The sequence below is a fragment of the Mauremys mutica genome, chromosome 2, assembly GCF_020497125.1.
Source record: "Mauremys mutica isolate MM-2020 ecotype Southern chromosome 2, ASM2049712v1, whole genome shotgun sequence".
NCBI classification, from domain to species: Eukaryota; Metazoa; Chordata; order Testudines; family Geoemydidae; genus Mauremys; species Mauremys mutica.
In genome coordinates, this window is record NC_059073.1 from 228976850 (window position 1) to 229048938 (window position 72089).

The 72089-nt window shown below is 41.6% G+C and overlaps 2 protein-coding genes and 1 long non-coding RNA gene across 4 annotated transcripts; 2 read left to right on the plus strand and 1 right to left on the minus strand.

Moving 5' to 3' along the window:
• The first annotated feature begins 3569 nt into the window (after positions 1 to 3569).
• Positions 3570 to 7709, plus strand: LOC123364145 (vitelline membrane outer layer protein 1 homolog). Its single transcript, XM_045005995.1, has 3 exons — positions 3570 to 3857; positions 3949 to 4064; positions 6563 to 7709. The coding sequence occupies exons 1-3, from the start codon at positions 3585 to 3587 to the stop codon at positions 6858 to 6860; spliced, it is 687 nt and encodes a 228-aa protein (XP_044861930.1). The 5' UTR covers positions 3570 to 3584; the 3' UTR covers positions 6861 to 7709.
• Positions 7318 to 45139, minus strand: GALNT15 (polypeptide N-acetylgalactosaminyltransferase 15). Of its 2 annotated transcripts, XM_045005976.1 has the most exons (11): positions 44811 to 45139; positions 44052 to 44615; positions 38304 to 38470; positions 35925 to 36129; positions 20816 to 20983; positions 18365 to 18482; positions 17387 to 17581; positions 13852 to 13983; positions 12501 to 12602; positions 10536 to 10676; positions 7318 to 8733 (listed from the first exon to the last, which is right to left on the minus strand). In XM_045005976.1, the coding sequence occupies exons 2-11, from the start codon at positions 44612 to 44614 to the stop codon at positions 8587 to 8589; spliced, it is 1938 nt and encodes a 645-aa protein (XP_044861911.1). In that variant the 5' UTR covers position 44615; positions 44811 to 45139; the 3' UTR covers positions 7318 to 8586. The 2 variants fall into 2 exon arrangements, with proteins under 2 accessions (XP_044861911.1, XP_044861912.1); XM_045005977.1 differs by having other exon boundaries at positions 44052 to 45139.
• On the plus strand, positions 17456 to 33948 carry LOC123364148. The gene is made up of 3 exons (XR_006577013.1): positions 17456 to 17670; positions 24754 to 24849; positions 33550 to 33948. It is a non-coding gene; the product is annotated as an uncharacterized LOC123364148 (long non-coding RNA).
• Positions 45140 to 72089: the final 26950 nt, after the last annotated feature.

The following is a 72089-nucleotide window of genomic DNA, read 5'->3' on the forward strand; positions in this document are numbered from 1 at the left end:
TTGTAATAACTTGCCAGAATGCATCAGAATATTTCAGAAGAAAGTGACAACTTCTACCCCCCAAAAACACCCAGTTCACCTGGGCAATTGTGCAATGCTACATGGAGAGGAAAATGTATGGAGCATTGTAGGAAACACCTTTATGCCCTGAAGCATGATGTTGAAGGTCCCCTTTGTTAACTTGCTCTTGGAAATCCCACCATTTTTTCATTACGTAACAGTCCAATGCAAGCCAACCCAAAACTAAGAGAGCAGGGTTTCTTAGCTGTGGCAGAAATCTGCATTGCTCTTGGGTATCAATTAATGAACAGTTCTGGTCTCCTCCACTCTTAGCTTTGTGGAACAGAAAAAGGAGCTCTAATAGGAGAGGTTCTCTAGCTCACTGGAACAAATCACCATGTGCACATCCTGAAGACTGCAGAATGAAAATCCCCTTTAGGTTTGTCTCTCTGATTAGATGAAGAAAGAAGGAATAATGTGCTCTTACTGTATCTGCATGGGCTGCGTGCTGTCTCTGTAGCTTGTGTTAGGCCTGGCCCTTTTGAACAGTTACACAAATGTAGCTTACTAAAAACAGTCTCTTAAAAATATTCCTTGGATTTTTTCCCCTAAGAATGAGTAGAAAGTCTATCTTCTCCTCTTTGTATTTATAGCAATAACTTATCTTTTGTGTAAACATCATGTGTAAACACCAAAGTCCGTGCAGAGAAATATTGCAGCTGTTTAGAAAGAGATTGACTTATTCAGCCTTTGGATGTACTGTACACTACCCAGGTTCACACCAGATAGAACAGAATATCAATGCTGACCTCTCACATCTGTTCCATATCATCAAAGTTCCTGATTACCTTTCTACCTCATCCAGAAGCCTGGCATAATACAGCTTTATGGTGACTAATATAAATTATAGATCACTTTTTAAAAACGTTGGAGATTATATTTTTGAAAATATATATTGTTGTAATGGGTCACTAGATGGTGCTGTTACATATCATCTTACAAGTACTTTTTCTTAATTTGTGAGGAAATTTTAAACTTGAAAGAAAATGCTGTGTTGGTTTTGGGGCCTGGGTTTCTTTTGGGGAGATGTGGTAAGCAGCAAATGAGTTTTCTCTTGGATTTAATCTCTAACTACAGTCCATTCTTGAGGCAGAATTGTTTCCTGGAAACTGGGCATTGGTGTGTGGGCTGAGAACCCTGGAAGAGGGTATTGCCCGAGGCTGTCTGTGAGAATCTCTCTTCCAGGACTGGTGTATGTTTGTGTACTCATACACCACACCTCTGACTTTTCCTCCAAAGGCAAGCTGACCTGCAAGGCCTGAAATCTACTGCTTGGCAGAGAGGTAATAACATTATATGCAATATCTGTATCCACCTACTCCATAATCATAATGTTAGGAAATAGTTTCTGCACTATAAGTGTCCAAGATATGTGGTCATTCAGCAAGGTAAAAGTCCCTGAGGTGGCCTTTGGGGTGTTTCACAGGTTGTGGTCTCTAGAAGTTAGTTGCTTCAGTGGTTTCACAGACCTGGTCAAGCTCCCCCTTGCTGGGTACACCCCAGGCTGCTGTATTTGGATCTATACCCTGAATCTGTGTGCTTTTAAGTTCTCCTGGGTCTGGGTAGGTTCCAGGCCTTTCTTTGGCCACTAGGCTCACTCCCTGGGCATAGACTCTGCCTGCTCCCTCTTCTTATACATGCGATCCAACAGTCCAGCTGCCCTAGCTCCAAGGCCAGTATTGAACCCATCCCAATACACTCCAGCAGCTTAAGCATCCCCTCCCTCAGAGCTTCACCCTCATGGGTACATTAATTATTGTTTAACCCTTCAGGAACATGTATTTGAAGCAAATGGACACAATCTTTGCAGATGGATTTCTAAAACAAAGCACACTTTACTCATAGACAGCACAAAAGATGTACAGGTGTAGGTAAAATAGTAAATCATCTGTAAACCAGTCTAGGACTTGGGTTTTTTTATCACTTTTGAATGTTCCTTGGGATTTGGTCAGTGTCCTTTCAAAATTCCAAGGCCCATCTCCTGGACTTCACTCCTTCAGCCCAGGCTTCTCCTCCAGATCATGGAGTCTCCTCGCTGACTCCTGCATCAGCTTTGGCTGGTGTGCCAAACTAAAGGTTCCCTCGTGCCCAGAAAGCCAAGCCCCTTTGTCTCCACCCTTGATCTTCTCAGCCTCTGTGTTTTTTAAGGCCTGCACTAACACACACATCTCCTTGTTCCCTTTGGGGAATTTTCCATTCTCTTGTCCTCTATAGATAATCTGGAGAGGACTGATTTTACCTAGGTTTCTGCAACGCCATTGCTCTGCTTGGGCAAGGTCTATTTGGTTGTTGATGGCCATTAGTGACTATCACATTCAGAGGTAGTTGGCCAGGTCCCACTCCCTCTCTCATTAGTACAACAAATGTGATGGCAGAATATGGTAAAGACTACCATAAGGGCCTAATGCGGTATTGCCAACACTTGTGAGTTTTGTGCAAGTGACAGGATTTCAGAGGTGTCTGGAGCTCGTCTTGTGAGATGCAAGAAGCTCCAGTCCCCTCACAAAGCTCAGCCCCACCAGAAGCCAGCAGAGTCTCTCCTCTCCACTTGCCATGCTCACAGGGGAAGGAGGGAGCAAAGAGCTCAACAGCTCAGTGCAACACTGCTCCCTCGTCCCCCCCTCTCCTACTGTGAGAAAAATGGACAGGGCAGCATTTCTCCTTCTCCTGCTACTCCTCCTTCCCTTGTAGCACCTGGCCCAGGAAGGGACAGAATGGGGAGAAAAGGCCCTGGAGCTTACCCCTCATAGCATGGCAGGAGGAGCAGGGACCTGGCTGCAGTCCACCCAGGCATGGGAGAGAGAGTGAAGAACCCCAGGAGGAATAGAGCACACTGTGGGAGGCTGAACAGGAGGGATGAGGCTGAATTGATGGGAGCTGGGACTGATGGGGGGATTGGGTGGGGACAGAACTGATGAAAGGACTGGAGACAAGATTAACTGCTAGCCAGAGGATGGCCAGATGTGGTGGTGAGAGATCCTGACCAGGAGGTCCACATCACCTTAGCTAATACATTTGGGATTGTGGGCAACACTAATTGTTGCACACAGACTCCGAATGGGCCAGGGCAGTTCAATAGTCAAAAGGCATACTGAAAAAACACATCATCATCTTTTTTAAACATCTCATGATTTTTTGGGCCAATCTCAAGATTTTGAGGAGGAGAAGTCTGAATCATGATTTTGGAGTTTGAATCACTGAGGTTGGCAATGCTGATAACCATACACAGAGTTCATAATATCAAATAGCATTCATAATCTGTACATAGATTGCCATAACATCACAGGTGCCTACTCAGACAAAATTCCTATTGACTTCAATGGAAGTTATGTTGAAGGACTATGGGATTTCACTGTGCACTGATATATTTCATTCAGGGCAGAACCTGAGGGCTGCAGACTTTCCAGATTTAATTTAAGAACACGAGCCAGTAAATTACCATTGCAAAACACACTGTTTGTTCTACTTTCCCATGTGACAATCTTGAACACATTTGTTATTTTAATCAAATTGGCAGAGATAAAATGGGGTATAAAGGACAGAGTGCAGAAACTAGTGCTGTGGCTCACACTACTTCATCCAGCTGTTATAAAATGCAGGCCATTCCTATTCTCCTTTTGGTTGGCTTAGCCTATGTCTCCCCAGTCTTTGGTAAAAGAGAAATCAGCGCTAATGGCACTTTCTCCAGCAGAAAGTGTTACAGCTCAATAAATGTCACTAATGGAGGACCTTGGGGCACTTGGACATGGATTGATATGTGCCCAGAACATTTCTATGCTATGGGATATAGTATAAAGGTAACTGAACCTGATTACTTTATCCATACCCTTGTCAGAGCTATAGGTTCTTATCCTGTTAATGATCTTACTGTATTTCTGTATATTTTAGATGGAGGAGTATGGAGGAGCTAGTGATGACACTGCACTAAATGGGATCCGTTTATTTTGCATAAAAATCAACAGTACGAGTAGTGCTGTCTATACCGTTGAATCTGATTCTGGAAAGTAAGTTTAATGGTACTTCAACCTTTTATATTTTGTTTGATCTATAGCAAACCAGATGAGGAGGAACCTGAGAACTTGTAGCACTGTCAGCCAGAGTGCAGCCTGTTATTGCCTCCAGGTTGTTCTTTTTAAGTTTTTCTGCTAGGAATATAATTGTTTACCACTGCCGAGGAAGCGGCCAAGTTATCGTCTGTGTTACACCAGTGTAGCCCAATGAATTTGGCTCAAAGTATTAATTATGCATGATTTGCAAAATTCAGAGAAAAAAGGCTACAATTTAAATAGCAGACATTGCTTGTATTGTGTTTGAATTTCTTACCTTTTGCCCCAGGTCTTTAAAGTTAAAACTGACACCTCATCCTCACTTGAATATTTGGCCTTTACAATTTTCTTGTAACAACTTCTGTTATAGGGACACAGTCAATCATAGAATCATAGAATATCAGGGTTGGAAGGGACCTCAGGAGGTCGTCTAGTCCAACCCCCTGCTCAAAGCAGGACCAATTCCCAACTAAATCATCCCAGCCAGGGCTTTGTCAAGCCTGACCTTAAAAACTTGACAGGAGATTCCACCACCTCCCTAGGTAACCCATTCCAGTGCTTCACCACTCTCTGAGTGAAAAAGTTTTTCCTAATATCCAACCTAAACCTCCCCCACTGAAACTTGAGACCATTACTCCTTGTTCTGTCAGCAGGTACCACTGAGAACAATCTAGATCCATCCTCTTTGGAACCCCCTTTCAGGTAGTTGAAAGCAGCTATCAAATCCCCCCTCATTCTTCTCTTTTGCAAATTCTGGAATTTAGTCACTTTAAAAATAACAACTTAAAAGTAATTCCAGGTACTTTACCTGCTCCTGAGGCCAAAATTTTGGCAATCACATTTCCATGTTTTTAGATATATATTTCCCCCCCCACCTTGTTGTGTAGAAGTTCTGCCCAGGCAAGGGAAACTAAGTAACTAAGCCCTGACACTGCAATCAGATCTACTAGCGTAGACCCTTCCACCCCAATGGGGCACTGCATAAGTGGAGGGGTCCAGCTAATTTTACAGGATCAGGACCTGGCTGACTTCAGAGGGGAAACAGCGAATGTGACTATACACAGAGTTCTGCCAAATACACAAAGGAAAAGAAACAGAAAAAAAAAAAGAGAGAAAAATTTCCCCTTCAATTTTCAGTTACAATAGTCTTTGACATTACTAGTAACGGTAGTAGGGAAATGTTCAGACAGAAATGTGATTATTTTTAAATTGATGATGTCCCCTTAAGGGCCAAGTTATCAGTTTCAACTTTGAAGGCCTCACCCTCTATCAGTTTGTATCAATGTCTTTATGTAATGTAAAGAGTTTGTTTTTTAAATGTAATTTGTGTATGAAAGGATCTGTGGGTCACTGATACATATGGTTCAGCCATTTATTGGGTTTATATTACCTGATGGAATTGCCATACTAGATCAGACTCAAGGTCCATTTAGTGTGCAGTATCCTCTCCCTACAGTGGCCAGCACTAGGTGCTTCAGAAGACATGCAATGATCCTTCAGGAGGCAGATGGGAGAATGCACCCTGCATAGAGGGGGAAGGATAGCTTAGTGGTTTGAGCATTGGTCTGCTAAACCCAGGGTTGTGAATTCAATCCTTTAGGGGGCCACTTAGGGATCTGGGGCAAAATCAGTACTTGGTCCTGCTAGTGAAGGCAGGGGGCTGGACTCAATGACCTTTCAAGGTCCCTTCCAGTCCTAGGAGATAGACTATCTCCATTAATTTATTTAATTTAGGTCTAATCCTGGTTTCTGATAGTTAGAGATTGGCATGAGTCCTGAAGCACAAGGTTTAATATCCCTTACAAAATGTTTGTTGACATTAATTATGAACACTCTAGATAGTCTTGATATTCATGTAAATAACAAAGTTTTAAAGTGTGGACATAACATAAATCCAGATTTTGAAGTATGGGTATAATTTTTTCCAGGCACACACTTACAATTATTGCAGGCAACAAAGAGTAAACTATTTTTAATTGATATTAAGAAACATATTCTCCTCTTACTTCCACTGATGTGAATAGATTTACTTTAAGGCTTTTTTCTGGTGTGCACGTATCTATAGTGAATCTTGCTTTCTCAGGTTTTCTTGAGTTTGATACATACACTCTGAACAGGACATTCACATTTCTTCAGTTTTGTTCCAACTTTTTCCTGCCCTCAAACAGGAAAAGCTCCTTGCTGCTTTGTGATAAGTTCAACCTGCCGTGATTGTGCTGTCACTTTATTTTTGGAATGTAAGCTCTGGGTTGAAGGAATGGTATCCGCTGGGTATTCTGCAGAGTCCAAACACAGCTGGTGTTCAACATATAATAAATAATACATTCAAAATAATTCAGAAAAATCTGGCATACTTCCCATTTTAAAAATTGATCAGACTTGATTAAAATAACATTTCACTGGCATTTATGCAACAAGTAGAGAAAAATATATTGAAATTGTCTTTCTCCCCCTAGGTTTGGGCAATGGTCAGGAATCACTTGGTGTCCAACAGGGTTCCTAACAGCCTTTCAGCTGAAAGTTGAAGTTCCACAAGGAATTTTAGATGATACAGCTGCTAACAATATCAAATTCCGCTGTACCAGTGGTGCTATCATAGAAGGAACAGGCGGTAGCTTTGGTGATTATGGTGGATGGAGTAATGCCTGCACAAGAGGTGGAATTTGTGGCATTGAAACCAAACAGGACCCATACCATAATGCTTTTGTCGATGACACAGCGCTCAATGATGTTCGTTTCTTCTGTTGTGACTGATTTCTATTGTTGAATGTTATTTTCTGGGATTTCCCAAAGGCTGACACCTGGCTTGTTCTGAGCAGAACATTCTGTTATTTTCAGCCTTATGCCAAGCCCCACTGCGAAGTCAATTAGCTCTAAATTGTAGTAAAAGTAACATTCTCTGTCTCTTTTAAAAAAGTCAGCAATAAATTAGGTTTCAATATCGATGCGCTGCTCCCTTAATGACTGTATGAAAGCTGTGATTGATTGATATAGAAATGAATTGTGAGCCAATCTAAAGGAAAGCCAGGTAGTTAGGAAAAGGCTCCATCCTGCAATCACCTCTCTGTCTTGCCAAGCTTCTCCCCCTCCTATTTTGGAAGCACCTGAAGGTGTCAGCCCTATTTGATTTCATTCCTAATTTAAGGACTCCAGATAAAGTGTTCATGCAAGTCAGACTGTCTGACACAGGGAGCCTGACACTATATTCCTCATATTATAATAATTGCTGTTAACTTCAGTGGGAGACTTGAGGTCAGAAGGGATGCATGATCACACTCCCAGTAAAAGAATCTTACTGAGTTACTTGGGATCATCTATGAGACCCATGGTGAGTAAGGGGCTATAGAAATCCTCTTGTGTAGAGTCAACAATGTCAACACTCTTGTTCTTTAAAGTAGCTAGCAGCAGATGCAGGAAAAGGAAGTAGACACCAATATGTTCTTCTTACGTAGCTAGAAAGTCTTGTGCAGCTAAAGTCCTTTCATTTTCTGCTTTCAACTGGAAGTTTTACAACTTGAGTGATACTTTGCTTTAGTACATTAATTCATCTCAATGTTTTATTAGCCAAAATTGAATGCCTCCAATAAATTACAGGTCAAAATACATGTTGTTTGCGAGTTTTTTTCCTCCTAAATCTTTCGTACTCTGCTCTTGTTGGGTGTCCTGAAGCCTACTACTGGAAAGTTTGCTGACAAGGAGTTATTAAAACCCAATGGAAACTAAAGCACAAACATTGTACATCTATTCATTTCTTTGGAGTCATTGTCCCATCCAATTTAGATTGTGGATTAAGGCAGAAAGAGACAATGGGCCAAAGACAGAGAGCCTGGTTGTACTCCCATTGACGTCAATGAGAATTTTTAACAAGAACAAAATGTAACCCAATTCTGTGCTAATTCACACACACTGTGCAATCTCACTGAGTGGGGTATTTGTCTCAGTGTATTTGGAAAGGAATATATTAACTATTTCTTACAAAAGTAATTATGTTCTACTTTGATAGATATAAAACCTACTTTGTTTTATATGGGTCAAGTGCACGGTACAGCTTGGCTAAACTCTCATCCTAGCAAGGCAGACTTCCTTTGAGAGAGTTTCTTAAGTTTCACAAAGATTCATCTTCCTGTTTTCTTAGAAGTTTTAGAAGAGAGACCCTTTGGCAATTAGTCTTCCAAGTTTCCTTAAAAGGGCAAACTTCTTGTCTTCTGCAGCAGTAGAGCTGCAGAGTCATTACTGATACTCACAGTACTTTTATTCTCTGGTTGAAGAGAACAAGTAGTAATTTTTAGCTTGAGTTGGTTAAACTAGAACCCTGCTGCAATTCCTTGAGCAAGACTTTCCAAGCAAGATCTTTCTATCTTCTCCTGAAGACCGTGGCAGACACACACAACTTTCTTTTGCATGCAGGAATCTGTGTGTTTTGAATCCCAAATGAAAGTGACTGTGAGATTTGGAGACAATCTTCACATAAACCTGTCAGTCATCTCTCATCTAGCACATGTGAGTGATCAAATCGCCACAGCTGATTCTCATTCTTGTTACACAAATGTAAGGATAAGTCCTTCTCAGCTTCACTCTTCACTGCCTCTAGACATTTACCAGAAAGGATGTGGACAATCATTCCACCCTACAAAAAGACAAAAAAGGGGCAGAAGGAATGGAGAAAAAGTAAAGAACTTTCAATAAAGATCAGAATGTGTATTTTAAACTTCTAACAAATAAATGCAGTCAGTAGAGATCGGTGATTGTTTGTTTGGAGTAGTACTTTAAATTTAATGATTACTGTAAAAGCCTTACGTTTGATCTTGAAAGGTGGTGAGTACCCATAATTCCTACTGAGCCAATGGGATTTGTACATACTCAGCACCTATTAAGATTAGCCCTTCCCCCAGTGCCTTCTGCTTTTTAGAGGGTAAATGTTGTCATCAGCATAAATTGCTGGGCTGTGTCATGCCAAGACTAACCTAGTCCAATGCTAGGGAAAATGAATCCTCCCCTTGGGAAGTAGAGTGGTAGCAGGACTGCCCCATAACTGCAACGATAATAGACTTAGAGCTGTAGTACCCGTGTGACTGCCGTGCACCTGTTCTGTGTGTGGAATAACTGGAAGTTCACCGAGTCAGAGTTTAAAACCAGGAGGGACCACCAGATTATCTAGTCTGACCTTGTGTATATCCCAGGCCACCAACATCACCCAGCATCTGCACACTAAAACCAGCAACTGAAATTAGACCAAAGTATTACAGTCCACAGGGGACTAGACTATGATGTGCCACTGGGAGAGAACAGGTGGGAATGACATGCACCAGTGCCCGAGGCTCCTGTAATGGCAGAGAAATGATTAGGTGAGATACACCCAGATAATCCTGGCAAGTGATTCTCAGCCACATGCTGCAGAAGAAGGTGAAAAAACCCCAAGGTCACCACCAATCTGACCTGGGGGGAAATTCCTTCCTGACTCCACAGATGGTGATCAGTTAGACCTTGAGCACATGAGCAAGAACCAGCCAGCCAAGCACCTGAGACAGAGAATGCTTGATGCCACCTCAGAGCCCTCTCCCACCCTGTCCAGTGTTCAATCTCCAGCCATGGGCATCTCTGATGTTCCACAGGAAGGAGACAAAAAATCAAAAACAGAATACATTGACAGCAGTAAGGGAATCCCTTCCTGACCCCTGCAGGTAGCCGTCTGAAGCCTAGACACACGAGCTTCTAAGAACATAAGACATAAACCGTGAGTCCCAGGGCTGCTGAGCCCTGCCCCCTACCATGACAAGCAACCCATCATAGACTCCCACTCATAAATCTGTCTAGATCTCTTTCAACACTTTGTTCTATATATTGTCCTGGAACCTTACAATTTCGCATGCTGCAGATAATTTCCTACCTTGCTGGGTGAATTCCACTGAATAATATTGAATTCTTATAGAAGGAGATACTTCTATACAGCAGAAAAGTGGGAATTTTAAGGCCCCACCCTACTCCCAAAAGAGATCCAATTCAAGCCAAGCGAGGGGTTAACCCCTTCTTCATGTGCTCCCAGAATCTGGGTCCTCTCACACCTCTCCCAGCCTGCGTAGCAGGACTGTACATTGTTCTTTGTGCCTACAGAAGTGGGGTGGCGTTTGCCTTTAGGTTAATTTAATAATCACTGGTTCATATATTCCAGGATCCCCTGTAAAATAAATAGGTTAGTCTAGAACAGCAAAAATCTAGAGCATGCGGTTCTACAGAATGGTTGCTTTAACTCTTTTTCTTAACCAAATTTGTATGAGGAAGTTGGTGTGAATAGGACAAATAGCTTCACAGTACCTTGGATGCAAACTGTGATGCAGTGAAACCACACTCTAAAACTTCTGGTAAACCCCTTCCCCACAACTTTTAGACTGTGTTCAGTTAGCCTAGCTTCATGACAAAATCACTACACACCTCCTGGACATCCCATTGTTGCTGGTTATTTTCTGTCTCTTGTGTACAGTTTTGAAGGATAACCTTCTCATGTCTGACATCAAAGCAAAACTGCAGAGCGGAACCAAACCGGATTTCCTTCATACTGTTATATTCAAAATGCTAGAAAAGGAAGGGTTTGTTTGCATTAATAAAGTTGAAGAACATTCCAATTCATTTTTAGTTGCTAGTATCTGAAATCATTTCCTGTCTGTTAACATACAACTCCAAGATGAATGAAGGAGACACAATAGGCCTGATCCTGCAAACCTATCCTCTTACAAATAGTCCTTGCATGACTACTTTCCTGGGACTATTTCCATGAGTAAAGGTTTTTAGGATTGGATAATATGTATAAAATAGATGCAGAATATAACATTTGTAGGCTATATATATATATTTATTTAAAGGTACTCCAGCTGGTGGGACATTCCCAGACACCAGAATATGGGAAAAATCCATCTCTGTTATTCTAGAGTTGATATATTTGTGCCCTAAACTTCCTAGTCTTCCATTTCCCCAGATGCTACTGAAAATAATAAATAATCACTTTGTACTCATAGGCCCAATCTGGATGTGCTAGACAGTTTCAACTCCCACTGAGTTCATTCTCAGCATTGAAAAAGAGAGATGAATTTAAAAGTTCAGGGGGAAAACATCTATCTTTGAGTCAATCAGGAAGCAGAACTTTTGCAAACCAATCAGGATGCAAATATTTGCATATACAATCCTGACCTTATGTTTCTTGAGCTTCCAAAACTTCCCCTATCTTTAATGGGAGTTTTGGATGTATAAGGATCAGAGCATAGAGTTCTAATTGTTTAACATTATTCCAGAACTCAGTGTTGTTGACTGACCTCTATGGAGATAAAAAGTAAAGACCTCATTTTTAGCTTGATGTAAACCAGGCTTTCATTTTTGCATCCACAAATCTCTGGACAGAAACACTTTAGTTAATGTAGATGTCTGAGTGTGCCTGCAGATCAAATACTTAAATATCTAAATGACCTAAAATGTACAAACAATTTCAGGTGAAAAACAGTAGCCTGCTTTAAATATCTGTCGTGGAAATTGAACAGACATATCCTAGGTGTGTTGCTGGTTAAATTACACTTTGCATATTAGATGGTTGAAGGGGAAATCATTTTTAAAAGAGGGGCAGAATACAGTAAAGCTGTCACAATGGTGGTTGTATTTTCATTAGACAAAGACTGCTTACTGAGATTTCATTTGAATGAATGAATGTTTTTACTGTATTGTAAATCATTGCTTTAAATTATTGTACTGTCAAGCAGTGTGCTAAGTAACCATTCTGTTTTATTAACTAAAATATGATTTTTCCCTTTCTTAAGTTTCCAAAAACTGATTGAAAAAATAACAGTCAAGATCATGAAAATCTTGACATTTACCATTTGCAATAATTCAATATACTGCAGTATTTGTTGTGTGTCAGTCCAGTCATATACATTTCTCATTTTTAGTATAAGGAATACTGAAAATATCATGGGGTAGTAGTGTGGTGAACCTCAATATTTTAATAGTGTCCAGTGCAGATGAACTGATTCCCAAATGGAAAAAAACCCATATTTTTTGGATGGGACAAAATCAGCAAGACATATTGTTGCAGTAATTTAGCTGCTCATCATTTAGCCCCTGATTCAAGAAAGTACATAAGCATGTGTTTAACTTTAAGCATGCATCTGATGAAGTGGGTATTCACCCACGAAAGCTCATGCTCCAATACGTCTGTTAGTCTATAAGGTGCCACAGGACTCTTTGCTGCTTTTACAGATCCAGACTAACACGGCTACCTCTCTGATACTTTAAGCACATGAGTACTCTTACTGAAGGCAATGCTTACAGTTAGTTAGGGACCAGCTTAAATACCTTCCTGTATCTGGGCCTTAAATTTAATGCCAGTACACATAAGCTTTAAATATACAATACCTGGTTAATATTGTCACTACAAGGAGACAGCTCAATAAGACCTTCTGCAGCATCCCAGGCAGATCTGTAATCTGCACAGAAGCCAACACCAGTGTTGTACAGCTGCAAATAAATATTTATACTGAAATAAAGTACAATCAGTTAAAAAGGAAACATTTTTAATTAACTTTTAATGTTGCTTGGATTGTATCCTTTTTGCTTTGGCTAATTATTCAGCAGGTAGAGTCCTTTCACTCATAGGCAAGATCAAACAGACTCACATATTGAGCGAAACTGAGCCTTGTCAGTAGAGTGACACAAGAGATCATGCTATCTGGCAAAGTTAAAGTTAAACCTTCAGTTTATAATTAGTTGAACTGGTTGAATCTTTTCCAACAATTTTTTTTATGGAAAATTGGGTTTTTGAGAAAATTAAAATTTTTGCAGAAACTTTCTGTATTCCCTAAAAATGTTTGATGTTTTTGTCAGAAAAACTGAACACCCAAAACTCTCCAAATGTTTGGTTTTGGGTGTTCAGTTTTCAACAGATGGTCACAATTTTCCATACAAAAACCTATTTTCTGATGAGCTCTAATAATTGCCCTGTTTGTGTATACGGTACTGAATTTAATACAATAGTCACAGAATGTTTTCAGTATAATGACCATTACTACACATGCTGGTATGTTATGGCAAACGTGGAATTATATATCATGCTATACAATATGAGGATAACTAGTAGTATATTACATTACCGTTTCTGAATCTATCATGCGGAATGCTAGGGCTATGTCTACACTCTGAACTCAGGATGAGATCCCCTGCTCATGTACCATACTCGCTCTCACTCTCGTTGAGGCACAGCTAAGCCTTTTCACATTGGGTCAAATTCTGAGATCCTTACACAGTACTTAGTCTTTTCTTGGGCAAATTCTCATTAATGTCAATAGGAACTTTCCTGAGAAAGAACTGAATAGAAACTAAGAGTCTCAGGATTTGGCTCATAAAACAGTTTTATTAAATGTGTGTTTTAATAAGTTATAATTATTAAATGTGAAATCCTATAACTTTTGGGGAGGCAGCATGAGCTAGGGAATAGGGCACTGGACTGGGAGTCAGGAGAAATGGGTTCACTTCCGGAGTTGGTACTTGTTGTGTGATATTGGGCAAGTCACTTTACTTCTCTGTGCCTTTGTTTCCCCTCCAATTCTTTATCTGCCTTGTCTATTTAGATTGTAAACTGTCCAGGGCAGGGACTGTCTCTTACTATATGTTTGTACAGCACCTAACACAACAGGATTCTGATCTCAGTTGGGGTCTCCAGATACTCCAGTAATACAAATAATAATAATAATAATAATTTCCCTCTTACCTTGCCAGAGAATCTTGGTTTGTACTCTGGTGGGTGGAGTTCAGGGTATATGTTTGATATAAACCAATGAAATTTTCTACAGCCTAGTCGCTTTTGCAGCTGAAGGCGCTCGTTGCAATCTGGCTTCTCAGCCTTATATGAGAAAGCATAGGTCAATTGAATGGATAGTAAACAAGTACTAATATATTTGTTTTTGAGAAGCTGGAAAAGAAATATACTGCCCAGGGAGGGCTCCGTTCTGCCACCCCCTATATACAGCAAGTTACAGTTAGTGTCGTGTCTCTTGTATGCGTTACACAAATGAGAAAGACCACTTCTACACCCCCTGTAAATTTGTACTAAAATAACATTTAGTCTGAAGTGGGAAGGGGATTGAGAGTCTCAAAGATGAGACATGGGGTGGCCATAAGGATTTCCATCATCCATAACAAGTGTAATTATCTTGCAAAATCAATAATTCTTTACCCTTTTTTTAACAAAAAACAAATTCTACACTAACTGCACTGAAACCAATGGGGCTGTAAGAAGTTGGCTTATTGATTGCCATTTAATGCCCTGGCTTTAACAGACCAAAATCTGCTCTTACTTACATCCCCCTGCAGTGCGGATAAATGAGCCTAGAAGTTGGTCTAACACATGCAGTAATGATGATCAAAGTATATATATATAAAAACAATTGATTTGATTATTTTCCCCATCAATTGCTCATCATATTATGTGAATAATTTGTTTCTGCAGATGCTCTATGGGCAGGAACCATCATTTTGGTTTGTGTTTGTACAGTGCCCAGCACAATGGTGTCCTGGTCTAAATACTTTTCAAAGTCTGACCCCGCACAGTTCTTAGCAACCTATTGCACCCTTCTGGCCAGTGATTTACTTATTGCTTCAGATTTTTAAAATTCAGCTCTTGGCACCCACCTGTTGCTTTGAGTGCCTATGCCATACATTAAAAATTGCAACATAAACAAAGGACTGCCCATAAATATATTCCCCTCAGGACACCCACTCAATTGCCTTCGGGTTCATCTTATCTGATAGCAATACTGATGGGGCCAAATTATGGGTGCCCCAAGGAGGAGGCCATCAGAAGGAGGAGGAAGTCCATTCTCCCAGTACGCCCATGAAGGAGGCAGCTATAATTTGGTTTCTTGTGTTCTGAGGCCTTATCTAGACTAGGATTTGGAAGGTGTTATCTAACATGTATTAACATCCTAGTGTAGACAAGGCAGCGTGTCTTTAACATGTGTTTAACTTGTTGATTTACTCGAGCCTTTAACATTAAAGATTGAACGTTTGCAGCATGTCCAGAAAGCTTACAAGACTGGGTTCTGGCAGACCAAGTGAAGGAGTAAGTTCCAAAACCAAGGACCCCTCATGGAGAATATGCTGCTAGTAGATCCCTGTCATTTATACTGAGGGAGTTCCAACCTGAATGCTTCTGCTAATCCCATCTCTAGCAGTAAATCACAGGGGATTTGTCTCATTAATACCAATCCAGCAACTCAAATCACTAACTCAGAAGTATCAGGGTCACTCAGACCCATCACTCAGAGATCTCCAGTGAATCACAGAAATCAACCGGGAGTAAAATTTATCTGTGGATTCCCTAAAACGGGACAGTACACATGAGAATTACTGGGGTCTAGGAAGCAGATGTTAGCCGGTGTCATTTTGTCATATTAATTACAGTTTAGATTTGGCGCTGGAGGCAGAACTCTGGAGAATACCGTGAAGCAGGTCACTCTCTAGCCCAAACAGTCTGAGATGAAATGGTGGTTATAAGTTTAAACTGGTTTAAACAAACAAAATAAGCTAAAAAATTGAAAGTGAAAAGATTTATTCATCAATATTAATGTTCATGCCATAGATATCCTGGGCAGAATACAGCTCAGACCCAGAAAAAATAAATTCTGAATGGAAAAAAATGTATAAAGCAATCTAAATTGGGGTTACATTTTTTTTTAAATTACTTAGTAGGAGTCAATGTTCAGCTAATATTCCCTGGATTTTTCAGGGGCCAGTAGATGGCCCTATTTACCATATTAATTCAACAAATCACTGAAGGACAAGACTATTATGATGATTGCAAGTAAATGCACTGGAAATTATTTCATTCATTGCCTTTATGGATTAAAACACCACGCTATGCTGACACAAAAATACTGTATGTGGAAGAAGGTAATAGATTAATATTATGTTAGCTGAACATGAATATCATGTGAGGGTATTTCATATTTGTGAGGTAATAACAGTAACCTGGACAAAATAAACTCTGAGGCCAAAGGCAAAGGTTTTGATAGCAAATAGACTGCAACACTGAAAGCTGAAGGGTTTACTAGCTCAGGATAAAGTTATTACCTAGTTAACAAGAAGCACCTTCAGTTAATTATTAAATGAAATAAGAAAGCAGTCATTGATCTCTGCAGACCTGGGCTTACATTCTCCTCTCAGTTACACTGCTTGTTCATTGACTCAAAGAAACTGCAGGGGTATAAATTATATGCCAATTTGGCCAATGGGGTTCAAGTCCTGCATTATAAGTAACAAGAGAAAAATCAGATGAAAAAAATTAGTTTGATACAGTCTCAAACTTGTCATAAAATTTAGCATGATTGGGCAACTCAGGCCTGCAGCAACTGGGGTTTGGCAGGTCAGTATTGAAATGCAGTGCCAAAATTGTTTGAGGAAACTCATACAGTGCTAAGTGCCAACCCACGCACTGCCTAGCTGTAGCATTCTCATCAGTCTTCAGTTTTGTAAGCACAGCATTTTTAAATTAATGACCTCTCTCCTTTACTGAGTCTACTTTTTCACCTGCTTGCTAAAACTGCTCAAACTTCTGCCCTACCAGTGAGTGGGAAAGGTTGCAGGTATAATGAAATGCACCAAAGCCAAAGAAATAGGGCTAGCAGCAGCATTGTCAACAACTCTGCTGTTCAGATTTTAAGAAACATATGTTTGGGTATATGACATATTTCAATCACAGTGCTGAACCCAAACAGCCACCAGCTAAACTGTGGTTGTGGAGCATGCTGAGTCACTCCAGGAGGGTTTGTGAGTAGTGATGCTTTGCCATTCTGGTTCCACACCCTAACTGTAAGACAGAATGGCCGCTAGTATCCAATCCTCTTTTCAACGCCTCCTTATGATTCCTCAAATGAAAATCTAATTGGTGTATAGTGATTGGGGTGTCTGTTGTTCTTAGAACTTTTCTGCTATCTTCCAGTGTGCGTCACTCTAGTTTTGTGAGGATACAGCCAATTTCTTCTGGACAACCATGAGCTAAACAGGATGTCACCTTTTCATTGAGTGTTATACCTTAATAAACACTTTCCTAAATCTGGTATATTGGGTGTCTGTTTCTCTGCAGACAAAATTATTTCCCTCTGGAAGTGGCTAAACAATAGGTGGGATGTTAACGGGCAGCATTAATCAACTACAAAAAGAAAAACTCTCTCTCTCTCTTCCCCTTCCCCAAATGGTAAGGATTTACTTTACTTCCTCCTGAGATGGAACATCACTTATGTCTTTACTTTACTAATTAGGAATGCCGCTGTGTCATGCTTGTAGAAAATCTCTTTAAAAGAATCCAGCCAGGTCTCTGCTATTCGGATTTTGTTCCTCATTGCAGCCTCTTCATTGGGAAAAGTGTGCGGGATACGATTTCGATAAATGTGCCCCACCCGTGAGCATGGAAGGATTTCAACAGAACCACCACAGAGCCATGCCTGTAACACAGATGAAGACAAAAAAGGGGTCTAAGATGGTGTATCCGCTATGCGGGCAGTACATCGCTATCAACACCATTTAGCAAATGGTAAGTAACCTAGGTGTGCAAAGCAAGGTGAAATAGAGACTGACACGAGTAAAAATCTGTTCTGGCTAGTAGCCTTGTGGGTTCATTTTATCTGATAGCAATACTGATGGGGCCAAATTATGGGTGCCCCAAGAAGGAAGCCATCAGAAGGAGGAGGAAGTCCATTCTCCCAGTACGCCCATGAAGGAGGCAGCTATAATTTGGCTGCTTGTGTTCTGAGGCCTTATCTAGACTAGGATTTGGAAGGTGTTAGCTAACCTGTATTAACAGCCTAGTGTAGACAAGGCAGCGTGTCTTTAACATGTGTTTAACTTGTTGATTTACTCGAGCCTTTAATATTAAACACACTGCTTTGTTCATTCTGTTGTTAAGTTGTTAAGATTCTGCAACTAACACTTTCCAAATACTACATACATGCTAGGGTTCATTTGCAAAATGCAGCTTTCAGAAGGTGCTAAAAATATTGTCCTTTCATGAGGTGAGGGTCAGCCAATGAGACTTAGTGGTTCTGTGTGTTGTCACTTGACATCTTGCTGGAGAACTTTAGGGGTAGATTTCTGTGAGAAAACAGAAATTTCTCTCCACCTGATGCAGTTTTCTACTCAGTTTTTATTTTCTAAGTTGCCTCTGGGCTCTTAAATATTGTTCTCTTCAACACACAATAGTTACTTGACATTTCTGTTCAGATTCTTACCCTTATAGATAATTCTAGGTTTTCTGCCCCCCATAGAGTCATGTCGGAATCATAAGCGCCAATATTTTGGAAGTAATGTCGGTCCATTGCCACTACTCCACCCGGCACCACAGGACTTCTAGACAGAGCACAGTTTAAAAGTGAATCTTGCTGCAATCTAAGATGGAGAGTTAAATAGAGAATGAGATTTACTCTGATCATGGAGAGGTCTCTATAAAACAATGCATGATCCTGTGGTGGGCCTTACAATCACTGAGAAGGTGGCAGGGAAATTTTAAAGTGTCAACTGTGTTTCTAGTTTAAAAGGTGTGTGTGTGTGTGTGTGTTGCTTTCCACTTGCTGAGTGGTGGCAGATTTTGGGACTTTGCAGTGAGCCACTTTGCTGGTGGGAGAGAGATGGGGCTCAGAGTATTTCTCAGTGTAATTTATTTATTTTACAAATGTACACAACTGCTGTTTACTTTAAATGGAGATGGCTAACACTACACTTGCAGACATCACATATAAGATACTATTGTGTAAAGCTTTGCAGACAAGAAGCTGCTTCCTTCCCTCTGACCCTCTTGCTCTTAGCACCCTCTCTGTTTTTGAGTCCTGCCCTCAGTCTTCCCACCAAGCATACCCTTTACCCTAGATTGTAAGGCTCACCTACAATTTTCCCATGTTTGAACATGGTTATGAAGACCTGAGTTAGCTGACCTGATGTTGGCCATAAGTTTGCGGTCAGCGTGGACCGGCCAAGTGATGTGCCTGGCATCAAGTCAACCAAACAGTGGAATCACTAAAGGTTGGTGCTCCTTTGATCTCTCAAAAGCTGAGTTCTGTCTCTCATGTTATTGCCTTATCTCTTCCAACATTCCCCTGCCCTCTGGGACCTCCAGTCCATTCATGTCCAAGATTGCTCTTCTACACTCATTCCCTCCCCCGCACCATTCTCCCTGCTCACTCCTCTTTCTCCACTGACTCTGTCGCTGAATCTCTTCACTTCTCTCCGCCACCGTTGACTCTTTTCTCCTTCTTGATCCCCATTGTAAACCTCTGTTCTACTAACCCCCAACCCTGGCTCACCTCAGTCTCCAGTTTGTCTGGTCTTGATCCATGCCACTTGAATGCCCCAGGAATCATTCTCATTGTTGCACAGACTTCTTCCACTACGTATTTGTTCTCTCTCCCTTTATTTGCCATTTTTCTTGCCAAACCAGCACGACACTGCCACCTTCACTGAATGCCTCTGCCCTCCCCCCATTCTCTGTCATTACTGACCACACTGCCATCCTCCCTGTCACCCAGTAAACTAGGTCTGAACTTCAACTCCTCCCTCTTCGGACATTTCTAGGTGATATCCAAACCTTGCAGCCTTTTTTTCTCCCTGCACAATATTTCGAGGTTCTAATCTTTTTTTCTCTGTTCACCCAGCTAAAACCTCCCCCAGATTCTCATCTCAGTTACTTCAGATATCCTCATCACTTCCTCCAGGCCATAAAAATAGAGCAGATAAGATCTGATCACATCTCCCCATTTGAAGCCCTCCTCTGGCTCCCCCTTGTCCACCTCCACTAAGCTCACACTTTTTGTGGCTACCTTTACGGCTCTGCATACCTCTGCCACACTTTATTTCTCCCTGCTTGTCTCTTATTTTGTCATCCCTGTCCCCCCGTGCTCCACCTCAGTCATCTGCTTCTCTGACCGCAATTTCCACACTTTCTTCTACTCCATATGAAATCCTTTTGCTTTCAATTTGGAGTTAGGTGTCCAAGTATCCTTGAGGATCTGGGCCTAATTGAGTACATCATCTATTAATCTATTTCATTTATCGCATGACTGACTTGTTCATCTGTATGGAGGGAAGGAAATAAGGAACTGAAGCTGGAAATTGGTACAGGAGAAAGAGGCAAGATTGGAATTGTTGAGTGAGGGTCAAAGGATGGGGAAATTAGCATATTTTTATCTTATACACACACACACACACAAAACATATCAACATGTAATTAATAAGCCATGTGACTATCATTATCCTAATAACTTTGTATGTGGCATCTCCCCTCACCTTGTCTTTTCAGTTTGCATAGGTGTTAGAACTGGGGGTGCTGCCACACCCCCTGGCTTAAAGTTGTTTCTGTTATATACAGGGTTTACAGTTTGGTTCAATGGCTCTCAGCACCCCCACTCTACAAATGGTTCCAGCACCCCTGTCAGATTGTACATTGTTTGGAGCCGTGTCTATGTCTGAAAAGCACATGCCATAACATAGGCCTGATTGTAGTCTAATAATATTATTAATAAATTAAAACCTACTGGATATGTAAACCAATAACCCTCTCCTCGCAAAAATACAAGCCAAAAAAACCTGTGAATGTAATCCTGTCTCTTCTCAATTAGCTGGAGGGTGTCTTAGATTTTGTGATCGTGCTGCTGAGGTGAGAGTAAGCATATTGGCTGATGAACTGTTACCTGATGGGGCTGATGGCAGACTGGCGTACCTTCTCCTCATGCTCCGGCAGCGGCTCCCAATGGAAATCTAATTTCCAGTCAAAACCACCTCGTTGCAGATCCACAGAGTGATAATACTGAAAAGTCTTCCAGTCAATGACATCTAGGACAGGGGAGACGATTCGATTTCTGAAAAGAATTTATTTTCTTTTGAAGGCCAAGTTGGGGAATAAGTTGACAGTATGTTAGTAAACCATTTGTTCTAGGATTTGACCCTGAAAGGTGCTGAGCACTCCTGTGAGATACAGATTGCCCTCAGCTCCTCTGCTGATGGGAGCTGAGTGTGCTCTGCCTATTGGAAGATTGAACCTATAGTGAGTAAAGTAGGGGACACTAATTTATTAAGAATGTATGAATCACAGTCATTTCACTGTTAATTTGGGTCTTACTTTGGTTGCACTATCAAAATGTACAAACGCAGAACCAAGAGATGGTCCTTGCCCCAAAAAGCACTTGCACTGGGTCTTTTACACAGCTGGACACATTCTGCCCGCTGTTCTGCCTTCTGATATCTCAATTGCATAGACAAAGGGTCAAATTCTGCCCTCACAACCTCCCTGGTTTCAACAGGGTTTCATGGGTATGACTAAGGGCAGAACTATTCCTGAATAGTGGAATTTAGGAGGTGTATTTTGCTTTTAATTTTCCATGGACTGGTCATTGGAAGAGACCTATTTTTCATCTGATAGGGTCAAATTGAAAACACAAGTGTTCAATATATAGTATATTTATCCTTTTTCTGTACTATATTATAATGGTTGCTTTGTAACAATCTGTGTAGTTAACATCTCCATTTTAACTCCCTCTTAGTATATACTTGTAATTTTCTCGCCACTGTACTGTTCCCATATATCGTCTGTCTGTAATAGCCAGAATAGAGCCCTGACCTCATGGGCATATATCCTTTAATTAGTTTCTAACTTTAATTAAATCAGTATTTATCTGAATATTCTGTATTTTCCATGTCAGACATCTCATGATGCTTAACAATGTGCCTCATGACGTCCTGAAATTATCAGTAATTTAGAAAAGAACAAATTCTGTGGTATCAAAACCTTCTGTTTCCTAATCAATGGTGCATGACATTTGGAAACCATCTTAATAGTTCAACTGCTACAGCATTACAGATCTGAGAGCTGCAGCAAAGAAAGCTGTTTGGAAGAGCAAACTAACCCATTTCTGCTCTATTACTCAGGAGCTACTCCCATTGACTTCAGTATAATGGCTTGTCTACACAGGGAAGCTATTCCAGAATAAGTTAGCGTTTGTGTATAAAGTGGAAATAGCTGTTGTGGATTAAAGTAAACCAGAAAAAGATACTGTTATTCTGCAATAAGAGTGTCCAGCTAATCCAAAATAACTCAGCATGTAGATAAGCCCTATGTGAGAGAAAAATCTGGCCCTCTCTGTGTAGAAAGCAGCATGTTTTGCCAAAGAGACACCAAGGGCCTTTTCTTTAAAAGTTTTAGCTCTGCTAGTCTGAGATCATTCTTGAGGGAAGCTAAGTTTAAATACATTCCAGCCAATAGGGAAGGGTCAACACCTTAGTCTCCAGTATCCTATTATCTGTTCACTGTTTGCCATGGCAATGAAAGAGAGATTGACGCCAGCTTTGGGAGCTGGCAACTCTGCGTGATGTTTGTATGACCTTGGCATATTTTTGCTGCATTTACAATCACTATAGTGATGGTTTTCAGTGAAAGTAGGGAGGGACTCAATCCTTTTTTCTATTACAGTTGTCATTCTAACTAGTGAGGATTTTAGAAACGTGTGGAGAAAAACTGTCCATGGGTCTTCAATAGCTAGAGGGGAGTTGAAGTATTATGTAGAGTATAGTTAAAACTGCTCAGTCTCTCCTTTGTTCCACAGTAAGAGAACAGGGAGTGTCACCTGATGACTTAAAAGCAGGTAGATTTAAAACAAATAAGAGAAGATACTTGTTCATAAAGGAGTATATCAGCCTGTGGAATTCACAATCATAGGTGCTCATAGAGACAAGCACTGGATTTATAAACTAGATTAGATAATTTTATGACCAATTATAACATTTGTAATCATACAGGTTAAAACCAAGTAACTCATTGTCATGCTTCAGGCCATGAGTCAATTGCAGTAGGGGTCAGGAAGGAATCTATCTGTATGACAACATTGCACAATCAGCCAGGAATATTCTGGGGTGGCGGGCTTCACTTTCTTTTGAATCATCATTATACAGTATAGCCTATATGTTTGTACAACACCTAACATAATAGAGTCCAATCCTGACTGCAGTTCTATGGTATTACCATAATACAAATAATAAAGATCAAATTCTCATTGGATTCCTTGATGATATCCTGAGAGATTTCCTAGTATTCAGGATGACACAATTCCATTCAAATGAAAGTCAACAGAAGTCTTTCCAAAGAAAGCTGGTGTCAATCCTTGTTCTCCAACTGAGAAAACCAGGGAAAAGGAAAGAGGCGGAATGAAAGTCACCACCTTCTTCTGGGATGTGCTAAAATTGAACACAGTTTACAGCTGGATTTATTTAATTGGTTCAGGCATTTTCTTTTCTTTTTACTAAGCCAGATGAAGCTAAAAAATGTAATACATCTTGCATGACTAAATTTCAAAACCTAAAGAACATCATATAACTCCAATACAAGTCAATAAAACTACAATTTCAATGGCAAGCAATAGCAAAGTGTGCACCATTTAGAGTTAAAATTACTACTGAGGTCCTCCTCCAGCACAAACACTTGAAAGCCTCTTGCAGCTGCCTGGGTGGAAATGGGATTTATGATTATAATTGGAACTAGACACTCCTGCTTCACTTTGCTGCTACTAGATGAACACACTCTAGTCTATTGCTTCTAGTCTAAATATTCTTACATAGCTAGAGCTGATAAACCAGGGGTCCCCAACGTGGTGCCCGCGGGCACATCTAAATGTGCCCACGTCCTGTCCGGCGGTCGAGCATCAGCCGAAATGCCGCCACCACGGTCCTTCATCTGGCACCCGCCAGACAAAAAGGTTGGGGACCACTGTGATAAACTAATTGTTGTAACATAGTTTATTTTAGAATAAGATTTCATTTTAGAGTGAGAGAGATTAGGAAGAGAAGTATGAATGGGGAATTATTTAGAATAAAAAATTCAAAGATGTTTGACTAGGAAGGCCAAATTTTTATCTAATGTATAGTTGTGTAAATCTAGAACTGTGGGTTTTCAACCTTTATTCATTTTGAATGGAGGTGCGGACCCCTTTGGAAATTCAACCTGTGGTCTGCGGACTGTGGTCAAGTCTTAGACTGAAAGCTAACTGAACAGAATTAACTATAAATGTTTCACATGCTCAGCACAGCATTTGACACAGCGTGAGACAGAGCACAAAACAGTGGGCTTCTCTAGTAATGACAATACTTCCAGGTTTTGACCTGTCCTGTAGGTGGGGGTATTCACATACCTAATGATTGATCAGAAAAATGGAATGCCTTTTTTGGGATTTTGGAATTTTATTTTCATAGTCACCTTTCCGAGACCTCTTAGACATAGTCTGTGGACCACCAGTGGTCTGCATACCACAGGTTAAATACCACTGATCCAGAATAACTGGACTGAAGTAAAAATTGTGACTCTGGATTTACACTGGTATAACTGAGATAAAATTCTAGATCTAAGGGTATGATATTGGCATAATTCTTCTACTATTATATTTTCCATTCATTTACATCTCATCCTTTCTGGATCTAGTTCTCTAATTTGTTGCCAATATCAGAGCCCAATCCTCCTATAACATTTTTTACTTTAATGTGATTGTTCATGACAATAAGCACTAAAACCAGAGGTGTTTGCAGGACAGAGTGCCGTTTTTAAACTATATGTTGTTGTTGTTTTGTTTTTAAATATTGGATCCAGACCTTCAGTGCTATGCAAACAAAACTTCTGCACCACCTGGAATGGGCTCAGCCAATCAGGAAACCAGAACCAAGCCAATCACAACCACCAAACCAGGTAAAAACATGCTTCCAAAACAACCCAGTATTCTGAACATTTTGCACAATTTAGCCTACTCTCTTAATCTGTCAGAAGCAGATAAGTGAGGCTGTTTAAAATTTGTTCAGCAATGGAAAGATTGATATAAAACTAAAACAAGTAAGTTTTTTAAAAAGGACTTCTGGATAAGCATTAAATAAAAAGTTTGCATGTTGAAAATTATGGAACTGAAGACAATTGATAACTCATTGGATATGCCATATTGCACCTTGCCTCAAATTCTTCAGTAAAAGAACCAGTAATCTGTTTTTCTAAATGAATTATATGCACTACAAACTGATATCTGTGTTTTAAAAGTATTACTGTATAAATGATAACACCTTCAGAATTCCATGCTTTACAGGGTTTTAAGATACCATTTAGAAATTTAAGAGTCAGATCCTTAGATGGTGTAAATAAGCATAGCTCTATTGAAACTAGTGGAGCTGCACTGATTTACAGTACCTTGAACTTCAAATTGTTAGAAGGTCCTTCTGATCATAAATAAGGAATCTGGCAGCTTTAATTTTAGTATAACTAATCAATAGCCAATTCTTATTTTAATCAAGTGTTACCTTATCTTTCTTGTGATATTAAAGTATCCTTTCTAAAACATCTGTTTTCTGCATATTCAATGGTGGATTTAGTGTTTGCATGGCTAGAAATGCACATTTTCAGCCAAAGGTAATTGAAAGTTGGAAGATGTTGCTTATAATTTGTTTTGTTCTTAATTCAGTAGCTGGCAGATAGTCAGCACCTTCTCGGAACTTTGAAATGAAACGTTCACACTGGCAGACAGCTGCTAATTTTATTCCATGGAATCTGAAGAAGGAGGGGGGAGGGGGAAGGAAGGAAACTCAAAAAGAACTGGCAACAATGCTTTGTCCAATGTGAGTGGGGCATTATCAATTTGTGAATATTTCAAATGCCTGGAGCACATGAGATCTTCAAAAAGGCAAACAAACATAACTTCCTGTTTGGGGATTTCTAAACCAAATACAATTTGCAAATGAAATGTTTTCCCATTACCCTTTACATAAGCTGTGGACATTGTGTTCTTTTCTTGTGAAAAAAGAAGAATTAATTAACCAATCTGCTTAAAGTTTCATATACTGTAGACTGCTTTTAGAAGGGCTTTGTACTGATTTGTACCATGCTTTGCTGGAAAGGAATAGATTGTTAAAATGAGCACAGGTAACAAAAACAACTGTAAAAATGTTCCTATTGTCCTCAATTCACTCTCACAGTGGGTCTTTTCCTACAAAAAGGAGATGGCCTGGGAATCCAAGCTACATGTAGACTCTCTTGCTCAGGCCCAAAGTTGGGGCAAGCATCTGCCTTTGGGCACTGTCTGGGCACCTGCATTTCCACTGAAATCACCTTTGTAAAGGGCTGTGAGATCTTCAGATGAACATAGTATATAAGTGCAAAACATATTAATGAGTGTTATTCTAGACAAATGGAGAGCATGAAAAGAAGAGCAGGAAGAGAGACAAAGTCCGTGACGTCAGCTACCTAGTTGCAGGGGACTAAGTATGTGGAAGGTTTTAAAAGCAAGGTCAGTGTTGAACAGGATACTGAAATGAATGCCGAGCTGGTGGCATTGTGTGAGAATGGGAGTGATGAGTTCTTGCTTCTCTGTGCATGTGAGAAGGCAGGCAGCAGTTTTCTATGAATTTTGGAATCTGGAAAGCTGGGATTTGCAGGCCCTACAGAAGGGAATTGCAGTAGTTGTGCTAAGAAGAGATGAAGACATTGTTTGATTTTTGTAGAAAATATTTACATTCTTCATGCTAAATCAGCATAAAGTTAATACATGCACACAAATCTTGTAAACAATAAAACCATTTTTGCCTGATCCTGCACACCTGGCAATACTCTGATTTCTAAAAGCAGCAAACAGACAATGTGGCAATTTTCAGTGGCTGTAGTAATTCTTAATTATATTTAACAACAATTTTATAAATAATTGGTGATCTACATTGTAGAACCAAATGAAGGGATCATGATTGTTAGAAGATAAATTAACATCTTTTAACAATTTCGAAGCCTTTGGGCCAGGCTCCACAAACTCTCAGAGTTGCAATACCTAACTTTTATGCACCTAGAAAAATCACAGGAACCACACTGCAATTCACAAAGCCTGAGTTAAGTGCCTAGGCTTCCTCTACAATGCATGGGGAGAGATAGGCACCTTAGAACGTGATCTACAAAATCCAGCATGCCAGAAGGTGTGATGCCTAACCTAGCCAATGGGAGATGCTGATCAAAGGGATGTGTCCTACGCTCCGTCTACCTTATGAAGCCTGGATTTAGGCACCTCTCTCTGCTGGCAATCCATGAACCAGGAGAAGATAGGTGCTCCTCTGCCAAACTCACTTCTGGGGTCCAATCCAGCAGACATGCTCAGAGGCTGCCTAATGCCACACAAATTGAAGGGGCTCACCATTGTAACACTTAACCCAGTAGTGAGGGTACTCTTCCAGGATGTAGGAGACTACAGGTTGAAGTCCCCCCTCCACCTGACAAAGAGAAGGGATTTGAATAGGGATCTGCCACCTCTCAGGAGAGTGTCCGAGACACTGGATTATAGATTAGTCTGATGTGGATCTCCCTCAATCTCTCCTATAAAAGTTATTCCACTTCATTAAATATTAATTGGGCACCAGAAAGAGTGATAAAGACTCTATAAGTTGCAAGGAGAGGAAGGATTGGCGTAACTGTCAGCAAGGGGTACTAGAGAAGAAAGCAATTGTGCCACAGCCAGCCACAAATGGGCACAGTAGCAGTGAGTCCATTCTTCTACAAGAAATAACCAAAGCCAAATCTTCATGATGGAGCACAGTATGTGCACCCTCTGCAACAGGCTGGCACTTATATGAATACAAAATGACAGCTGCCTCCAGCAGACTCCTAGAGATTTAAAGGTGCAATACACAAGAAACTGTCACAATTACATAACTATGAAACTATATATTATTATTGATCTGGAAGCAGACTGAAATATAGACTGGTGTAGGATGAAACTATCTAAGGGGCATCTGAACTGTTTTCCAAAACACTGTACAGGTTGTTATATTAGTCATCCCTGAACAACTGAAATGTCAAGAAATTCTTTAGAAATCAAGACACGTTCTTCAAGGAAAGACAATATATTGTAGCTAACATAAGAACAGCCGTACTGGGTCAGACCAAAGGTTCATCTAGACCAATATCCTGTCTTCTGACAGTGGCCAGTGCTAGATGCTTTAGAGGGAAGGAACAGAACAGGGCAATTATTGAGTTATCCTTCCCCTGTCATCCAGTCATTGCTTCTAGCAGCCAGAGCTTTAGGGACGCCCAGAGCATAAGGTTGCATCCCTGACCATCTTGACTAATAGCCATGGATGGACCTATCCCCCATGCATTTATCTAATCCTTTTTTTAATCCAGTTATACTTTTGGCCTTCACAGTATCCCCTGGTAACGGGTTCCACAGATTGACTGTGTGTTTGTGAATGAGAACTTATGTTTGTTTTAAAGCTGCTGTCTATTAATTTCATTGGGTGACTCCTGGTTCTTGTGTTATGTGAAGGGGTAAATAACACTCCTTATTCACTTTCTCCACATAATTCATGATTTTGTAGACCTCTATCGTATCCAGTGATGAGCTGCCAAAATCTTAACAACGGGTTCCCTATAAAAAGTTCTGATTTAACAACGGGTTCCCTATAAAAAGTTCTGATTTAAGGGATGTGCGACAGCATGTATTTTTTGTACCAATAGGGTTACCATACGTCCATATTTTCCCAGGAGGTGATTAAGAACCGAAAAGCCTGACATGTCCAGGGAAATACAGATGTATTTTAACCCTACCTAAAGTTCTTTTTTAAAAAGATGGGGCTGAACTAGAAATGAGCTCCGTTTCACATGTGTGGGTGGTGATCAGGGACAGTCTCAATTTTTGGGTCTTTTTCTTATATAGGCTCCTATTACCCCTCACCCCCATCCCGATTTTTCACACTTGCTGTCTGGTCACTCTAGGGTGTGCACATGTGTGGGTCCCAGCTGCTCCCTGCCCCCCCCCTCATTAAAGCAGGTGTGCAGGGTTACTGCCCTGGGAACTGCAGGGCACCAGTGGATGTGGGGCTGGCTGCAGATAGGGGCGTGGGGCAGGGCTAGCTGGAGGCAGGGAGTGACACGGGCTGGCTGTGGGCAGGTGATGCAGACGGGTGGGCTGCAGGTGGCTGTGGGCAGGGGGTGGCTGCAGGCAGGGGGTGGCTGTGGCAGGGGCTGCAGGCAGAGGCTGGCTGCGGGCAGAGGGTGGCTGTGGGCAGGGGCTGGCTGCGGGTGGCTGTGGGCAGGGGGTGGGGCAGGGGGCGGCTGTGGGCAGGGGGTGGGGCAGGGGGCGGCTGTGGGCAGGGGCTGGCTGCGGGTGGCTGTGGGCAGGGGGTGGGGCAGGGGGCGGCTGTGGGCTGGCTGGGGGCTGGCTGGGGGCAGGGGCTGGCTGCGGGCAGGGAAGGCGGGGGAGGGGCGCAGATACTCACACGGGGTGGGGGCTGGGAGCAGCAGGAGGCAGCCGGGGACTCAGCAGGACGCTGCAGGAGCCCCAGGGCCAGAGGTCCAAAGAGCAGGAGCAGCAACAGGGCCAGGAGGCAGCTCACATGGCTCTCGCAGCACAGCGCAGCGCCCCCCGGCGGCCGGGAGGAGGAATTACAGGCTTCCCAGGCAGAGCCCATCAAAGCTTCCCTCGCAGGGAAGCTAGTTAACAAGCGGTTCTAAAACCGCTTCTAAATTTAACAACGGGTTCGTGCAAACCGGCTCCAGCTCACCCCTGATCGTATCCCATCTTAGTCATCTCTTTTCAAAGCTGAACAGTCTTTTTGCGGATATAGACTAACACAGCTGCTACTCTGAGTCCCAGTTTTATTAATCTCTCCGCACATGGAAGCTGTTTCATACCCCTAATGTATATTTTCCAGGTCTAACACATCTTTTTTCAGATGAGGTGACCAGAATGGCACACAGCATTCAAGGTGTGGGCATACCATGAATTTATATAATGGCAATATGATATTTTCCGTCTTCTTATCTATCTCTTTCTTAATGGTTCTTAACATTCTGTTTGCTTTTTTGACTGCTGCTCCACTCTGGATGTTTTCAGAGAACTATACACAATGACTCCAAGATCCTTCTTGAGTAGCAACAGCTAATTTAGACCCCATCATTTTGTATTTATACATAATTTGGGATTATGCTTTTCAATGTGCATTACTTTGCATTTATCAACATTAAATTTAATCTGCCATTTTGTTGCCCAGTCACCTAGTTTTGTTAGCTTTGGACTTAACTATCATGAGTAATTTTGTATCATCTGCAAACTTTGCCACCTCACTGTTTAGCCTTTTTTCCAGATAATTCATGAATATGTTGAATAGCACTTGTGCCAGTACAGATCCTTGGTGGATCCCACTATTTACCTCTCTCAATGGTGAAAACTCACCATAGTCTCATTATTCTAACCCTTTGTCTCTTATCTTTTCACTGCTGCACTGTTTCACAGTAAATCTATATTTATGGTTAAAAGAATTCATCCTAAACAAGTCTTACTTGAGGGTGTGTGCACATGGTAATTATTTTAGGAAGATTTCATAGTTTCTGGGAAAAGAATTTTGATAAGGTTATCAACTAAAGCCCGAAAACCAAAAAAAATACAAAGTAGTCAAGTACCCCTGCTCAGGGCCGCCCGGGGGAGGGGGCAAATGGGGAAATTTGCCCCAGGCCCTGGGCCCCACAGGTGGCCCGTGAGCCCTGGCCTGGTGGCGGTCCAGGTCTTCGGCCGGCATTTCAGCGGCGGGGGGGCCTTCAGTGCTGCCAAAGACACGGAGCGACTGAAGGGTCCCCCGCCGCCGAAATGCCACCGAAGACCTGGCCTGGCGGCGGTCTGGGTCTTCGGCGGCATTTCGGCAGAGGGGGGCCCTTCAGTCGCTCCAGGTCTTCGGCAGGGGGCCCTTCAGCGGCAGGGGGCCCTTCATAGAATCATAGAATCATAGAATCATAGAATTCAAGATCAGAAGGGACCATTATGATCATCTAGTCTGACCTCCTGCAAGATGCAGGCCACATTAGCCGATCTACCCACTCTTTTAGCAAGCGACCCCTGCCCCATGCTTCGGAGGAAGGCGAAAAACCTCCAGGGACACTGCCAATCTGCCCTGGAGGAAAATTCCTTCCCGACCCCAAATATGGCGGTCAGCTGAACCCCGAGCATGCGGGCAAGACTCTCCAGCCATACCCTCTGAAAGAGGTTAAGAATATCATATTATTGACCCAATTTGACCCAATTAAGTACCAGTTTGGCACTCAATTGACTCAGCCCGTTATCCTATTATACCATCTCCTCCATAAACTTATCTAGCTTAATCTTAAAGTCATGGAGGTCCTTCGCCCCTACTGTTTCCCTCGGTAGGCTGTTCCAGTATTGCACTCCCCTGATGGTTAGAAACCTTCGTCTAATTTCAAGCCTAAATTTCCTGACTGACAATTTATATCCGTTTGTCCTCGTGTCTACATTAGCACAGTGCTGCCGAAGACACAGAGCGACTGAAGGGCCCCCTGCCGCCGAAATGCCACTGAAAACCTGGACTGCCGCTGGGTGAGTACAAGCGCTGCAGCACCCCCGCTTTGCCCTAAGCCCCCTGAATCCTCTGGGCCACCCTGCCCCTGCTAAGTGAATTCAGTAATCCAATAAAGTGTATAGTGATCTTTTTTCAATAAGGATGGAAAGAGTTCTATAATAATCTTTTCTTTCTCTAGCACCTTTTATCACAAGGTGTTCCAAAGGACTATATAACCTTAGGCAGGCTGTTCTTCCCGGTAAGCCATAGGCTGGTGACTCAGGAGCCCTGGGTTCCATTCCTAGCTCTGCCACAGGCTTCCTTAGAAAAATTCACTTCACTTCCCTACTTCCTTATCTGCAAAATGGGAATAACAGTGTTTATCTGCCTCAAATGGGTATTTGTGAAATCCTTGGGGAGAAGAACTATGTAATCAGCAAATAATATTTTACATTCATAGACAGAGCTGGCAGTCATACCTATAGTTTAGCTTGCCTAACATTCTCCTATTGGAACTTACCTATAAGGAGCACTTTGATGATCCCCACTGAAATGTAGCTCCCTCTGGGATGGAATTCAGTGGCACACAGTAACACTACCCAACATCTGAGGACAGGAACTGGAAAATGACACACCTAGCTAAATCTTTAGGGAAATATAGGCAGGCACTAGGCAGCATGACATTGGCATTTGTGTGGGGAAGCAGAGTTACCAGCATGATACCTGAGGGCACTGTACTGTGGAAATTAGTTTATCTTGGATGAAACAAATATACTTGTCTTAGTTAAAGATCCCATGGCATTTTCCCCAAGAAATAAGGTTAACATTGATATCCTGCATAATTCTATTAATTATATACTGCCTACAAGTCAGTAGGAACTGTAGGTGCACAGCAAGTTTGAAAATCAGTCCCTAGGTGTCCAAGGTGAGCACCTAAAAACTGAGGCATCCTAAAGTTAGCGGGAACTTTTGAAAACAATCCGCCTGATTCATCACCTCCACTTCCCGGAGCACCTAAGTATTTCTTAGGAGTCTGCCATCCATCCTCATGGAGTCTTGGAGAATGGGAACCTTTCTATAGATAGAACCTATCAATATTCTCTATTTTAAAGGTTAAAAAGTCTACAGAAAAGGTTTTAATTCCATATGGCTTTTTTTTTAGAATAATTTATATACAACCCTACTGGTTTCATCCCTGTTGAATTGTATAGGTCTTTTCCATAAGAGACTGAGGCCTTGTCTTACTCTGAGGTTTTATCAACTGGTGTAGATACACCAATATAGTTACACTAATACAACCCCTCAATGTAGAAGTATTGCACTGGCATAAACTGTGATTTGCTCCTGATTTGAAACTTGTTCAGTTGCACCAGAGCAGCTAGAACAGTGTGGTCACACTGGTGTCTAACACTCCAGTGCAGAAAGTGAGCTGGTTTGGGATTAACATGTAATTAGTCAGTATTTTATATGACAAGGAATCTGTGCTTGCCTGCATTAGGTTACTATTTTCACCAGCTCCTACTGCGTTAAGATAATAAATGCAACTCGGGAGACCTGCGTTCATAGTAAAGTTTCGAAGATGTATTAAGTCAATGTTCAGTTGTAAACTTTTGAAAGAACAACTATGATGTTTTGTTCAGGTATGAACAACTTCCATTCCCGAGGTGTTCGTAACTCTGAGGTTCTACTGTAAACACAAAGTATTATTAAACCATCTTTCTGCTGCTTATTCTTCAAACTTGCTTTTGCAACATTATTGATTCCCTAATGTATTTTGAATCTGGGGACTGCATGATTTTCACAAACATCTGAAATTGTTTGCTTATGGATATTTCATTGATATCAGAAACACCAAATGTATGATGCTGTTGCCTGAAACCTGTATTTTGTATTTCAACAGGAATAACTTAACTAGAGTTGAAGCTGTCTGTGTAGCTAAAGTACGTGATTTTGCCTTCATGTTGTATATTACATTAATACCACATTTGTCTCCCTGTAGTAAGTTAGTTTGAATTTTTATTTTATCTATCTATCTATCTATCTATTAATTTGTTTTGTTCTTTCTTTCCCTTTTTAACATTAGATCTGGGAGAGCATTGGATTGTTATTGATTGGAACTCATGCAAAGATTCAGACATCAGAAAGGCTGTATATAACCTGGGCAGTTGCTGAGTCACTTTCTGTAGCTGATGAAGTGCTCTCCTACACTAAAGCACTTTCTTTTACAGCTAAAGTGAGTGAGTGACAACTTAATTAGTGCACAGTGAAGAAGAGAGGTGGGTGTTTCATGAGTCAGTGAAACTTTGTTTTCTGCTTCACTTTTGTATAAGGAGGTGAATATGGATTCAGTTTCACAGTTCCTCATCTGCTTCATTAATTCAAGTTTATTATATTAATGCCTTGCACTTCCATACCATCTCAAAGACTTTAGGAAAAATAATAATGTAACTCCCCCCGCCTCCTCACCATCAGATAGATGGCATTAGCATCATTTTACAGATGGGAAAAGTGAGACATAGTGAAGTTAATAATTTGCCAACTGTCTTAGCAAGTCAATGCAGAATGAAGACTAGAACCCAGCTCTCTTGATTGACAACCCTGTGTCTTAACTACTACACACAGCTCCCTTGCTTGGAGTAGGAACACTTCTGCTATGGTATTTAGAAAGGGATGATTTGGGCCTCCACTGTTTTCCAAATCAGGCTACATTTCTATTAATGGCTCAGAAATCCTGCAGCCTTTACTCAGGACTAAATCCTGGCTCCCTGTGCATAACAGGAGTAAATAATGAGCACATTGGCTCTGCACAAAGGTTGGTGGTGTGTGCTGCAGGGGTCAGAAGCCTTTCCCATGGGTCACAAGGCACCAATGAAGCTGCTCCATGGCCACTATGGAAGCCTCAGGGTGACAGTAGCATTGGTGGCTGCCTCTCTTGTCATGGTGAATTTTAGCCAGTGAATCAGTGCGGCATGAATTTGTGCTATTGGATTCATGGGCCATGCCTCCTCGCCTGCTCTTGTAATTCCCCTGTGAAGTGGCATGTAAAAAGCTTCCATGGAGCAGTGCATCACTGTGACTCTCCTTTAAGGCTTTCTGTAGCTCTTTTAGGGTATGTCTACATTGCAATCAGGAGATAGGATTGCAGCATGTGCAGACGTTGGATACTAGATCAAAGCCAGCTTGAGTCACAACAGCAATGAAGCTTCAGCAGCATGGGCCACAAATAATCCAGAAGACAAAGCAATCTGCTTTCACTGGGAAACCCTTTTAGAAAAGGGCAGACATGGAAACCTAGAACAGTATTTTATTCCACATACTTGCAGCATCTTTCATTTTGCATTTGAACAATGCAATCATCTCTAAAAGAGAACATGAATGAGTTTAAAAGCAGCCATTGTCAGCAGTAAAAGCAGCCCATTTCATTGCCTGGGAACAACCTTGTTTGCAGCTTCTTACTATGGTTACTTACTGAGCTAGTAAGTGTTTTAAAGGAGGCATTATACTTTTCTTTTCAAAATACACCCTCACCCCCTCAGCAATTCATTGTGTTACAAACAGCCTTAGTTTACTGTTAATGTTACATAATTTAATGTTCAAACATTTACTTTTCAGTGGCTTCAGAATCCTTTCTTTATTAAAGAGTATGTATTTACTGCATATGATTCTTGAAACACTTCAGTACCCTAACCTCTTTGTGATGCTTGGTGATTGCTGAATGCTGAGCACAGCCATGCATTATCTCTATTTGTCTTTCTGAACTTAGTGTTGGTGAAATAGCTAGGATTTAGGCAGCCCGAAAAGTCTTCTATTTTTCCATGGAACAGCCACAGGTACAACATGGGAGAAAGCAGTGCAGCCCTTCCCACCCTGCCCTGTCAATGTGCATCAGATGTGACCTGACAGGAGCAGCTCACAGGAGGAGAAGATAATCCAGCCTCTGGGCCTATTCAATCCTTGACCTCATTACTGAGACTGCCAACAAGTGCGGCAAATAATGCCAACTGTTGAAGCGGTTTCTCTGATGGATGCTTGTCGTCTGTTGCTTGCTGTCTGGGATTGCCAACTCATTTCATGTTGGCCACCATATGCTCCAATGCTAATGCATTTCAGACACTACAGACACAGGCTGTATTCCCTCAAGGCAGGTCTAGAGAAAAAGGGTTTGGTAGTGTGTCTTATTAAATGCCTGGTCTGTCTAGTACCCTAAATTTCAGGTTAATGCACATAGAGTAAAAGTAAAATAACACAGTATGGCTAAAGGGATGAAGAGACCATGAAAACTCAAGGTAAAAATGAATTTTAAGAGATCACAAGTGTTGTCCTGTTCTCAGGAATTAGTATAAACTTGTGCATTATGAACAATATAAATAGTTCAAGGATCACAGTTCTTCATGGTGACCCACTCCCTTCTAACAAGCATCTAAACATTTTGTACACTAAGCCCAAAGGGATATTTACCTGTCAGTGGCTAGTCTGCCCAACAAGGGTTCTAACCAGCCTGTGTGACACTCACAGTGGGAGTCCATGAAGACCAGCACATCCCCAGTTGCCCGTGCAGCTCCCAACATACGACCCCGGATGACCCCGAGCCTCTTGTTGCTCCTGATCAATTTCACACCATCCAGCTTGGAGATGTATTCGCTCAGGGCTGACTTCAGATGCCCTGCAATAAATATAATAATCATTCAGATTTTAGTGCTGATTCAATCTGTCACTCAAAAAAACCCCAAAACCAAAAAACTGTTTGTGGCAAAAATGGTACTCCCCCGCTAGAAAAGTGATTTCTGGGCTAGTTGTGCATTTGTCTTTCTCAGCCATGCAGGGAGTAAAGGGGAGCAAAGCCTCAGCTCCAACTCCTATTTAGCTATGTCAGACCTTTCTAGCTTGCAGTTCTGGGCATGGGGGCTGTGCTGTGCCATCCCTTCCCTCTCCCCCACCTCGCTGCTGTGAGGAAATTGGGTAGGGAACAATGGAACCATGGTTTTGCCTCCCCACAAGTCAGCCAGGGGAACTGGCTGGGCATACTGGAAGGTGTGTGCAGGCCCCTGGAAAGGAGTGCAGTACACATGATGTCATTGTGAAAGGGGAGAGTGGGAAGGAATGGTGACTTTCTCAGTCACAGTTCCTCTTGAGGCTACTCCTTGGACAGTGAATCTTAACCACCAACTTATACGCTAAGGGCACAATCTAGCATTTTATTTTTAATGTGGTGTTGGTTTAAAAACAGAAGCAAAATGAAGTGAATTTAGAACTTGTAACAGATACTGGACTAACACAGTTGTGGAGACTGATGTCCTCTGTTTTCAATAGGGACAAGCCAGAAGTAATGTGACCTTCTCTTACATTTCCCTACTTATATGTCCTTCAACTACAGACTGGAAGAGCAAACTCTGAGGTGAGAGTATAATTTGCTAGCAGTGAAGAATCCATGTTGCCCAAGAAGCAATCTATGGAAGAAGACCTCCACGCATGCAGATGGGTGCTGCCCAGTGTTATCAGAAACGATGCATGGGGGGAAGAAATGCAGATCACGTGCCCCCCAGATTTGCTACTTGGCTTGTACTGAGCATGTTCACATGGACTGAGCGTGCTCAGTAACATTTGCTAAAGCCACTGCTCTCCCTCTGCCTTCTCCACTGTCAGCAAGTACAGGTCATTTCTGAGTGTTACCACCAACTTTCCCAAATTATCACAAGTCTCATGACATTTGCTCTTTTTCTTAAAGTTGCAGCTCCTGGAACTCTGTAAGAATCTCGGCTTTCATTGGGAAAAAAATTACTCTGCATTTGGAAAGAAGCAGGATGATGCACTTTGTGTCACATGAGAATGAGGCGGTACTTTCCACTCCATTGGGAATGAAGGAGTCTTTAAGCAGCATCTCCTAGGGATAAACATCTTTAAATAAGCAGGCCTGGATTACTTTCACCCCAGGGATTTTAGAAAAGCTGGTTGAGGAGATCTCTGGGCCACTAATATTAGTTTTTAATAAATCTTGGATTAATGGGAAAATTCCAGAAGACTGGAAGAATGCTAAGGTTGTGCCAATATTCAGAAATGGCAAATAAGATGACTTGGCTAACTATAGGACAGTTAGCTGATATCAGTCCTAGGAAAAATAATGGAAAAGCTGATTGTCATTAATCATATTCCCATCCTTTATTAATCAACATGGTTTTATGGAAAATAGGTCCAGTTAAACTAACTTGATTTCATTCTCTGAGATTATAAATTAGGTTGATAATGGTAACTGCATAGATGTAATAGACTTTTGTAAAGTGTTTGATTTAGTACCACATGCCATTTTCATTTAAAAAAAATTAGCACTATCCAATATTAAAAAAGCACCCATTAAATGGATTGAGAACTGGCTAACTGAGGCATTTCAAAAAGTAGTTGTAAATGGGGAATCATTATCAAATTGGGGTGTTTCCAGTGGCGAGATTAGTTTGAGGTCCACCATTGTTCAGCATCTTTATCACTGATCTGAAAGTAAATATAAAATCACTGGTGATTAAAATTTGTGGTTGACACGAAGATTGGTGGAGTGGGATGTAATGACTAGGACAGGGCAGTCATGCAGAGCAATCTGGTGAACTGTGTTTAAAAATAAAGGCTTTAAACTATTGGAAATGACAGGAAAAAAATAAACACTTTCAAACTCAGGCTGAAGCTGAATTTTAGGGGAGGAAAAGTAAAATTTGGCAACCAGTTTTCTCTAGATTTAGCTTGATTTTGGAGGGTCCTTGTAGTTCCATTCTCCCCATCTCTGCCATGCAGTATTACAACTTCCTTCCAAGAGCTTGAAAATAGAATTTAGGGAGAGCAAAAGGGAGCTACCTTGTTGACTGAGGTCATCGACAAGGATAATTTCCTTCAGAGAGGCCCTTGGGGCTGTGTCCATAACACTGTGCACAGTTCTCAAGAGAGTAGACCAGGCTTCGTCATGGAAACAGATGATGACACTAGCAGTAGGAAGGTTGGGGTCATAGTCCTGTTGCAGACAGCTGTATGTGAGAGAATGAGAGCGGCACAATATGGAAGGTTGCAACACTTTTTTTTGTTTACTTATTATTATGAACACATCCATTTCTCTGAGGCTGAAAGTGACAATCTACCCTTACTTCATTGAAGACAGCTCAAAATCTTTGCTCAGGGTGAAGTGATGGTTAAAAAAGCAAACAAAACATTAGGACGTCTAATGAATGGGATAGAGAATAACAGTGAAAATATTATAATTGCATTATAGAAAACAATAGTTTGCCCTCACCTGGAACATTGTGCTTGGTTCTGGTCATCCTACTTTGAAAAAGACAGAGCTGAAATAGAAAGGGTCCAGACAAAGAGGATTGCAAGCATGGAAAGACTTTAAAGATGTGGCAAATAAGGACTAAGATAGAAATTAATTAATTAATGCTATAGAGGAGATCAGTCTGGTGCTCCTATTTTCCCATTCTCACAAAACAAGAACAAGGAACAGCCAAAGAAACTGAAAAGCAACACCTTTTAAATGGATACTACTAACTTACACAATGCATAATGAGCCCGTGTAACTCATTGCTACATGATATTATTGAAACTTAGTATGATCAAAGAAAGATTAGACGTTTATATGGATAATGAAAACATTTATAGTTACATTACATAGGTTAAATATATATATTTTTCTAAAAGGTTAGGCTTCAGGGCATAAGCCATCTATTGATGGATGGGGGTTAAGCAGAAACTCCCTGAGTGGGCAGGTTTCCATAATAGTCTATTTCAAGATCTCTTGCTCCTTCCTTTCAGGTTTTTGGTACGGACCAGTTTCACAGACAGGATTTCTGACCTAGGCTCACTGTTCTGATCTGGTGTGGCATTCCCTCATGGAGTGACATGGAGTATATTCCTGATGCCATTGAAGTTAATGGGAATTTTGCCATCATGAGGCCAGAATTTCACTCATGGAAGTCACACATATAGCATTACAGTTAGTGGGAATTAGGTGGTTACTTCCTCACACAACTCTGAGTATTTAGGGACCACAAACATTTTAATGAACTCTTATGAGGCATTGGACAAATTTCCAAGAATGGATGCAATGTGTGGATGGACAAAAGTACTTATGCATCCATTGCACACACAAGCTGATTTTGTCTCATAGAAAGTGGATGATTACACACACTAACTGGCAGCAACATAGTTATCCAACATGGGTTCACAAATACATATTTTACAGATAGTGTGTGTCTGCATACATTTTGCACGTGCACTTGTTTTACCTAAGTGTGAAAAATTGGCCTAAAATATTCAGTTTTCCATGTGGACTCCCTTTAATTTGTCTAGCTAATTTAATCTCTAACAGAAAGAAATCCTCAGTGGAGGCACCACAGCATTACATAAAGATTATATGGAGATTATATAGTTCTATTGCTCTACAAACTACTCAAGATGTAACTTCATTAAAGGCAATGGGATCAATCTGGCCCAGGTTTTTTTTAAAAAAATATCTTTGTGTTGTCACTTAAGATAGGAGAAAAGGGAAAATCCTAGTGTCTTGAATGGGGCAATTTGTGTTTCCAAGCAGAAGTATCTGATTTAACAATTATATCCGAAGACAGGGAATCGAAAGCAAGAAACTGATGCAGCCTCTGAACCAGGAGCAACAAATATTGCCATAACCAACTGTGGATTTTTGCCACAATCCCATAATGCTTTGCAACTAGTAGTGTTGTCATGGCAAGAAAGTTGATGATATTTTGGGGGGTGTTGATTGGAAAAGGATTGAAAATGACTGCTCTAGACTATGAAGCCTAGCTGATGCGGCATTCAGTTGCCATGGTGATTGGCAAGGAATAAAAATACAGATAACTAGTCTTCAGTTAAATGAGAGGGACTGTTGGTGCATGAAACTCCTTTTCTATACTTTGGGGCCCATGACTGGCTGATCATTTCAAACAAGTAAAGGTCATGACTGATAAGGGACAGAGGGGTCTAATCTTACTGGCGAACAATACTGAATTGTGGTCAACACTACATTAATTCAGACAAGGCAAAGGCACTGCCAAAGGAGACTCCTACTCGGCTCCAGAAAAATGTCTTATTGAGATTCAATTCCCAGCAGCACTTCAATGGGAGCTGTAGTTTTGTGAGGTAATTTAAAACCTTTTGGAAATTTTGTATGTTTGCATTTGCCTGAGTACATAATATTTGACATTTAATCCCAACAGAGAAGAACCGTGGTTTGTGGACAAGGCCTTATCATAAAGTCAAGATGACAGGCTTGACTCACCCCCAATGTCCAGGAGGATGCTAACTGCACCTGGGCAAGCTGAAAGCAGGCATTCTCAAAGGTGGCAAATACACCCCTGGGGGATGATAATGGAAGGGTGTTGAGCATTTGTACCTTCAGGGTCCTGGTAAACGAGAGTAGCATTAAAGTACAATTGGCCCCATTAGTGGAGGATTCCCAGGGGTTAGGCGTGGTCATCTGGCCATGCTCTCTCCCCAGCCAGAAAAGTAAATGGGATTACATGAGGTATGATTTTGTTCTATTAATAAGTTTTAGTGAAAGGGTGGAGAGCATGTTGGCAGAGATCCAGGACTTCTGTTCATACATGTTTTGAAAAGTACCACCAACATCCACCAGGGATAAGCAGGAAAGACAGTGGTTGTAGGGAGCAATGCTTGATGTGTAAGGTTGTGGGGTGTGGCTGCAGAGGTCAAAGGGGCCACCTTCTACATTGGATGGTCGGGTCCAGGACTTTATGGACAGCGCATGAGTGGCAGGCTGCAGTGAACAGCAGGCACTGATTTCTGTTGTGTGTGAGCTATGTAATCTTTAAATAAAAAGAATTTAGTTTTTCCAGTGCACTGCTTTAATGCAAAGGACAATGCTATGGTTTACTGTCAGCTTTAAGGGACAGCACTTCTAAGAGTATGTTCTATGACAAACTCCATATATCTTAATGCTGATTTATTAGTAGATGAAATATATAGAAGTGGGGGTTTATCATTATTATTTTGCAGCATGCAAGTATGTGTTAGGTGCCTCACAATAAGCAGGTATGGTCCTTGCCACAACAGTTTACCACCTAACTTCACACAGGCTGCAACAAAGGGGGATTTTATAGAAATAACTCTCTGGAATACTTCTAGCTGGTTTTGGTTGGTTAATTATAGAGGGCCTGATTCACCCCTGCATTGCTCTAGTTTTCCTTCAGTGTAACTCAGCTGAAATAAAAACAAATTCAAGATAATGCATATCAAACACTGTTAGCAAATATGGAAAACATCCTCCAAGTCTTGAAGTTTGTCTCCTCAAACATGGACCGCCATTTGTCTCTAGCCATGAGAAAATGACTGCTGCCAAAGATGTTATGTGAAACCTGTTGCTTGTAGATCATATCTTTTTGGCATGCTGCACTACTCAAAGGGGTTGCATCAGAGATAGTCTGCCTCAGAAAGGCAGGATGCCTCTCAGAGCTCCCCCATTGCTCTGGGGAGCATGGAAGCTGCTATATCCCTCTAAGACTTGCTACATAACCCATCTCACGTGGCTAGCCAGATCAGAGGGGGGCAGACCCATGGCTCTACCTGTTTTCTCTCCCCTCCTCCACCACATTCTGGAGTCACACACCCCCAGATGATAATGGGAGTAGGAGTGAGTTCCGGAGCTGCTATTCTGCCTTAAGGAACCCGTGCAGGAAGGGGGCTTGATGCTCTCTCTGTCCTCCACTACCTACTTGGCTAGGTACCAGGTAGAACCTCACCCATCAAGACCAACTGATGCACAGACTAACTCCCAGTGAACTTTTCACTAGATCTTCTTAGCAGGCCCTAGCCCTGTAATCTACCCTGTGCCTCAGTTCCCCCAGGTGTAAAATGGGAATAGTCCTTCTCTACCTCTCGGGGCTGTTGTGAGATAAAATTAATTAATGACTGGAAGGTATTCAGATACTAAGTTGATGAAGGTTATATGAATACCACAACATAAAGAGGAGAGTTTACAATCTAAACAAACAAGACAAAGTGTAGGAGGCCCAGAGATTTTCTGTTATTCTCTGCCTTTTCCCCAATGTTAGTGGTATCCTCAGCTCCTGCAGGGAATACACAAAACCGTCCACTTGAGAATACAGAATATAATAGAAAACAATGTTATTGCTTTACTAACTGAGTGGCAATGGACACCCAAGGGATCAACACTTTTATAGCCCTTTAGACATGAATCAAATGCCCTGGCAAGTTCACATCAAGCGCACTACCAAATATTCAGCAGTCAGGGAGCGAAGTCATTTTAGACCAAGATTCTGCCCACACTGACCCCCACAATAACTGTACACAGGGGTAACTCAGTGCTGAATTTGGCCTAAGTTGTTTTGCTTATTTCAGTCCCAAGCAGTCAGTGGTCTCACACAAGTGAATCTCAGAGCAGAATCTGGACCATTGCCTACATATGAAGCACTCTGAGAACAAAGGATGACATCAGCTGAATAGAATACAGTAAATAAATAAGTTTATGTGATTACTTAACAAAAGAACCTAAACAAGCATAAATAAGGCCCTTATATTGGCATCTTATGGCTAGCACAATTCATTTGTGTGACTTGCCTTTGCAACAGACTAATCAGCCCCATAGTTCTCACACTCCAACAGATGGCTTAATAGCATTGACTGGCCCTGGTACCTGTTAAATAAAGCAGACAACTGCAACATTTTTCCATTCTGATATGTGCCAGCAGAGGCCGCCATACTCCTCATTAAATGAGCAGGCTAATAAATAAGTGCGCTCACAGGTTGAAAAATCAGAACTTGTTGGCTACCTGGGTGAAGTGGGACGATTGCCTCTGCCAGTGAGAGTGAAAGGGCAGGAGCGGTACATAAACAAGGAGCAAAAGAGTTTTACAAATAACATAGCCTTGTACACTAATTCATTGTGCACTTGTTCATCCCCCTCTGCTGGGACTGGAACACCCAGAGTGACTGGTATATTGGCCCAGCAAAAGATATTACCTCACCCGCCTTGTCTCTCTGCTACATTGCAGTCATTCTTCCTTCCATCCCCCCAACCCCACTACTAGTTTCTATAACTCCCTATAGTTCTTTTACTGGACACACAATTCTCAAGAGGCCCAAAGTCACTTGGTGTTTTTGACTTGAGTCTGAGAGTATTTAAGAAAACAATTATAGTATTTAAGAAAGGGAGAAAATGGGACAAGTGTCTCTCATGGCTCCTGTTATAGCATTTGCTGTTCTCTCAATATCCCCAGGGGATGATATAATAGAATGAAAGTTGTTGTACCCTAAGTTATTTAAGGAGACGGGAAGAGGAATGTGCTTTGTCTAACTAGGATGAGTCTTGCTAGTTTAAGCTCCAATTTCTGATCTGTGTTTCAGGGTCCCAGCTTGTAGCATGGAGTTTGGGAAAGGGACATAAATTTGGGGGAACAGGTACATTTCCTTTTGGGGAGGAGGGCTGGTTGCTCCAATTGAGGGAGATGATGTGATAGAAAGGGGACAGGTTTCTCGGGGTCAAGGGAAAGGTTTTTTAGAGGAACAATTGGGAGTGGTCAGGTTTCTCACAGGAAATAATTAGGATGTTTTACTTACAAAGGATGCCGCACCTCAGGCAGCTCCCTGCGCAGAGAAATCCGCTCACTGAGTGCTTCATTAAAGCCATGAGTTTCCAGGCCAAGGATTGTCAATTGCTCACCCCCAGCAGCCTCTTCTGCATCCTGCAGGGAAAAGGACATGAGCTGGGACTCTTGGTTTCCCCTTGGCTTGACATCAGTCTTTTCTTCCTGCCTTTTGCTCTGCTGCTTCACCATTCGGTATCCTTTTCTTGCCTTGCTGTGGTTTCTCCTGGCTGTGGGTGACACAATGGCCACTAGCAGCTCATCCTCCCGGAGGGAAATGAAAGGGGATAACCCCACCATGGGGTAGTATTGCCGGCTCTCCTCCTGAGTCTCCAACATTTCTTGGGTTTCCAGAAAGTCCAGCTGATACCCTTCTCTGGGACTGAACTTTAATGGCTGGGATGTCCCCTCTTTGTTCAGGTCCCGGAATGGTGGAGTCAGGATTGTAACCATCAGTAACAAAAAACCCAGCATCAGCAACAACAAGAGAAACTGAAGCTTACGTGATCCATATCTGCACCTCTTCTTCAAGAGCATACTGTTGGTGACAAAACAATACAGATGGTCATGCTAAATATCACTTGGATATTTCTTACAGCCCAGCTCTCTGGTTTCTTTGCAGCAAAAAACTGGTCATTACTGTCTGCTGCGAGGTTCCCCCCTCCCCCTCACATTTCACTGATGTTGTTTCATGCTTTCCCGTATATTTGTAGACAAAATCAAAAATACCTACTTATAAGAGATAACATAGATCCAATTAGATAAAGGAGATCCTTTGTTATACAGAATCCCAGATTGTCTATGAATGAATGTATTTAGTTGACCAAAAAGCTCATTAAAAGATGGTTGAAGTTTTGATTTTCGTTTTTAATTCTGAGAAAAAGTAAAAATAAATTCCATTTTTGATAGTTTCCTTCCAGAATATTTCCTGCCTCTGCAAAGTTTCCAATTGCTATCTGGACTGGAGTGATATTATCTTTGCAAGCAGATCTGACAGCTTCCCCTGTTTTGACGCTTCAAGTTAACTGTGATCAACAGATGAGAACTACTCAGTCCCTGACTTTCTTTCACACATAACTATAGCACTCAGTCAAGGAACCCTTTGCCAGACATAATACAAAGCAATGTGTGTGTCTTTCTCTTGGTCCTAATGCCCTCACTGTTCTTGTCCTATCAAATCAAAACTTTGCATGGAACTGTTAGAGGTGCACTAGAAGGAAGCAAATGCTGTTTTGGAAAACAAATCAAGAAGCACACATGATTCTAGTTTAGAATATCCTTATTAAGCACGGAATATCCTGTATAACAAACTGAATTGAACAAAGGGTTGAATGCACATGATATATTGAAAGCTAAATGTGTTTGCATAGTAACATCTTGACTCTGGAATATATAGGTATTTTTATTTGTAATAAATATTTATGTCTTTAGTCATTTAAGTGCTGGCAAAATGTACTGAATTATCAAACCTGGAGACTGGAGTCCATAAATCAGATATTGCATGGGCAGCAATAGTGCAAGCTTTTCCACCAGTGTGCTGCAACCCTGATCTGAAAGGACCACCTATGGGGCTGAAAGGGTAGCTGAGTCTCTGTGGCCTCTTTGCTGATACTACTAACAAGGATGCTAGTTGGTGCTGACTGGGGCATTTGTTTTTGTGAGATGAGACTAGGAAATGGACTGAGACTACCAACTGCACATCCCGTGGAATCGTGTGCCTTTCTACCTGGCAAGGCCCAAATATGGGACAAAATCACAATTTTATAATGAGAGTATGATATTTGGTAATTTTCTTAAAGCCTCAGCTCCTGGATAATCCTGGAGGCAAGTGATTATATGAAAATCTCTGCTTCAGTTTTTAAAAATGTATATTTCTAGCCCTTATAGTTTTAGAAAAAAGCCTGAAAACATATACCGAGTGTATCTTAAAGGTTCAGGAACCAGACAGCAAATAAAAAGAATCCAAATTATATTATTTTAACAGTCTCATGACTGTTAAGCCAATCTTATGATTTTGGGGCCTGACTAATGATGTGTTAACACTTGGGGTTTGCAATACTGACTGATCCTAAATGAGGGACATGAAAAAGTATTCCTGCAGGACATTTAAAATGCTACCAGATTATTCCTTTAGTCTAAATAACCCCTTTGTTATAAGTTACAACTGTTTCATGAGCCTTTGTTTCTGATGTAAATAATTTTCAACAATAAAAATGAGGGGACACCAAATTAATATGGAATGTAGATAGCTGCGAGACTAAAATGAGTGATGTCCCATTAAACAAGAAGATATGATGTAGCATCCTCTAGTGGCTGGAGGCTGGCTCTTTGTATACCATCTGCCACTTCAGAGTGCACTCTCATAGCACCGTTACCCACTAGTATGCTGTATCTTGACTCCTTCCCTATCTCAGTTGTGCTTTAAAAGCTATGCTATAGCCCAAAGCATATCTTGGGGAGAATTGGTATGTAGCCAATGTTTTGGATGCATCACCATTGTGTGCACCTTTTCCACTTTTACCCACAGAACCAGTAACATCCCTAGCCACCGTTAGTTCAGAGATTGTCTAATGAGAAAATATGGCTCTTTTTACTGGATTTCGTAGAAAACGTTGCAATGTCTTCAATTCAGCTGGGAAGCCTTCAAAATCTGAGTTCAAAAGCCTTCATTGAAATAACAATGCATGTCAGCTACAGAAAAGCAAAATGAACTGTAAATGAAGAGACCTGTCCTAGGCAATTTGCAAAGAGCTGGCACCAGCAACTTGCAGACTGTTCAATTTCATAGGAAGGGAGAAGCAAGGATTAATGAAGAGGGGAATGGGTGAAGTACTGTTGATTTTTTTCCCATTTGATCTAATAAAAATGCATTTATTTTATTTCTGATATATATTTTTAGCAGGTAAACTGTTATAATGTGGTGCTGTAATATCTCTGGTCAAGATCCTTCTGTGCTGCTGGTGGAAATTGGAGTTATAACATGACTCTGTTCTTTACTGAAATGTTGTGTAGTGCTGAACAGCTGCTGCTCATCTTTCTCTTGCTGCATTTCAGTGGTAGGTAAAGTAGTCCAGTTTGCAAACACACACATATCTTTTCTACTTTTAAATTAAAGGTTGTCCGTTAAAATTAAAGTGGAAACACATAGATTCTAACAGGTATGTAAACCTAGCCATTTAGAACCATGGAACCGAACAATTGAGGAAGTTATTTGTACATAGATATTTCAAAATGCTCATACAGTTCACACAGTCTAGTAAATAAAATGTACCTGGGTAAAATACCATATTGCACAGTCCAAAAAACCTTAACTCCTTGCCTAGCATCAGTCTCTAATCTCAGAAGTTTCTTACACACCACCACACAATAGTATAGATTTCTAATATATAAGCAACAAGCCTCTATAAACTGTCTACCATCCACGGATCATTTCCTAGGTCACCTCTCCAGTATGGGTCAGAAATATGAGCATTGCGCTTCCTGCCTTCTCTACACAACCACTGCCATGTCATTCCCATGTGTCAATTTTTACTCTGGTAAGGAAACTACTCCTATCCCATCTTATTTTCCATATACAGTCAAGAGACAGCACTATTCTCTCATTTGCTATTCCACTCGGAGACAGAAAGGCCAGTCTTCCCAATCCCCCATTCTGTCCAGATGGAAAATTCAATGTATACTTTCTCTGTGTACCCTGTCAATGTGAGACAGAGGCTCCTCCTTGACGTACAGACCATACAGAATCCAGAGATGAGGTCAGCTAAAAATCATGTACAAACAACAGGAGAGATGTTTCAGGTCTGGGAGAGGAAAACCCCAGCAGCTGTGAAATATGAGGAATGTCATTTTCTGAAAGTTAGTAGTGTTCCCAGAAGAGCGTGGAGGGATTAATAAGATGGCAGCTACCAGGAGAAAGAAGAACTTTCTTTTGATGTTAGTTTAAAAAAAGAAAATCAATGCTATTACATAATATATTATTTTAGATTGTAAGTTCTTTGGGGCAGAGATTGTCCCAGCCTAGCACAATAGGTTGTCCCAGTGCCTAGCACAATACGCTGTGGACTTAAGGCATTATCACCATATAAATGTTAAATAATGATTATGTTGCTACAAGCTGAGATGAAAAAAGCAGAGCTTTCCTTTAAACTTCTCAAACTATTTACAGTGTTATAATATTTGGTGCTGAAGCCCTGACTCCTGGAACCACGTAAATACATGAGACTCTCAGCTTTCATTTATTTAAAAAGGTAAGTTTCTAATCCTTGCAATTGCAGAGAAAAAAATTGCAAAAAAATGACCCAAGTGTATCCTTAAAGTTAAAAAAAAACCAGAAGGCAAATACATTTTTTTTCCAGATTTATAATTTAAAGAAGAAATCATGATTTTTAAGCGAGTTTCATGACTTTTTGAATGGTTGGGATGGGAAATATTACATTTAAACATTTTAGAAAGAACCACACAATTAATCTTGGGGCTTTAAGAAGCTTGCAGCCAGTTGCTGTGGTCAGCTGAAACAAATTTCATTGTGTTCTTAACAAACAAACAAATAATAAAATAGGTTGTTCATAGTTGAATGGGAAGGCATTCACGTTTACAATGTCTGCAGGTACTGGGATCCTACAAGTTTCAAATGGCTGTAAAATTTCACAAGTCTGGTGTGACCAAATTATATTGGTAACGCAGGCTGAGCACTGGACAAGTCTTGCATGTGTTTATATGAATGTAAAAGAGGAGATGTTTTCATTGCTTCCTCAAAGTGGGACGGGGAAATAGAGGATATCTCTCTTCTTGTGTAGCTGGTACATGTATAGTGGGTTAGTGATGTGTATATTAGTACCTGAAATACTGGACTGTATATTATTCACTATTCAGTATTGATTACATGATCCATTCTCAATCCCGTGCTGGTGTGTGTGTATAAGTTTTGTTTTATGTCTGTGCATAAGTAGGGGCAGAGTTACGGTTATTTTGGGAGGCTTGCCTCAGTTCTGCACTTTCAAACATTTGGGTTTTTCAGAGTTTAACCATACCTTAGAATTTCCAGGCTTTTAATAGTTTGCTAGACATAAAAATTGCAACATTTCATTAAAGTTTTCTTTCTTTAAGTTATGGTACATATTTACAAAGTTAATATAGCTTAATGATGTTTTCTGTCCAGGATTTCTTCTAGTGCGAAACAAAGTTATGTGCTTCCTGTGCTCTTGCAGCTTCCCATGTAAATTTGAGTTGATCATTAATCTACTCTGATTCTTAGGGCCTCTAGTGTCTGCATAGCCATCAGCACCTAGCCCCTTCAGCTCTCTCTGCCGAACATATTTAGAATTTAGGATTTATTTGAAATATAGTGGATTTATCCAGAGCAATAAACCTTTCGGTCACCATGTTACAGTCACTCATGCTTATTCTCCCCATCTCTCATTTTGGGCATGTATTTTAGTCCTAAACATTCCCTTTCAGTTACATGCTAAATATTAAGTGGGATGTTATGTTATCCACACACAAAGAGCCAACATATCCTTTCAACCTACATAGTTTTTATTTCATATTCAGGAAAATCACTAAAAGGAAAGAATGAACACAAGTCTGCATGGGAGAGAGACTGTATGTGCACAGGTTGCTACTCTATAATAGCCATTTTGACTTGATTTATATCCCTGCGCCAGGAGCAGATAATCAGGAAAACTCCTTACATTTAAAGCCCTGCATATAACTTAACACTTCCCTGCATTTGCATAGCTACAAACACCACATAGTGGAATTCTTTTCTGTATCCTAACATCAGCTTTATTTGCATGGATGTTAAGAAAATAAGTATATAAAACATGGAAGTAATTACATGTTATACAAGGATTCATGGCAGTTTTATAATCTAATTATTTTCCTCATTCTTCTCAGGGTAGGATAATCAATATTAATTTGTTTGCTGCAGTAGCAGATTTTTTGTGTACTTGGCATCATACGGAATATTGCTACTTCAAAGGCATTTTCTAGTGGCATGTTAATAATAAATTAGAACAAAATTGTTTGGAACTTGGCGTCTGAAGTTATCAAAGCTCAGTGTTCAAATCCACTGATTACTGGCATAGATTTCAGGACTGAAGATATGATTAAAGGGACGTTTGTAGTCTTTGTGGTGAGGGGAAAGTTTGAATTAAATATTACAGAAATTTCATTTTCATAGAAGCATAGAATCGTAGGACTGGAAGGGACTCGAGAGGAAAGATAGAAAGTATGGCAAGAGACCACCCTGGCTTAACCAGGAGATCTTCAATTATTGAAAACTCAAAAAAAAAAGTCCTACAAAAAGTAGAAACTAGGTCAAATTTCAAAGGATGTATATAAAAAAATAACACAAGTATATAGGGACAAAATTAGAAAGGCCAAGGCACAAAATGAGATTAAACTAGCTAGAGACATAAAGGGTACCAAGAAAACATTCTATAAATACATTAGAAGCAAGAGGAAGACCAAGGACATGGTAGGACCATTATTCAATGAGGGGGGAAAAACAATAACAGAAAATGTGGAAATGGCAGAAATATTAAATGACTTTTTTGTTTCAATTTTCGACAAAAAGGTTAGTAGTGATTGGATGTCTAACATAGTGAATGCCAATGAAAATGAGGTAGGATCAGAGGCTAAAATAGGGAAAGAACAAGTTAAAAATTACTTAGACGAGTTAGATGTCTTCAAGTCACCAGGGTCTTATGAAATACATCCTAGAATACTCAAGAAGCTGACTGAGGAGGGTAACTTGCCATTAGCAATTATCTTTGAAAAGTCATGGAAGATGGAAGAGATTCCAGAGGACTGGAAAAGGGCAAATATAGTGCCCATCTATAAAAAAGGAAATAAGGACAACCAAGGGAATTACAGTCAGCTTAACTTAGTACCCGGAAAGATAATGGAGCAAATAATTAAGCAATCAATTTGGGAACATCTAGAAGATAATAAGGTGATAAGTAACAGTCAGCATGGATTTGTCAAGAATAAATCGTGTCAAACCAACCTAACAGCTTTCTTTGACAGGGTCATTCTTTTAACACGGTTTCTGCTAGTAAATCATATGGGCAATGTAAAATGAGGTCTGAAAACAGTGCAATAGTCCTGGACAAACTAATTCCTAGAGCTGAGCTCTCAACTGCATTGTGCAAGCAATACTGTGGACATGAAAGCCATGAGTGCCTAGTGGGCAGAGTGTAGCACCTGAGTGGCTGCTGCCAGATGCTCTGTACCCCTCGATACCAGCGGAACATACTCAGAAGAACTACTATACCCTTTTAAATAGTTATGTGCACTCCGCTTCAGCAGCCTGTGACTGTTCCTACTCACTGTGGTAGTGCCTCCTTGAGTTAGGACATGGTGTTGCATTTATCTGCACCTCTAACACCCCCTTTGACTGCTCCTTCTGCATTGCACTGGCTTGTCCTTTATCCAGTCACTCACAGTTATGGAACATGTCTATAACTGGGCTTTTTCCTTCTGTAAAAGGTGACGGGGGGAACCCCACCACATACACACACACCCCCTCTCAAGAAAGTACCCCAGAGGGTACTCCTCAAAGCTACTGTGCTAATCCATGTCATCATTTTGTCTGGGTTTTCCCCTTCCTTACAGGTTCATGACTGTCTCAGATTCGGAACCAGAATAACCATTAAGAGTTCAGTCTTTCCTTCATACAGCTTGGGGCTTTGATCTTGGCCTCATGTAACAGATGATCAGCAGACAAAGGCCCACTCCTCAGGGCATAGTTTCAAAAGGCTGCGGGTTTGTATAACCTGAGGTGGAGAATTTGCATTAATCTCCCCCAGATATTTCTCAGGAAAAACACTTAACATATATTGTCCCAAAAGTTCATTTGTGTCTGGCATATTGTTCAATATTGTCCTTTGATCATCCAAGCTTTCCATCACATCTCCCACTAGAGAAGTTACATATAATCCCAGCCCACAATAATACATAAACTTTGCATTCAGTACAATGGACTCCAAAGATACTTAAACTTAACAGAATAAGGTTTTTCAAGGATATTGCAGGAAATTGCCATATCTGTTACAGACACGTCTTTCCAGCCAAGACAGAGGTGCCTAACTCCCTGACAGAGATGGGCCTTTGATCACACCCCGCCTTGGCAATTCCTATTGGCTAGTTTAGGCAACTCTCCACTTATCATGCTGATTTATGTAGATCCCATTCTTAGGCACCTGGGCCCAGATTCACATAGACACTTAGGCGTTGCAATGCCGGGCATTGTGGAGCACAACTTTTAAACATCTAGAAAAGCAGAGAAACACTGCTATCCACAAAGCTTCAATTAGGGGCCTAGACTCTTATACAATGAAGGGGAAGAGATAGGTGCCTTACAATGCAATCCATAAAGCCTACATGCTAGGCACAGAGCCGCCTAAGCTAGCCAATGGAAGATGCCAAAGAGAAGGGTATGTACTAAGCCCCATCCTAAATCCAGGTTGCAGGGAGGTACCTATTTCTGCTTGCAATCCACAAACCAGGGGAAGATAGGCCACCTTTGTTCATGAGAGGCCTGAAACAAAACAGCTGGGAGACAGGGAAGAGGAGCAGCTGCTCCCTTATAACTTTTAGCCTTGAGGAAAGGGTACTCACTGGTTCAGGTCCCTCTGCCTGAGGGGAGAAGGAATGTGAACAGGTCTCTGTCACCTCTCAGGTGAGCACCCTAACTCCTAGGCAGTGGAATATTCTGATGTGGAGCTCCCACAATCTCTCTCGTAGTTCCACTGTAATTAAATACTTGAATAATTAAATATTAGGCTGGTGAAAGAGTGAGAAAGACTTTATAACCTAGTGGTTAGGGCACTCAAATCCCTTCTCCCTCTCAGAAGAAAGGGGGGCTTGAACTGGGGCTCTCTCACTGTCTGGGTGAGTACCCCATCCACTAGGCTAAAGGTTTTTAAGGGAAGTGCCCCTCCCTCTCTCACTCTCTGGTAAGCAGCCTCTGAGTTTACCGGATCAGGCCCCCACGCACAATTTAGGTGGCCAAATGCCTATCTTCCCTAGTCTGTGAATCACTTTGGGGATTAGGCAGGACATAGGTGCTCAGACACCTACAGTGAGGCAGCAGTGCACATGCTCAGAGGCCAAAACATAGGCATCTAGAAAATGTTTATTGCAAAAATTTAGGTGAAAGTGAATCTAAGTAGCTATAGGTAGCAGCAGAGTGGGAGTTTTGTGGATCACTGGGGTGCCTAAAAAATGGACTTAAATGCCTAATACATTTGCGGACCACGCCACTAACCTTTCCCCTGCATTGGCTCTTAACTCGGGACTCTTGATTGCACTGGGTGATAGGAAGCCTAAAAGTTCCATGGTGGATCTAGCCCTGTATTACACTGGGATGGATCACATGACTAATCAAATACTGTTTGGAATATGGTATTTAAGAAAAATAGAAAATTATTTCAGTTGATATTTCCCATCCTTTTGATACACAAAAATAACATGTACTATATGCAATTGTGCAGCAAAGCATAATCTGCCCTCAGGCTCTGGAGCAAACCACTTGGCTATATATTCCTGCCACCTGAACTGGGCTTATCATTGACTGTCTCCTTGTCTGTGTTCACTATATTCAGTATTTGATAACCAGGAACCTGCTGAGGTATCAGACTTTTGAGGTTTGTCAGAGAATTTTGGCAGTAAGGATAATATCAGAAAAACTCCTGATGACAAGACAGTTGTTAATGAGAAAGTGACAAGAAAACAATTGATGTATTATAGGGGGGTCTGAGTTTAAAGTTGCTGCAGGTGTGCAGCTTAATGAGGTGTAATTGGGTAGCAGGTGGGCATAAACAGGGCCAAAGTGGGCATATATTGGACTTTTGTGGTGGCAGAGCCAGTATACGTATACAGAACTGAGTTCTGTAATAAGCATAAATTGCATACTATTTTTCAGTGCTACAGTCTTTGTTATGAAGAAGATACAGTGGAAATGAGAGTGTCTGGTCCCAAGAATGATATGACAGGCTTGTAGTTTGACCCCATGTATTACTGTGAATTGTGACTTCCCTTAATGTTGTCTGGCCAAAAACTACGTTATTTAACTGAACATTTGGTAACAAGTACATGGAACAATAACAATTGCTCCTTGTTGACATTATTTGTCCTTGTGATGGGGTGACTATCACCCTGCAAAGTTCAATACAGGCTAGATGGGCCAATTAACCCATTAGGCAGCTGATTAAGGAAGGTCAGCTGGGCAGGAGTAGGTGGGGCCTATAAAGCCCGGGCATTGAAAGGAGAAGGAACTGCTGGGAAAAGTCAGCTATTCCCAGGAGACCAGGGGGAGTCTGTAGTCACTCCCTGGGAAGAAGAACAGGAGTACTTGTGGCACCTTAAAGACTAAGCTTTGGTAACTGGTAGGCCCAGGAAGAAAATGGGAACCAGTGTTAGGAAGAAGCCCAGGGATAGAGCCAGGATGCCAGAGGGAGAAGGCCCAGACTGCTGAGTTGAGGGTTCCTGGGCTGGAACTCAGAGAAGAGGGCAGACATGGAGAGTGTTGGCCTACAGCTAATCCCCAGAGTATCAGGTGAAGATGCCAATCTGGTGGTGAGTGGTGTGCCCTGTGATAGCTCTTATGCTAAATATGCTTTTTAGAGATAAAATAACGTTATATTTCTCTAGCACCTCTCCTTGTGATGAATTCCAAAGTACTTTACAGCTGTGCATATGGAGCCAAATCCTGAGGTCCTCACTTAGTTAAATTCCTTTGACATCAGTGGGGCTTTGTCAGAATAAAGACCTATATTTTTATCCAATATACTAGCATCAAAATGCAGCCACATTTAGGTGTGAATGGTGGCAACTAATTGGTACAAAACACATTGTACAATAGTGGATGGTTTGGAAAAACGTGGTCAAGAACATCGGGGCAAAACCTCCACCCTTCTGAAAAGTGCTTTGAAATCCTCAATGTCCACACAGAGCAGAAATGACTTAAACTGCTAGTCTTCTCCAAAAATGCAGTTTGGAAATAATTTGGGGCAAATCTAAAACACACATTAATATCCACAAACATAAAGGGCCAACTTCTGCCTAAAGATATAGGCATGCAATCTTTACTGACAACAATGGGAGTTGTGCATGGCCCGCATATTTAAGAGAAGAATTTAGGTTGAAAGAGAATAACAGAAACCCTTGGCCACATTTGGCTCCATGAGTTTACAGCACGGAAGATGACAAAAGCATACCCCTGAAAACTGGGTTGGTGAAAAACTCATAATTTCTATACATTAGTTTTCCATGCTGCTATCCTATTTTTGTCTTGAAAGAACTATGGGGCAGATGTCTATATAACTGCATAAAACTGATTTTATGAGTTAGTATTAGTCTTAATTTACATTTTAAATACATTTAAATACATTTTAAATTTGAAGTTTGTTTACTATTTTGGGATGTGTCACAGTTGCTCAGTAACAAGATTCAATTTAAAACCATCTTTCCTGGAAAAATAGCCTTTGTTCGTGAGAAGACACTGCTTTTTTTATGAATTTGTTTGCTTTTTGAAATTGTTTGAATTTTTTATGTGGAAACACTTTTACCCGATAGTTACTTGCAGACTTAGTATTGCATACTTGTGAATTAATGTTCAAGCTGTCTGACTGGTCACATGGTATTATTCATGTTCCATGACTGGATAGCCTATCCTTTATAAATTGCTACCTCCCAAAATGACTTCAGTTAGTCACCAAGACCCACATTCTGCAAACTTGTGTGAGTAGCTTCATGAACAGTTCCAGAAAAATCAATGAGTACTCGCAGATGTAAAATTACTTACCCGTGCCAGGGTTTGTAAGATTAGCGTTTAAATTGATGTAATGTACTGATTAAACAAGTTTGTTTAAATACTTGAAATTTTGCTTTTCCATGAACATTCATAAACAAAACTTCACTAGGAGAGTTCTATCGAAGTTCTTACTGAGAATGTTGACAACCTGGGAGCTCCCCTAAACTCTGCTGAAAAGAAGTTCTAACAACATAAATAAACAAAAATGAAAATGTTTGCTAGCAGTGGAGAACTGAGAAATTAGGAAAGTGGTTGCATGTCCATAAGGTCATGACAGACCATAACAAAGAGGAATTTGGAGCAATTACAGCACTAGGAAGGCAAATGATGACTGCAAAATCAGACCTAGGGAAACATTTGAACTGGAATTGGATTAATAAATATGCTTCAGAATCTTGATAAATTGAGTCAAATTCTGCTGTTTGTTACACCCACGCAACCCCAGTGAAATCACTTGCTTTATCCCATTGACTTCAATGGGTGTCTCTCAAAGTGGAATTTAATCCAAAAATCATATTCCAAACCACAGTCTAACATGACATTCCTCATAAAGTCTGGATTAAGTGCTGATGTGGTGGTGGTGGTGGGTTTTTTTTTTCTGCCGCCTGACCAGGGGCGGCTCCAGGCCCCAGCACACCAAGCGCGTGCTTGGGGCGGCATGCCGCAGGGGGCGCTCTTCCAGTCACCAGGAGGGTGGCAGGCAGGCCGCCTTCGGCGGCATGCCTGCAGAGGGTCCGCTGGTCCCACGGCTTTGGTGGAGCCGCGGGACCAGAGGACCCTCCGCAGGCACGCCTGCAGGAAGTCCACCAGAGCTGTGGGACCGGTGACCGGCAGAGCGCCCCCCGCGGCATGCCGCCGTGCTTGGGGCGGCGAAATGTCTAGAGCCGCCCCTGTGCCTGACATTGCACAAAACAAGGGCAACTAGATAACAGCTGTGAAAAAGGATTTCTTACAAAGCCCGCTGGAGATAGCAGTTTGTATCCACCAAATTGTGCTGCTGTTGGTTACTCACAGTTTATCTTTTGGGGATGTTTAGAATTATGGCAACAAAGAAGGAGGCTTCAGACACTCACGACATTGGTTTTTGTCTGGCAGTTTTTCTCTGATCTTCACATCAGTGAGCTTAATCTCTGGAATATCCTATTTTGCAAGACTCAAAGATATTTAATTGGCACCAGTGGGTCTCCAAGGTGTTAGACTCTACAGGTTAAGTTACTGGTCCAAGTGTATTAGTCTGTGGTAAAATCACTGTATTAATTACCAAAGGAGAAGCTTGCTGTCTTTACTCCAACATGTGCCAAAGAGTCTAAAGGATTTTGACTTTAATTTCTTCCTGTCATTACACTTGTTCTTTAGCAGAATATATATTTTATTGTATTTAATTTCATGGAGGTAGGTTGACCCCTGGTTTATCTTGTCATCGTGGTTGCATCAAGCCTGGCAGGGACCTGAGGCCCCAACTTCCTTTTTTACCAGACATCTACATACCAGCATAACTGAAAAGAAGGTGCTGTTGTGGCTGAGGAGCCCAATGACTGGTTATTGATTCAGCATATCCCTATAACAGTCTCTATCCCCTGGGGTCCTTAAGCAAACTACAGCTGTCCTTTCCAAACACAGTCCATCAAGAGGAGAGTGGTGGAAATGGCCCCTGCTTTTCTCTAAGAGTAAATACTTTTCTGGGGTACTGTGGGCATTGATTTAAGTCAAAATGTCTAACTAAACAAAAACTCCTGTAATACAAAAGAAGTTTAAGCTTGGGATGCTTCCAGGCCCAGGGATTTTACAATGGGAAGGGTGTAGTCTAACTATGTAGGCATATGCAGCAAAGAAGGTTATAATGAGGTCACTTCAGTCTTTGGCCTTTCTGTATTTTATAGTTTAAAGGAGTTTTTACGCCATTTCCTTTCCCACATCCTATCCTTAACTGAAAGTCTTAGGCAGTAATGGGGATTTCAGAAACTAATTTATAGTGTAATTGTTATTGCCAAAACGATGGTTAATATTTCTAAAACTTGTGACTTCTTGGCACTATAATCAAGCAGGAGCAGTTGTAGATAGGGATCATTACTGACTGCCAGACACTAAGGGCTAAGCTTAAAGAAACTAAAAAGTGATCAGTTCAGTCTCTTGTGTGCTCCCATTGCAAACTAGATCACTAATAGCTGTAACTAAGCTTTTCAAGAACATTTCTATAAATGCCCTTTGGATTCTAAACTCTTTGAGACAGGGATCTTGTCTGTCAAGCAACAGGCCAGAGCTATGCGAGAATGAAACTTCTGACTAGGGTTCTACTCCGTTCTCTTAACACTCTGATTGTAATAAGATGAGCTCTTCTTCCCATGTTTAATCAAGGGCCGTGTGTAAAGCGTTCCATTATACATATGTGTAATATGATCCAGACACCTTTCAATGACCAGCTCACTCCTGGCATTACCTCTTGGTGCTCTGTATAGAAGGAGCATGAGTGGGAAGTAACATGGATTATAGTTAATAAAGTCCTTTCAGCATAGGAAGCCTATGGTAGGATGCTTGCTTGTGAAGGTAGGTTACCCACTAGTAGAGCATTAGTCCCAGCAGCCTTTCAGCCATGTGTTTCTGACAATGTTCAGAGGAGATGAAGTAAACTTTCTAGTTGCTGAATGTGGTGAGGAAGGATGGAGGAAAGGGTTTCGAAGACAAGCTTTATTAACAGGAGAATGGGTAAAGCCATTTTTGATCATTCTATCAAGTCCTACTGAAAAGTCCTACTGCTGGCACTGGCACACAGGGTTGAAAAATACCAAGTGGATAACTTGTTAGCAAAAGAATACTGTGTTTCTAAAGGTGCACCTTGGAGAATGACAAAAGCACGGTGTTTTGAGCACCAATGGGCTACAGAGATACATTGTGGTACCCACATACATTAATAAGTATTAGTTAACTGGCTACTCTCCAGCCATAGGCGTGAGAACTAGGGGTGTAGGGGGTGCTGCAGCACCCCCAGGGTTTATGCAGGGCTCTGCTCCTGAGGCTCCACTTCTGGCCCCCCACATGGGGTCCTGGCCCAGCACCCAAGGGTCCCAGCTGCCGCCCCCAGCCTCTGCCTTCTTACCCCTGTCCACGTCCCGTGTCCCCCCCACACACACCCCGGAGACACTACCCTGCTCCTGATCCCAGCTCAGGGGCTGGGAGGAGGTATGGGGATTGGCTTTCAGCACCCCCACTATTAAAAATGTTCCAGTGCCACTGTCTCCAGCTGCTAGCAGTAGTTTTGCCGATTATAGCAAGCATCAATGAATTTTAACTCCACAATTTAAAAAAGTCTTGAATGAGAACCTCAAATGTGAGCCCATTCCTAAGTTTTGGGGACATCAGCTTCTCCTTAGTGACTCTGCATCAAAATGAGAGAGGGCATACTTTTTGTATCCAGTTCCAGTATGGCCAGTTAATGTTACAAGATTTCTGCCACTTCCTGAAATGGTGACCTATCAAAGGTAGGTAACCCTGTTAAACATTCTTCTTGGGGCCAAAATCTCATCAGACTAGGTGGTAAGATTTCAGTACTGTCATATCTGAATTTCAATCCCAAATCCTAGCCCTCATTCAGCTTTGAAACTGACACGATCAGCATCTGGATCTGAACACTATTTCCTTGGACCTTCTCCAATTATTAAAAAGCCTGTTTCATTCCTGTGTTTACTCTGTAGTCTGAAATAGCCCTAGTTTACAGGAGAACATGTGGTAAATCTGGATTAGAGATATGGATGTGTTGTGGCTTTGCAGGATCTCAGTATATCAACAGCTGGGAGAGAAAGTGGTTTAGAATTTTGAGGACCTTCTTTATGCCAAAAAGTAAACTCTGTTTATATTCAGGATACTGTCTGGCATCTGGAAAGTATCACTTTGCAGGTACATAAGAACAAAATAGTGAGGCTTTATAGTTAATTTAATAAAGTGCACATTTTCCACTTCTCACCTTCCAAGAAGGAAACCAATTTAGCTTCAGGGTAATTCATTTGAACCCAATGAAGTTACATTGGGGGTGCAATTTCCCTTTTTACTAATTAGGGCCATGATTTTATAGGGCTATTATTTTGTATCTAAGTATTACAGAACTGGGGAAGATGGGCTGTAGTATAAATGAAGCATCTGAGCTGCAAAAGGAGAACCAAATCCTGTGACTGCAGGTTTATGGTTGTCATTAAGTACACTATATATCCACAGCTGCAGTACACTTGTTTGTTAAGTTTCTGGAAAGAATAGTTAAGTAACTGACTGGGGGATGTAAAATTTATATTCTGTGTCACTGTCTATTTTTATTCCTACTGCATGTGACATAAAAGTTAGATTAGTTTTGGTAGTAAACTGCACTTTTATTCTTTTTTGCCCTTTCTTGTAGCATCACTTTTAATTCATTACAATAAAGATACTGTCAAGATACAAGTTAGGGTGTGGGGTGAAACACTGCTACTACAGGGGCTGGGTGAAAAGAGGAAGTGCATCTGCAGCTGCTACCAGAGTTAAGGCTTCCGGGAAACAGGATCTGAGCAACCTCATAGCACTGTGCCATGCACGCTCCCCCATGGTAGGCCCGGTCCACTGGGCAGTTTGGTGTATGGACAGTGCCCCTGGGGGGGGTCTAGCTGTTTGTGTTTGATTCCCACAGAAGTGCAATGACTACAAGTGTGCATGGCTCCTGCACAGGAGTGCAACCTGGTAAAAAGACTCATTGTGCCTAACCTTGTACAGACAAGGGGATGAAGATGGTACAGTCTAGTTGTGAATATTTTGCTTTCCTAATGGAGGTTCATATAGAATTCTATGGAGATAATTAGGGATTGGCAACCTATAATAGACTGGAATTTCTCAGATGTGATCATTTCCCTGCATGTTACACCCCTAACATTATAATAACATTAGCAAGAAAAAGGAAACTTGAGGAGAAGAAATTAATATTGTGAATTTAAATTAAATTAATAAAGCTAAGAAAATACTAAGTTGTTAAATTTGCATCCTTAAGTGTGCATGAACAGACACTCTCCCATCCTCCACCTTTTCAGTATTGCAGACAAAACTCAAGCCTGAGATCTGGAGCAGAATCATAGAAATGCAGGCCGGAAGGGACCTCAAGAAGTCATCTACTTCCCTTTCCCTTACACGGAGGCAGGACTATACCCAGACCATCCCTAAGTAACATGTCTAACAACCATTGAAAGCATATTTCACTATTTTTTACTATAGAATCTCATGTGTAAATTATCAGTTACATGTCATAACTTGTGTGAAATTTTTGGTGAAATGGCTACTGCACATTGAAAACTTGAGTTGATTAGTTTGGGTTGTGTTGCCACAATTGGGACAGCTTTCAGCCTTAACTCTAAATTACTATACTTGGGATTTTTTTTAGGCTCTTTGTGGTGTTAAATTTACAAAAACCTGTACCCAAGATATGTATGCAAGTTATCCAACTGGTGTTTGTATGAACAGTTACCTGTTTGGGTCCTATGCACATATGTTGTATATACTCTTTAATATCCAGTACCACTCCAGTGGAGAGAATAAGGGTAGAAGCTATTGTGTTTAGTTTTGAGAATTTGGCCTGTAATGTAAACACAATGCAAGAAATTTTACCTTGGGATGAACTGTAGTTGCTGCTTGAGCTCTGTTATCTTTGTTTTCATTCAAATGACCATCCATTCTTGGCATTCATGAAAATAAGTCACAAACGGGAGTTGCCAGGAAATGCACTTGAGTATTATGTGATAACAGTGCTGTAAGTATATAATTCTTATTAGAAGCTGCACAGTAACTACATCGTGAGCAGTGGTAATGGTAAATAACTCTAGAGCATAAACTCTCTGGGTACTGAAGAAATTAACAAACTGGTAGACCAAAACGTAAGAGAGTTACAGTTAGTGGCTGTAGTGCATTTTGAAATTTCATGAACATGGATACAAAGAGCTTGATTCAGGTTTGCACTAGAGTAAGTTCAGCGACTTGAGATGCAGCAAGTTCCTGGGAGTAGGGCAGTGGCTGGGATTCAGCAGACCTGAGTTCTAGTACTGATCTACTGGTCACTTTGCCTCCTATCCTTTGTCTGCTTAGATTAATATAAACTCTGAGGGGTTGGGGCTGTCTCATACTTGGTGTCTGTATAGCACCTAGCACAACCAGGCCCTGATCTCAACACTACTGTAGGGTACATAATGATGAAATTACTATTGATTGTACTTGTGTGAGCAGAATATCAACCCCAAAGTATTTAATAACAAGTGATATGTGGGAAGGTATGATGTGGAAGAACATGTTTTCTTCAGACTGGGGAAGTAAGAGGTTTTTGGTTTTTAGGAAGTGTTTAAATTTTAAATTGCAACATCAACCACCCTTGAGCAGAGCTTCTCAAATGGGGGGGGGGGAAGGAGCATGAGAAGCTTTAGGGGGGAAAAACTTACTGCACACATTTTTACCCACAGCAATGAATAACTAGCAAAGCCGATTCCTCCAGACATACCAAGTCCTCAGATGGCACTGTGCATTTTGATGGACTTCTCTGAAGCTTGCATAGCATTATACAAAGTTGTTGCCATCTGTACATTAATCCATTTGCTAGGATGTGGTGTGCACACTTCATTTTAAGCATTGAGCACAATCACAGTTTTGCTTTTGCTCTTATTGCAATGGATTGTCTCTGTTTGAATTAATGCCTTACTGTCCTTAATATTTAGTGAGTTTTTCTTATCCCCATATGTGTACTTGGGGGAGGGAAGACTTCAGACACAAAGCAGGGTGGTGTGATCAAATACGTTTGAGAACTACTGCTCTAGAGCAATCAAATGAGTACTAAGGAACTGCATTGAGGTGTCTTCTACCTAGGCTTGGGAGCAGAGGTGTCTTTTATTTATTGAAAGTGTGGCCACCCCGCCCATAACTTCTTTTTTAATTGCCCTATAAAGAGTCATTTGCTAGGTGTAAACTTTGTCTGGTGCAATACACTATGTTGTTAGTTTACTTCAATATAGCTGTAACTAGCTAAAAAGAGTGAAATTCCCAATAGAGTTAAAAATTTACCTTGTTGGGGGTCTAACAATTCTCTTGACTGACAGAAATTGGCTTGGAGGGGGTGTGTCTACATTAGAAAACTTTGTAGCTCTTTATATTTGGGTAGGCTAAGCTGAAATGGTGGGTTTTTTTTTAAAAATGGTACTCTGACTACACTACAGCTTCCACCATTGCTCTCCCAGGTGGAGCTGCTCTGGATGTGAAATAAGGCCACAATTGTCTCGTGTAGATAAGACTTAGGATTTCATGAAAAGTTCCATATACATTATATGGTTCCATCATACTCTGAATCATCAGAGACAGACTCTTGGGTATTTTTTCTGGCCTTTACTAGAGAGATGATAGGGATGTTTTATTGCTCAATCATTTATTTAGAGCCAAGGGAGGATTAAGGCAGGAGCTTTGTTGGGGCCCTGAAGTCAGAGGAAGATGGATACAAGAATGAGTCAGAAGCAGAGAAGTAAGCAGCAATAAAGTTTGTTTGGGTAGACTTGGGTTACCTCAGTTGGCAGAAAAAGTCTGTCTAGTGACAGGAGGAGGCAGCTACGTTTTAAAAGCAGGAGAAACAGTCTGTCAGAGGCTTCAGACAGATCCAGGAGAGGAAGTGTGCTCAATTTGTTAGAGAAAGTGACTCTAGTCAAATAATAATTCAATGTCTTGTTTCTGTGAATGGAAGTGGATAAGGTATTTGGAACTTAAATGCCACAATTTCAGGGGGGTCTACCCTTAAATGTGTGTGTTTTCTGCCTTGCAGACAGTTCCATTGGAACAGGTAAGAGAATCTCGATTATCCAATCTCCCCCTTCCTCACCATATTCCTTAGACCCAAACTTGCTATATCTAGGCACTTACATTCTGAGAAACACTTTATTCCTCTTGCTAAACTCTTTGGGAAGGATTCTCCCCTCTTCTTCAGCCTTTGTTTGTATACTGTGGCAGTTGTATAGAGGACACAAACGCTCAATAGTCCGCTCGGGGAGAATTTCCCCCGGGGCAGATGCTGCACAGGTAAAGCAGGTTTATAGCTTGGAGTGCTACCAAGATTTTGAGGCAGGAGCAGCCTATTGGCAGCTTGGGCAGAGTAGCTCTGTGGGCTACCCAGGTTATATCAGAGATTATTGTAGGCTCCAGAGAAGGCTTAAAGCCACCTTTGCTTTACATCCCTTTGGGCGCGCTTGTGTGTGCTGCACTTCCAGGAGGCACAGCATAGAATCTTGCCCTGTGTGTAAGAGAGATTTGAAGAGGGGAATTGTTTAACAGTGTGAGGATATAAACCTCCCTGACAGATGGAGAAAATACAAGAATGTAGCCCTTTAACCTTATAGTTTCAGAAGCAACAGCAACACTTTGCCAAGACTTTGGTGGGTTTCAAGCTACAATTTATAACTTCTTTCTGAATTGCATTTGTACGTTATTTTCTGAGAAATTAGAGCCTTTGCATATTTTCTTTGGTTTAATTTTAAAAGCACCAGAGCTAATACATCCCTTCCTGGGAGCTACCATTAGTACTTCTAGAAGCAAAGAAACGCCTTTCTTCCACACACAGCCCCCAATAAGTTGCAGCCAACCTACAAACCTGCTTTATCTGTTGGAAGCGCACAGACATTCAGACAAACTGTTTGACATATTGGTTCTCATGGAATTATTCAAACAATGTCACTTTGTATGGAAGTTAATTTAAAAACCTCCCCACACACATGGACAAATGACTAGCCAGGTGAGCACTCTAGACTTCTAGGTACATGTTGTACTCATCTAGGGAAGTATTGAAGTGCCGTCATTAAAGAGCTTGTGTCAGCATCTAGATGCAAAGAAAAATGTTGAACCACTCCAAATTAAGGTAGTGTGGAATGGTGGTGGTAAAAGGGGTAGGGGGGAGGGAATCTTAGCATGGCAATTGTTCTACCCATTCAGGGGGCTCTTCAATAAAACTGTTCATTTTATAAAAATATTAAAATCCCAGAAAAGAGTCAATCCATCACTGTTTGTTTCAGGCTGGGTTTTGATTACAGGCCCACTCCAAAACCCACTGAAAATTAAATCAATAACTGGAAGTCTTTCCATTGATTTCAATGGAAGTTGGGTAAGGCCCCTAATGGGGAACTGTAAAATAGGGAGGAAGTTGGCAAATCTAATTTATCCAACAAATTATAAATAATAGTATCTGTGCCACTGCTGGCTAATCTGCTAGGTATGGCAAGAAAATACACCACCACCTTCCTTCCACGAACATCAAGTCTACAATAGTATTGTACTGTGTGGGGTGGGGAGGAGGAGTTGTTCTTTCTTTTTTTTTTCTTTTATGTTCCATTAAAAAAAATGCCCCAGCACAGTTGCTGGACTGGAAGACCAGCAGCATATAAAATATTAAAGCTTCTGTCTGACACTTTTGGAATTTTGAGGCTGACTTTTTAAGATAAGGGGAACTGAAGCCTGCTAAGAGATTAATTCAAATCCTGCTCTTGTTGTCACCGTTCTGTCATGCACCATTGTCAGAAGTTAATGCCTGAGTGCTAGTCCATTGACTGTACAAGGCGACAGTGGTCCAGCTTCTTCTGTCTTCATGCTAATGTAACTGATCACCTATCGGAGCGAGCAGAGTAAACCTGCTGTGAAAATCTCATTCTTAATTTATCTGTGGATCTCAGCATAGAGAACAGGAAAATGCATCCGCACTTACCTGAAAATGTCCTTTCTTTGAATGATAAGGTCCACAGACCTAGCTCACCCTGGTGACAAATGATCATCCACTACAGAGATGGAAATAACATCCAAGGATTTGGGTTTGTGTCATTAGGTAGAATTCACCATGCTCTGCAGTAGGAGAAACTGTTGCATTTATTTCTTCAAAGTATATTTAATGCAGTCTGTAATTTAGGAAAGTAGATTTGAATTATCCTGGCTGTGGAAGTTCTCAACTGGCAGGAACTCTAGAAGATGGGACATTCTTCTGCTGCCAGTGATTAACTGGTCTGGTTCTGTCCCCACGCTGCAAGCAGGCTGAGACACCATTGTAATGGCTCTGTAGACCTTATTACTTGAAGGAAATTTTCAGATATTTCTGGTTGAAGGAGCAAAGCTTCATAATTAGCTGTTGATGGGCTGGGATGTAGCCCGGTCAGATTATTTTCTGTTTATACAAAAGACCTTTGGTTGGACATGGCTTAATCTTTTGCTTGTTGCTGGACCAAGTGCCCCAGTCAACCAGCTTACATCAGCCCAAAGACCTGCTATTTTTTAAACATAATGGGTCAAATCCTGTAGTGTTTACCCAGGCAAAATGTCCCTTGAAATAAGGAATGCCAGGCTATAAACCAGCTTCAGTTATATTCCTATATTTAGAAAGCTCTCAAATCCTGACCGCACCACTAAAAGGTTTAGGACTCTAAGTGTTATCTGTGATGCATGTTCCATCCTCTTATACATACACTAAATTGTTCTAGCTTAAAAAACTGGACAGAATTCCTTCTGTAGCAATCAATGTCACTCTTTAAAGTGTGATTCTACTCTGCAAAGTGACGGTATAAAAATGGCATTGTCTTGCTCAATAGATCTGCTCCCTGTGTGTCATAAGTTTTTATTGAAGTCACCAGTTATTTTAGTCATTGTTTTTTCACTGCTAGCCGTGCAAAAGTCAACCCAGTTCAGAGAGTGAGCTGGATTCTACTTCTCACATGCCTCAGCTACTGAATTATTTATTAAGTTCCAATCATCTACACCTGTGCAAATGCACTCACTTCAATGGGTTTTCAAGGTGTCCCTGAGGGCATAATATGAAAACTGTGCGGTTGCACGGTTGTCCTGGGTAGGGTGATATAAGGTGATGTACAGAACCTCATCATGCATGAAAACAGCCCTTCCTTTCACATGTGAAGTAGTTTGGGGGGGGGGGGAGATTCTTTCTTATAGACGAAACACACTTGATATGGTAACGACAAAAATTTTGCCTTAGTGTTATATGTACAGAGTTACTTCACATAGTACAGCCATGCATTGACTGGAAAGGCACACTGTGGGTATAATGGGTGTGTTAAGGGGTATACAAAACCCACACTGGTGAGGTAAGGAGCAGCTCTGGGCCTAGAAAGCTGTGCCCAGCTACCCCGGCTAGGCTCATAGTGGAAATCCCTACCCCCGGCCACCAACTCTTTCCTCTGGGCATCATGGCCCTTGACTCCTGCTACTAGGCAAAGCAGCCCAGAGTATAGCCACTAAGTAGTACTGCTGAGCTTGACCACCAAACCCAGACACCCCCGACATGGCACTACAGATTGAGTTTATCTGGATGCAGCATACGGGGGAATGGTAAATGACCCAGGTCTGCCAGATGTCACCCAGTGCAGCATGATGTCACTAAGTGAAGCAGCTAGCCCAATACAATAGTTTGACTGCTATCAGTCAGTCTTCTACTGAACTGTCCATGCTTCCTGTTGAAATTCTGAACAGTCATTTACTGTATTTTTAAAAGGCTTTAAGTGTCTTTACACCTGGCAATAGAGAGGTACTTAATGGGCATTTCTGCAGATATTGATTTATTAACAACACCTTTTTAAATGTCCATTTTCATTTAGTTTTTTCTATTTAGCAGTATTAAAATTTCAAACTGGATTGCATAAATAAGACTTATTGTGCAATTGTTAAATAGCTTGCTCCCATCAACTTGTTAATTATTCTAACAGCTGAAGTTGTTTGAGGGGGTTGTATTTTTTTAATAATCTGTGTTTTTTTATGCACAAAAATGAAACCACATCATAGCAGCTGTAGTTCCTCTTAGTAACATGTCCACGTTTAATTACCCTTGCTGCCACATTAACATTTCTTTAATATTTGCTTAGGAAGTGCTTGAAGAATTCTGACTGTAAATCCAAGTGCTGTAAAGCTAATGTAAGCATATAATGAATTTATATGCATACATTAGCATAAATGATCAAAATTTAAGAGTGGGGAAAATGTAGGCTGAACATCTTCCTGATAGCGAGCTTTATTAGACAGTAGAATTGTCTCCCAAGGCAGATGGTGGAAGCATCATCATATGGGGTTGTTAAAACTAGAAGATACATTATAGAGAACAATCCTGAATTGGCAGGGAGCTGGACTGGATGGTCTAATATAAATTGATTTGCCAGCTCCAGTGGCTTCTCTGAAGATAGTGTTTAGCCATGAGAGTCTCAAGATTGCTCTTGAATCACACTTTCTTTGGGGCGGATCGGCCAAGGAGTATTTGGACTTAACAATGATGGTCTCCAAAAGTCAGAAGAGTGTCTCATAAGGAGCAACTTCTAGCAGCTACAAGAGTGGAGGACAGCTACAGAATAATCCCAGATAGTGTCTGATTGCTATGAAAGTGAACAAAGGTGGGAAGAGTGGGTGTAAGAAGCCTCTCATATAACCTAGGTCTCCTGCCTAGCACAAGGATAATCTCACTGCTAGTGCCTCCATGCCAAACTATTATTGGTGCATGGGGAAGAGGGAGAATGCTGCATCACTAAAAGGAAGGGTTGTTCCCCTGGTGTGCTTTGGATCTCCAGAAGGGGTGCCCCTCTGAGGCACAATCCCTACCCAGAGTATCCCCCTGTGGTAGTGTGGCTCTGCATCACCCCAAGTTCAGGGCCATGTCTGCTACATCTGGGCCCATAGTTTATACTGGAAGTGACAACTGCAAATCATAAGTGGGGGGTGGCCCTAGTGCCTTACAACACCCCTACTATTCATCAGTTGAAGTTTGCTAGTTATCTGCCATAATTATCATCCTAGGAGCAGTATTAGTCTGACTGCTCTCCAGGGAACCCACCTACCAGGACCTCTTCTGGGTTTCATTGTGCTCCATCACTCATTGCATTTGGGGTTTGTGTATGGTCTATAGACCGTCTGTATATGTGGTGCTCTTTGACCCTCTCAAAAGGCTTTATGAGCTTCTCTGTATTTCACAGTATATTTCCATAGCTCTTTTAGCATATCCAGACATATCTTCTTGAGAAATTTCTGCTTAGCAAAACTTGCATTCAACTTTAGCTACGTTCCTGTTCCTCCATGGAACAGTCTGTTTGCAGCACCTCTCTATCTCATTCAGTTTGTTTCTATGGCAATTAAAGACAAGGTGTATTGCAGATTTTAAATATTTCCTGATCAGTTATTGCACAAAGCTAACAGTGCCATAAATTGTATGGCAACAAGTGAAATTCTAGTATTTCCACAATGGGCAAACCTTTGAAGAACCAGTTCAAAGAACACTTCTCGGTAGAGTGACCATATTTTCCTATACTGAATATGGGACACCTGGTAAAATTACTTGTATTTAAGCAAGTTCAATGGCAATCAACCATTGCAATGTTCAAATTAACAACAACTTGACCAAGCCCCTGTTTAAAACGACTCCAACTACACCATATTTCTCTTTTTTTTTACCTTCTTATCTTTAAGGCTTTAGGGTTCATATGTGTGTCACCCCTCCCCACACTCCCATACACCTCGCTCGTCCTCCCTCTGTAGGAACCAGCCTGACCCTCTCCTGGGATGGACCAACCTCTCCTGGTACCTGGCACCGTGTCTTCCTGAGGCAACATGTGGGCAGGGGGCATGCAGGGTCACATGTCCACCCTTCCCAGATTTCTGCCAGGGTTCACACCAGAATGGGGCCCGCAGCAGCTTTTATGCACTGTGTGGGAGGGAAGGGATGGGGGGAGGAGGAGGGGAAGGGATGACCTGGCCCATGTCCTTCCCAGAGCTCATCTCTTTCCTCTCCCACCCCTCCCCGGTGTGGCTGGAAGCAGCTTGTCCCTTTCTGCCCACATAGTGTTGAAAGGCAGCTAACAGCGGCCAGCAGCCTGGAGATGACATAACCCAGCTGCCTCTTGTCCCCTGGCTACAGCACAGGCAGGAAGGGGTTAAGCCCTAAGGACGCATTGTGCACCAGGGCCCAGGCAACATGCCTGCAGCGGCTTCAGCGAACCCCTCCAGAGAGGTGGCGCAGCAGAGGGATGGGTGTGTGAGAGATGAGGGTGCTAAGCCCCTGCCCTGGGGGCTGCTGTGGAGCCTGCAGATTTGAGGCAGGAACAGGCTGGCAATCACTTCCCACCACTCCAGAGCTTAGCTGAGGGTGGAGAGGCTTCCCCTCCTTGCCAGCGCTGTGCAGGGCTTTGGCACATGCAGGGCTCGACTCCTCCTGGGCAGTACCCCAGGCCAGAGCATCGGCCCAGCCAGAGGTAGTAGGGGAAGGAAGGAGCCTGCCTGCCAGGCTGCTGGTGAGCTGAGCGTTCTGACCAGGGGCCGGTTCTCCTCTCAGTGCTGGGAGCGGGATGCGCCCCACTGGGGGAGAGGGATATGGAGGGGCAGCAGGGCTGGGGGGGAGGCCAAGAGGCAAAGCAGGGAGAGGACAGCGAGAGTGGCAGCATGTAAAGGGCCGCTGGGTGGGCAACAGTGGCAATACTTAAGTGGCTGCTGCCTGGCACTCATCAGCCATCACAGTGCATAGCCAGGGCTGGCTGGAAATGGGGTGGGGTCCTGCTGGTCAAGAACCAGCACACAGCAGGGGCTGTGCTGATGGCCTGGCAGGGGGAGTGGCTAGCCCCACGCACTGCATCTTTGCCCCGCCACCAGCCTTGCATACCCACCCCCATCGTCAGCCGCTAGACCCCCTCCCCTCCAGCTAGCAGCAGGTCCCACCAGTACTGATTGGGGAGGAGACAGAAAATATGGGACAATTTGTCCATTTTTAAGAAAGTCAGGAAACCTGCAGGAGGGCTTAAATCAGGACTGTCTCTTTAAAAATGGGACATCTGGTTACCCTACTTCTCAGGGCCTGATGAGTGAAGTGGTTAGGCGCTATGTAGACTCTAACCAGAAGTTTGAGGAGGGAAAGGAAGAGGAAATTGTTGAAGTAGCTTCTAGGTTTTACTTCTGAAGTTAACATCATACTGAGATAAATGGGGTTAAATTCAGGAGTTCCTATTTTTCTATAGGAAGAAGAGGGAAACTTTTGTTTCCCTCTGCTGCTATTGTTTGGAGACAGTTTTCTGTCATCTAAGGCTGGAAGAGTGAGAGGGAGGAGCAGGCCACCATCTACCACAAGCCTTTTTTTGACCCCACAAACATTGTGGCCCCTTCTGCAGCTAGCCGCCTTTGATTCCTCACTCCTCCAGCTGGCCAGCGAGTCTCTTGTCTTGTGGAGTTCCTAAGGGAAGGAGGGTTAAAGAGGTGAACTTCATGACCATTGATGATCTTACTTTGCAGCTGTCCTCATTTGAGTTTGAAATTTCTCTCTGTTTTAATTGGAGCAGTGTGGAAACAGGCACAGAAATTATCCAAGCTTCCTTTTGAGGGGGGAAAAAAAATCACAGAACCAGGGAACAGATTGGATTCTGTTTCTCCTTGCACAAAGAAACAGATGAGGAAGATGGTGGCAGGAAGGCAGAATGGTGGGCTGAGCCCCTCAGAAACAGATTGCATCACCTCTGTGCATTTGTGCAACATACACAGGATTTATGTGGCAGCTTGACATAAAGGCAAATTATGTGGCCACTTGTGTAGCCAAATAATCACACTAGATGTGGGGCACCTGAGTATTTGTTAATCCCTACTAATCCATATTCTGCCCCTCCGCACACAAAGGTATTTGCTACTTGGATTCTAGCAATATTTTGGGTTTGCTGCCATAACTTCATGTCAGCGCACAGCTTTACCACTCCTACTGTGTGTCCAACTCCTTTACTCTTCAATGATGAACACAAAAAAGGAAGAGTTTTGATCGTAGCAGTTCTCTGAATTGTCTTGGTCCACAGGGCATACGGCAGAGTATATCTGGGAACTGTATTATCCAAACAAAAAGCATATCATCATAGACATCCATTCTAGTTGGAATGGAAAGGTTTTGGCAGGAGAACACATAGCTAATGTCCTCAAAGACACATTGGGCAATAAATGGCATTATTGCAATATGAGTTCCTGTATTTGTATAACCTGGAAACTCCTATGATTAACTTACATATTCATTTGCTCCTTGCATACAAAGGCCAGAATCCTGCAAACATTTTCACACTACTATTTGACAGGGCATAAGTGTGGCACCCTCTAGTCAGAGATACAAACGGTTGTCCTTGCAAGCTCAAGCTATTATCTCACCGATATATTGAATATCAAGCTGATGGAAAGGAGAAA

What these genes read in the sequence shown, in the direction of transcription:
- LOC123364145 (XM_045005995.1), top strand. Translation starts at nt 3,585, where the DNA reads ATGGGGTATAAAGGACAGAGTGCAGAAACTAGTGCTGTGGCTCACACT. An exon ending in CTATGGGATATAGTATAAAG is followed by an intron (nt 3,858 to 3,948) that starts GTAACTGAACCT and finishes TGTATATTTTAG; the next exon opens with ATGGAGGAGTATGGAGGAGC. An exon ending in GTTGAATCTGATTCTGGAAA is followed by an intron (nt 4,065 to 6,562) that starts GTAAGTTTAATG and finishes TTCTCCCCCTAG; the next exon opens with GTTTGGGCAATGGTCAGGAA.
- GALNT15 (XM_045005976.1), bottom strand. Translation starts at nt 44,614, where the DNA reads ATGCTCTTGAAGAAGAGGTGCAGATATGGATCACGTAAGCTTCAGTTT. An exon ending in ACCTAGAATTATCTATAAGG is followed by an intron (nt 17,582 to 18,364) that starts GTAAGAATCTGA and finishes TCTGTGTTACAG; the next exon opens with GCATGGCTCTGTGGTGGTTC. An exon ending in CGGCATTCCTAATTAGTAAA is followed by an intron (nt 13,984 to 17,386) that starts GTAAAGACATAA and finishes TTCTCATATAAG; the next exon opens with GCTGAGAAGCCAGATTGCAA.